This window comes from Bubalus kerabau, chromosome 2, assembly GCF_029407905.1.
Source record: "Bubalus kerabau isolate K-KA32 ecotype Philippines breed swamp buffalo chromosome 2, PCC_UOA_SB_1v2, whole genome shotgun sequence".
Lineage (NCBI taxonomy): Eukaryota > Metazoa > Chordata > Mammalia > Artiodactyla > Bovidae > Bubalus > Bubalus kerabau.
In genome coordinates this window covers 165,072,878-165,133,825 of record NC_073625.1, presented here as the reverse complement: position 1 = coordinate 165,133,825, position 60,948 = coordinate 165,072,878, and the positions used below count along the sequence as shown (strand labels likewise).

Below are 60,948 nucleotides of genomic sequence, written 5' to 3'. Positions count from 1 at the left end.
GTTGGCTTAAAGCTCAACATTCAGAAAATGAAGATCATGGCATCCGGTCCCATCACTTCATGGCAAATAGATGGGGAAACAGTGGCTGACTTTATTTTTCTGGGCTCCAAAATCACTGCAGATGGTGACTGCAGCCATGAAATTAAAAGATGCTTACTCCTTGGAAGGATAGTTATGACCAACCTAGACAGCATATTAAAAAACAGAGACATTACTTTGCCAACAAAGGTCCTTCTAGTCAAGGCTTTGGTTTTTCCAGTGGTCATGTATGGATGTGAGAGTTCGACTATAAAGAAAGCTGAGCGCCGAAGAATTGATGCTTTTGAACTGTGGTGTTGGAGAAGACTCTTGAGAGTCCCTTGGACTGCAAGGAGATCCAACCAGTCCATGCTTAAGGAGATCAGTTCTGGGTGTTCATTGGAAGGACTGATGTTGAGGCTGAAACTCCAATCCTTTGGCCACCTGATGTAAAGAGCTGACTCATTTGAAAAGACCCTGATGTTGGGAAAGATTGGGGGCAAGAGGAGAAGGGGATGACAGAGGACGAGATGGTTGGATGGCATCACTGGCTTGATGGACATGGGTCTGGGTGGACTCCGGAAGTTTGTGATGGACAGAGAGGCCTGGCATGCTGCGGTTCATGGGGTCACAAAGAGTCGGACAAGACTGAGCGACTGAACTGAACTGAACGGAATGAAGACACTGGCAACCTCCTTCAAAAAGTCCTGTTTATCCACTGTCATATTCAGTTGCCCCTGACCCTGCAGCAGGTCACCACCAACCCATGCCTCTGCTGGAGACTCCTGGACACTCACAGGCAAGTCTGGGTCAATCTTTTGTGGGGTCATTGCTCTTTTCTCCTGGGTCCTGATATGTACAAGGTTTTGTTTGTGTCCTCCAAGAGTCTGTTTCCCCAGTCCTGTGTAAGTTCTGGCAGCTCAATTGTGGGGTTAATGGTGACCTCCTCCAAGAGGACTTATGCCACACCAAGGTCTGCTGCACCCAAAGCCCCTGCCCCTGTGGCAGGCCACTGCTGACACTCAAACACTCAAAGGCAAGTCTGGCTCAGTCTCTGTGGGGTCTCCTGGTGTGCACAAGGTTTTCTTTGAGCCCTCTGAATGTCTCTGGTGGGTATGGGGTTTGATTCTAAACACGATTTCACCCCTCCTACCATCTTGTGGGGGCTTCTCCTTTGTCCTTGGACATAGGGTATCTTTTCTTGGTGAGATACAACATTCTCCTGTGGATGGTTTTTCAGCAGTGAGTTGTAATTTTGGAGTTCTTGCAGGAGAAGATTTGCACACGTCCTTCTACTCTGCCATCTTGTAGAAGATGTCCTCTACAGATGGTCAATACAAAAATTAGATTGATTATATTCTTTGCAGCCAAAGATGGAGAAGCTCTATATAGTCAGCAAAAACAAGACTAGGAGCTGACTATGGCTTACCTTATTGCCAAATTCAGACTTAAATCAAAGAAAGTAGGGAAAACCACTAGACCATTTAGGTATGACCTAAATCAAATCCCTTACGACTATAGAGTAGAAGTGTCAAATAGATTCAAGGGATTAGAGCTGATAGACAGAGTGCCTGAAGAACTATAGAAAGAGGTTGGTGACATCGTACAGGAGGCAGTGTCAAGACCATCCCCAAGAAAAAGAAATGCAAAAAGGCAAAATGGTTTTCTGAGGAGGGCTTACAGATAGCTGAGAAAAGAAGAGACGCTAAAGGCAAAGGAGAAAAGGAAAGACATATCCATTTGAATGCAGAGTTCCAAAGAATAACAAGGATGGAAAAGAAAGCCTTCCTCAGTGATCAGTGCAAAGAAATAGAGGAAAACAACAGAATGGGAAAGACTAGAGATCTCTTCAAGGAAATTAGAGTTACCAAGGGAACACTTCATGCAAAGATGGGCACAATAAAGGACAAAAATGGTATGGACCTAACAGAAGCAGAAGATATTAAGAAGAGGTGACAAGAATACACAGAAGAACTGTACAAAAAACATCTTCATGATCCATATAACCATGATGGTGTGATCACTCACCTAGAGCCAGCCATCCTGGGATGCAAAGTCAAGTGAGCCTTAGGAAGCATCACTAGAAACAAAGCTAGTGGAGGTGATGGAATTCCAGTCGAGCTATTTCAAATCCTAAAAGATGTGAAAGTGCTGCACTCAATATACCACCAAATTTGGAAAACTCAGCAGTGACCACAGGAGTGAAAAAGGTCAGTTTTCATTCCAATCCCAAAGAAAGGCAATGCCAAGAATGTTCAAACTACCGCACAATTGTACTCATCTCACATGCTAGCAAAGTAATGCTCAAAATTCTCCAAGCCAGGCTTCAACAGTATGTGAACTGTGACCTTCCAGATGTTCAAGTTGGATTTAGAAAAGGCAGAGGAACCAGAGATAAAATTGCCAACATTTGTTGGACATCGAAAAAGCAAGAGAGTTCCAGTAAAACATCTACTTCTACTTTATTGACTACCCCAAAGCCTTTGACTGTGTAGATCACAACAAACTGTGGAAAATTCTGAAAGAGATGGGAATACCAGACCACCTGACCTGCCTCTTGAGAAATCTGTATGCAGGTCAAGAAGCAACAGTTAGAATTGGACATGGAACAACAGACTGGTTCCAAACTGGGAAAGGAGTAGGTCAAAGTTGTATATTGTCACCCTGCTTATTTAACTTATTTGCAGAGTGTATCATGCAAAATGTCGGGCTGGATGAAGCACAAGCTGGAATCAAGGTTGCCAGGAGAAATATCAATAACCTCAGATACACAGATGACACCACCCTTACGTCAGAAAGCAAAGAACTAAAGAGCCTCTTGATGAAAGTGAGAGGAGAGTGAAAAGGCTGGCTTAAAACTCAACATTTAGAAAACTAAGATTTGGCATCTGGTCCCATCACTCATGGCAAATAGATGGGGAAACAGTGGAAAGAGTAACAGACTTAATTTTCTTGAGCTCCAAAATCACTGCAGATGGTGACTGCAGCCATGAAATTAAAAGATGCTTGCTCCTTGGAAGAAAAGCTATGACCAATCTAGACATCATATTAAAAAGCTGAGACATTACTTTGCCAACAAAATTCCGTCTAGTTAAAGCTATGGTTTTTCTAGTAGTCACATGAGGTGGGTAACGGGCAGGAAGGCCAAGGGTCTCCAAAATGGAGGAAATAGGCTGCAAGTGTCTCTTAAAATTCTGTGTTTTCTGTGTTTCTCTTAAAATTCATGGTTCTGTGGAACCATGATAACACCTGGTTCCACCAGAACTTAACTTTTCTCAAACCTTGGGCTGATAATAGCTCAACAACAGTATTCATATCAATTGTTTTATGGTTGGGGGATGACAAACCTCATGCCATCCTATCTCAAAAAAGGATATTGTAGGAGAAGGGCCTGGTGAAACTCCGTCAGCCTTGAGGTGTCTCTCTTATCTGATTAATAGCTTTCTAACAGATAGAAAACATCTGGCTAAAGATTAGCAGAGGGGCACTCTCCATCCCCCTTCTGATGTCTATGTCAGAAGTTAACTCTGTCCCTTTTTCACTTTAAGAAAACCCTGCTACACAAAAGCTCTTGAGTGATCAAGCCTGGTCCCTTGTACCAAAGCTAAATCTTCTTCTTTGGAGATCACAAATCTGACATCGTTCACTATAAGCTATCACATGTATAGATGTAAGAGTTGGACCACAAAGAAAGCTGAGCACCAAAGAATCGATGCTTTTGAACTGTGGTGTTGGAGAAAAGTCTTGAGAGTCCCTTGGACTGCAAGGAGATCAAACCAGTCTATCCTAAAGGAAATCAGTCCTGAATATTCAGTGGACAGACTCATGCTGAAGCTGAAACTCCAATACTTTGGCCACCTAATGAGAACTGACTCATTGGAAAAGATGCTGATGCTGGGAAAGATTGAAGGCAGGAGAAGAAGGGGACGACAGAGGATGAGATGGTTGGATGGCATTGCCAACTCGATGGATATGAGTTCGAGCAAGCTCTGAGAGTTGGTGATGGACAGGGAAGCCTTGGCATGCTTTAATCCCTGGGGTCACAAAGAGTCAGACATGACTGAACAACTGAACTAAACTTACAGTTTTTCAGTGAGATGGAAGTGTATTGGCCAGAGGCTGGGGTTTTAGGAACCTGAGTATGATGGCTATTATGTTCACAGTCTTAGAGCGGGCGAGAAAAGCTGGTCTCTCCTGCACTCTGTCTAGCCTAGCAATGCCTTCTCTTACCTTTACCTGCATTCTCTCCCCAAACCCTGCACCCTGTGCTGTTCCTATGACTCTCTAACATGACTTCCTTCTACTCTCTGTCCCTTCTGCTGTATTTGTGGCATTTCCAAGTCCAACAATTTCAAGTCTTCTCTAACTGCACTTGGATTCAGGTTTAAGTCACCATGGTCTAAGAGCTTTATATGTACTAACTCAGTCTTTGCAACAACTCTATTATTATTCCTGTTTTACAGATTCAGAACCTGACACACAGAGAGGTTAAGTAAACTTGACCAGGGTCACCCAGCAAATAAGGCAGAGCCCAGATATGAATCTGAGCTATCTCACTCCAGAGTACATCTTTAAACCACGATGTTTAGGCCACTTATAAATCTCATCCATGTGTCAGACACCATTATATATATATATATATATATATATATATATATATATATATATACATGATATAGTTTTATATATAAATATATCTCATATGTTATATACTATAAACATACATATATAACAGATAAAGTTACTACACACAGACACAGACACACACACATATAATACTCATTTAATCCTCATAGAAACTCTAGATCAAGAAAACAAAAGGAAAGATATTGAATATATGAGCAACAAAATTAGCAGTTTACCTGATGGACACTTATAGAATCCTATACCCAGTATTTAAAGAAGACAAAATATTTAAGTACATTAGAACACTTATAAATTTCAGCCAGAAAACAAGCCTTAAAATGTTCATAGTATCAGAATCATATATGCCACATTCTATGATCAAAATACATATAAAGTGGAAATCTCAAAAAATAACAAAAACTCATATACTTAGGAATTTTAAAGTACATTCATAGCTTGAGCAAGAAATTATAAAGAAAATTAGAAAATATTTATAACTTAATAACAAGTTAAAGACAACATTTCAAAGCTTGTGAGATGCAGCCAAAGTAGTACTTAAATAAAAATGAATAAACTAGTCCCACCCTTGCCCATGGTTTCACCTTCTGCATTTTCAACTGAGGTCTGAAAATATTAAATGGAAAATTCAAAGATTTAATTAAATATGCTTTCAATTGCATGCCTTCTGAGCAGTGTGATGAAATCTTATGTGGTCCTACTCTGTCCTGCTCAAGATCCCCAACCATTGACATCATCCACTCCCCACATCTGATCATTATTGATATTATCATGACTCAATGATCCAGATAACTGGAAACAGATGATCCTCCTTCAGAAGATCAATAGTAGCCTAACTCTTAAGTCACAGTCCCCTCATCATTCACCTTATCGCATCACGTGGTCATTTTATTTTCTCATAAGCAGCAGCAGTAGAAAGGTAAGTACACTACAGTAAGGTATTTTGAGAGAGATCACATTCACAAACTTTTATTACAATATGTTGTTATAATTGTTCTACTTTATTATTAGGTATTGCTGTTATTTATTTATTTATTTTTTACTGTATGTAATTTGTAAATTAAACTATCGTTGGTTTATAGGTGTAGGAAAAAAAGTTAGGATGTATAGGGTTCAGTACTACCCATGGTGTCAGGCATCCAATGGGAGCCTTGGTGTGTATCTCCTGCTGATAAGAGGAGACCACTATAGTCTTTTTTTTTTTTTTTTTTTTACTTATTTTTGACTGTGCTGAGTCTTTGTTACTGTACACAGGCTTTCTCTAGTTGTGGCGAGTAGAGCTTACTCTCTCGTTGCAGTATGCAGGTTTTTCACTGCAGTGGCCTCTCGTTGCAGACCACGGGCTCTAAAGCATGTGGGCTCCAGTAGTTGCAGCACACAGGCTCAATAGTTGGGGCACATGGGCTTAGTTGCCTCACAAAATCTTTCTGGACCAGGGATCGAATCCATTTCCTCTGCTTTGGCAGGTGAATTCCTAACCATTGGATCATCAGGGAAGTCCTGGGACCACTTACATGCGTACATGCTTAAAAAAAGAAGAAAAATTAAAAATTAATAAACTAGGCTTTCAATTTAAGTCAGAGAAAGTACAATGAGAAAGAAGCAAGGAAAATAAGAGAGAGATAATAAATATAAAAGCATAAAGGAACAAAATAGAAATCATTCCCCATTAGGATTAATTGGCAATACTCAACCTCTCTGAGACTTAAAAAATGAAATAGGTCCCTTCTTAAAAGTGTAAGGAAAAGGTTATCATACACAGTTTCATGTCCAGTTCTTTCCTATTTTAAGGTCCTCAAATGGATTTTTCAGAAAGGATTAGAGGACACTTGTTTTTTAAATGACATTTATTTTTTCTAATTCTTCAAGTAATGAGCAATATGAAGAAAAGAAATACAACCCATAGGTTGTATTTAGGTGATAATTATTAATTATTAACATTTAAGTATTTTTTCTATGTGTCTGAATGTTTGTACATGTCCACATGTAGTTACGTGGTGATTTGAAAATTTGGGTTCAAACTGCATAGTGAGATTTATATACAGATGTTTTACTTAAAATTGCATCATCAGCATATACTTGTTTTTGGCCATACTGCCTGGCTTGTGGGATCTTAGTTCTCTGATCAGGGGCTGAACTCAGGCTAGGCAGTGAAACTGTGGAGTCCTAGTCACTGGACCACTAGGGAATTCCTAGCATATACTCTTTAAATATAAAAAAAAAAAAAATTTGGATGGCTGGTTAATATTTGGTTTACTGATAGAATACTGTACTGACTGTGCCCTTCTTGTGGATTACCTGATGGCGCAGTGGGTAAAGAATCTGCCTGCAATGCAGGAGACACAGGAGATATGGGTTTGATCCCTGGGTTGGGAAGATCTCCTAGAGGAGGAAATGGCAATCCATTCCAGTATTCTTGCCTGGAAAATCCCATGGACAGAGGAACCTGGTGGGCTACAGTCCATGGGTCACAAAGGGTTGGACACGACTGAGCAACAGTCGTGTCCTTACTTTCTTTCTTCTTTCTTGTTGTTAGAGAATATTCCCAATTGGGAATATTGGGAAGTCATTCAGCTGACATCAACTCACTGTCCGCTCAATGTGTGGTACCATACTGAATCTAAACACGACTGAGAGATCTTACTGACGAATCTGGTGGTGCTGACCTGCTAGTCTTTCAGAGACCTGAAAAACAAGACTGCTGGATATGACGAGCTTGTGGGCATGATAAAGTAATCAGAGAAACTCTCTGATGTTGGCTTCCTTCCTCATCTTTAATTATTTTCCTGAAAGCATTGTCTGCATTGCTTCATTTTTGGTTTTGCAATTCAAATTTTCAAGGAAAAATAACCACCAATCTCATTTGGACAGTGTTTGCCTTTAGTCTAAATCATCTGCCACTAAAGTAACAGTAGGTTGCCTATGACTTGGGTGCTGGTCCCAGTTCTGTTAGTTAGGTCCCAGGCATGGGGATCATGTGGTATCCAACACGCCTTGCTTTAGGATGCTCACTAGCTTCAGCAAAGGCTGTGGACAGGGCACCTTCTTTAAAAGAAGCTATAGGTTGAGCTATAGCTATTTCCATGGTGTCTCAAAGAGTCAGACATGACTGGGTGACTGAACAATGAACAAGAGGTTGAACAGGCACCAAGGAAAGAGCCATTCTCCAGACTGCTGGTTACTATTGCACAGCTTTGGCATGGCGTAGGTGCTGGTAGAGCAACATTGACAGTGTCAATGGAAAGAGGCAATGGGGAAGTGACAGAAGTGTTAAGGCCCAGTGGGCCTATGATGGAGACAGACACTCAGGGGAGCAGCCACAGAGAGCAGAAGAGCCTGGCATGACTGTGCAATGTCAAATATCTCCTATGCCCACTTTGTGCTAGGCCCTATGGATGATGGCAAAATGTAAGACATGACTGCTGTCCTCCAGGAGGTTATACAAAGTATAGGTAGAAAGCTCATAAGTGTTTTACTTTTTAAAAAATTAAAAAAATAAATAAATGCAGTAGTGGTAACTTCCCATGACACAGGTATCAACTAGTCAGTCATCACTTTCTCTAAACCACTGAGTGTGTCCTCAACTGCTCATTCATTTAAGTTTACCTCTTGTAGCCCACCATAGTCACCACCAGGAGTGAGAAAATAAGGCCAAGGGCTAGTTAGAGTGTATAAGTTTATGTACAACTTTTTTTTTTTTGGCTAATCTATCTCACTACTTTCCCCACTGAACATTAACTCAAGTGTTATTCTGTGATGTTTACAGATAGTCAGGGTTGGAAAACATTTGGAAAAAGCATATTCCTTTAAAGTTTGGAAAAACAGCAAATTTCTTACAGTAAAAATATGTTTTTAAAAAAGTATTTGAATAGTAAAAAGTAATAAAAAAAAACATGAAAAATATAGAAGAGTAGGAAGGGTCACCTGTGACCCAAATCAACCACAGTTGACATTTTTGTGTAAAGCCAGCTAGATTTAGTTTTTATCCTATATTTTGATTGTTTGGTTTTGTGTGTTTTAGATAGTTATGCTTATACTGCAAATATAAATTTGTAACCTGCTTTTTCACTAGTACAACTCATAAACTTTATTTATTTTTTTATTTTTTTGGCTGCCCCATGCAATGTGTGGGATCCTAGTTCTCCAACCAGGCATCAAACCCTTGTCCCCTGTACTGGGAGTTTGGAGTCTTAACTACTGGACCACCAGGGAAGGTCCCAGTACTCATTATCTTTAAAACATCATTTTATATCATATTACAAAGAATGTACCATGCTTTATTTAATCCTTTCCATAAAGTTTGATTTTCTGGGTATTTCTAATTTTCCAGAATAGTAAAAATGTTCTAATATATGTGTTTGCATAAAGTTTTATCTTGTATTCTTATTTATTTTCAGAGTGAAGTTTATTGAAGTTGGATTTATTTGATTTTATTTGATCAAAAAGGTATGAATATTTCTGAAGATCCTGACACATATAGCTTTGAAAAAAATTTTAAAAGGAAGGACAGCATTCCAGTGAGGACAGCAAACACCATCTGGAGGGAAAAAAAACATCATTTGAAAATGACCCTCAAGTCCATTCAGAAGACATAGGTAGATGGCCATATCTTGATGAAGAAAAACATTCTTGTCCTTATTCAAATGATTCCAGGCTACAAGAAACAAAGGAAAACGAAGTGAGTAAACTTGACTTGATTAATGATCCATAATCCAGGTAGCAACTTAAACTTATAGTTTACATTCTAAACGTGATAGAACAGGAAAATATCTGAAATTACTAGAAAAGGTATTAACCATTATATGTTGTTAAACAAGATGCAAGATGTCTCATTCTTGATTTCTCTTTAGTCTGAACTTGCTGAATAGTTTTAGCAGTTTCAACCATAATTAAATTAACATTAATATTTTAGCAGATGAAACAGAAGTACTGTCATTTCAATAGGACAAAGACATATTTCCCTTCTTCAAAACCACTCACTAATAACTCCATAATAAAGAAAGATTATTATGAATAGCTGAATGTAGCAGCATTCAAAAGAGAAATTACTTCACTGGGATTAGGTTGTGAGCCTTCGACAATTTTATGAACAGGGACATTCTTAATGAATGGTCAGATTTCTTTGAGCTTTGAGTTATTTCTACATAGAAATGTTGCTCATTCAAATGTTTTGAATGAGCAACATTTCACCATGGTACACAGGAGATGATTTTACAATTATTCCTTTGGTTCAGTCCATTTAGACAAGCCAACAGACACACTGGAATATAAGGAAAAATTGAGATATTAGAGGCTGAGTAAAGATGAGGGCAGTAGGAATGGAAGGAAAATGATGCAATTCCAAAAAGTCTTCCAGCAAGACACACTGAATCCTGGACAAAGGAGGAGGTACAGGTGCCAGTGGGGGTCTGTTACCTGGATGATGACTGAATAGGTTCCACAGAGACTCTTGGACAACTGAATGACCACTCTGATGAGGCAGACAATCACTTGAAGTCCACTGAGAGCTATGAGAATAGAAAATAAGATGATGTTCCATTCCACTACGTGCGCGGGTTCCAGACACTGAATCCATTCTCTGGAATCTGTAAGGAAACTGAGAGAGAAGAAGGAGTTGGTCAACACGACACATGGCCAAGCTTAAAGACTTGATCCAAAGAAGAAGGATGTAAGTTTTCATACGTTTGGGAAATTAATATATATATATATTTAATACATAATATTATTCAATATTAATTTATCAAATTGTTCAAATATAAATATTGAACATGTGGTATACACAGCACTGGGCTATGTTTATTGTGAACATGCTTGCCTCAGACAATTCTAATTCACTTAGGAGGCAAGATGCATACTGAAGAATTCAACAGCAATGAGAAGCTGCACATGTCAACACCAAGAGAGGCAGAGATTGACCATTTCCTAGGAGCCTGAAGTTAGCCTGGGCTCTCAGGGTTGAGAGGGCTGAGCTAGCATTGGATATAAAATAACAGGTGGTACAACAGCAAAGAGAAATGATGCTAGTTATTCCTATACTCTGTCCCAAAGCCCTTTATAACAGTGATTCTTAAATTTGAGCATGCATGCATGCGTGCTCAGTTATGTCCTACTCTTTGTGACCCCATGGAATGTATCCTGCCAGGCTCCTCTGTCCATGGGATTTCCCAGGCAAAAATATTGGAGTGGATGCCATTTCCTTCTCCAGGGGATCTTTCCAACCCAGGGACTGAACCCGAGTCTCTTGTGTTTCCCGCTTTACAGGCAGGTTCTTGCTGAGCTATTGGAAAAGCCCAAATTTGAGCATACATCGATTATCTGGAAGGCTTGTGAAAATGCAGATTCCTGGGCCCCAGCCCAGAACTTCAGATTCAGAAGGTCTGGATGGGACTGGAGACTTTGTGTTTCTAAGTTCTCAGGTGATGCTGCTGGTCTGGGGTCCACTGTATGTTCTGCAGCTTTTAAGAAAATTGAGCATATGAAGGGAAAATGCAAAAGACCCAGCAGTTTGATTCATCTAGCTAAGCACAGGATTCTGAGGATTAAACCACCTTCCTTTAAGATAATCTTAAAACCATGTTGAATTATCCTGACTGACTTTTGCCCACTTCCAGGTCAGTTATGGCCATTGGAATTTCTCCAAATGTAACACTCTCTTTGTTGAACTAAATTGAAATAAAAACAGATCGCTTCAAAAAAAAAAAAAAAATCCCCTGAAGAAAAACAATCAAGTTCAATTACAGGGCAGAGTTGTTTGTAAATATCTTGTTAATAGCAAGATGATTTTTTCCAAAGCAGCCATTCAGGCAACCTTGGTGCCAGCCAAGTGGCATGTAACTCTCCTTCTTCCCTTTCTTCATTTCCTTTTCTCTATGTTCTGGGACATTCAGAGGCACTCTTGAAAATTTCTTAATATTGCTAATGAATGTCTGAAGTGGTAAACAGTACTGAATATGGACTCAGAACTCCTGGATCTGTAGGATCTAGGGTTAGGAACTTTACCTCTTTGATCTGGACAATGGGTGTAAAATACCTAACCCTAGGATTATTGTGAATATTTGATGAGAAGAATGTAGAAATGCTTTGGAATCTATAAAGCATGATGCAGATGTAATTTCCTGTGATTATTTCCCAAGAGCCATTTCATACACCCTCCTAATCCTAGTTCAATCTCAGCCATCAGGAAAGATAATCACTTCAAGATCCTTTCTCTAGACTGTTCCCAGTCTATCCTTTGCACAGATCATCCAACACCTTAAAGGAAGATGACTTGCAAGATTTCTATTTTTATCCTAGGATATGGTTCTATTTATTTTCCTTGTATAAGTAGAATGAGGCATGAGTACACTAGCAGGGTCTGGTTTGCCCTGATGTTCCTTCTCTCCACAATCCCTATACACAGTTTAACACAGCATTTACTTCATTATGTTATAAATAAATCCATAGCTTTGTCTGTGTATCTAGTTCCTCACTAAATAGTGTACTATGAGAACACTGTAGTGATTTATCCATCTCTGAATGGGCACATCTAAGGCCTAAGGCAGTGCCTGGCACATTGCAAAGATCAACAAATGCTTGTTGAATGAGACTGATTCAGGATTCTCACTGGTCAGGACGCCAGAGGCTGAACCAATGGCTGAACTCGCCCGCCACTAGCAGATGGAAGGGATCACATGGTAAAGAAGGTTATGCAAAGCCATGATTTTAATAATAAAACTTGGCATGTTGAGAGATTATTACATTTAATTTGTGCTTTACTTCTGTTTAATTTTCAATTGCGAAATGATTATTACCTCCAGTTTACAGAGTTTCAGAGATATCCAGACATTTGTCTAAGGCCATACAGTTTGTAAGTAGGAGATGGGAAGACTTGAACCCAGATTCACAAGCATAGAAGCCCTGTGCTCCAAGGGAAATGTACATTCTCAGGCTGTCATCTCAGCAGAATGTTCTCTTAGGTTTGTGTGAGTTTCTAGAGGGAAGTGAACCTGTGTGATTTATTTTTGATTCTCTAGCACCTAATCCAAGGCCTGGACATAGTAGGTGCTTAATAAATATTTGTTGAATAAATGTACATATGAATAGCTAGTCTAGGGGGAACTTCCCTCGTGGTCCTAAGACTCCAAGCTCCTAATTCAGGGGGCCCAGTTGTGATGCCACATGCCACGACGAAGATCAAGAATCCTGCGAGGCACAACTAAGACCTGGCACAACCAAAAAACACATAAAATAAAAATAAATATTAAAAAAAGAACTGATTTGGGCAACTTTTGCATTGGAATTGGAGCCTTATTTGGTTTGGTGGTGGGGAAACTTTAAGGGTTGATGGCATAAAAAATGAGTCTTTGTACCCAGTGGGACTTTCTGCCTTACGGCCCCCTTTCCTAGCCCCTTCAGTCCCAAAGGAGTGTCTCCTTCAAGTGTTCAGAAAAAACCTGAAATAATTTTCTAGGTTCTCGGACCTGAAGGAGAGCTCTGCTCACAGCATGTGGAGTCTTGAGGAAGCTTTAGAATAAAAGCAACTATGGGCACAGAAGCAGTTGTGCTGTCCAGCAGGATGAGGTGAGTATGTAAGGCCTGAAATGGATGTGAGCTCTGTTTTCCTTTTTAAAATATTTATTTATCTACTTTTATTTTTGGCTGCACTGGCTCAGTAGTTGGTCAGTTAGTTGCCCCAGGGCATGTGGGATCTTGGGCTTCCCAGATGGCACAGTGGTAAAGAATCCACCTGCCAATGCAGGAGATGCAAGCAACTTGGGTTTGATCCCTGGATCAGGAAGATACCCTGGAGAAGGGCATGGCAACACACTCCAGTATTCTTGACTGGAGAATCTCATGGACAGAGGAGACTGGTGGGCATGAGATTGCAGAGAATCAGACATGACTCAGAATGTACCCATGTGGGCTCTTAGTTCCTAGACCAGGTATCCAACCTATGTCCTCTGCATTGAAAGTTCAGTTCAGTCACTCAGTTGTGTCCAACTCCTGTCCATCACCAACTTATGGATCTCGTTCAAACTCATGTCCATCAAGTCAGTGATGCCATCCAATCATCTCATCCTCTGTTGTCCCCTTCTCCTCCTGACTTCAATCTTTCCCAGCATCATGGTCTTTTCCAATGAGTCAGTTCTTTGCATCAGGTGGCAAAAATATTGGAGTTTCAGCTTCTGCATCAGTCCTTCCAATGAATATTCAGGACTGATTTCCTTTAGGATCAACTGATTTGATCTCCTTGCAGTCCAAGGGACTCTCAAGAGTCTTCTCCAACAACACAGTTCAAAAGTATCAGTTCTTTAGCACTCAGCTTTCTTTTTGGCCCATCTGTCATATCCATACATAACTACTGGGAAAACCATAGCTTTGACTAGACAGACCTTTGTCAGCAAAGTAATGTCTCTGCTTTTTAATATGCTGTCTAGGTTGGTCATAGCTTTTCTTCCAAGGAGCAAGCATCTTTTAATTTCATGGCTGCAGTCACCAACTGCAGTGCTTTTTGAGCCCAAGAAAATAAAGTCTGTCACTGTTTGCATTGTTTCCCCATCTGTTTGCCATAAAGTGCTGGGACCAGATACCATGATCTTCATTTTATGAATGTTGAGTTTTAAGCCTTCTTTCACTTCTTTCACTTTCAAGAACTAAAGAGGCTCTTTAGTTCTTGCCATTGGAAGGCTCATGCTGCATTGGCAGGTGGATTCTTAATCACTGGACCACCAGGGCAGTCCCATGAATGAGACTGAACAATAGAGCCAGTCATGGGGAATTGAGAAGAAGGTGTAACTTCCCCAAGGAAAGGTACAGACCCCCCTTCATTTATTCTGTTAGAATTCTGAGCACAGAATGAGACAGGGAGAGATTCAGTGGATCTCTCCTGTATCTCTGTCCAGGCCCTTCTTCTTCTCGAGCTGAAGGGCCTGTAAGTCCAGTACAATGCCAGTATGAGGCATTCTGTAATCCAGGCTTGGGTCCCTCAGCACCTGACTGAACTACCAGCCTTCAGATCAAGGCCACCCCTTGGAGTCTTCTTTGTGACACACTCAGTAAGCTCCTGGCTGCTTCCACAAACTCTTGCACCTACTCTGTCCTTGGATCTCAGACCACACTTCGCCGCGCATTCTGCCTGGTTCTATCTCTGTGTGGTTCCTGATGGTATAGCCCCAGATGGCACCATTTGAGGGCACTGTGATGCTATCCCAGCCAAGCCATTTTACATCTGTAAGAGTCTATATGTCCAATGTGCTTTGGCCACAAAACAAGACTGACTTCTCAGAACAACTTAGATCCCCAAAGCTCCAGCAATTGCCAGACCACAATAACCATGAAGTTGTTCTGCAGTAGAGCAGAAACATGGCTTTCATCTGGAAATGCTAATGGTAGCCTCAACATGCTGTCATGCATGTGGGATTAAAAGACTGGAGGAAAAAATATATATATAAACAATGACTATGTAGGAACAAATTGGTCAGAATATCAGTAAACTATTAAGAAAATTCTGGACTAAGGTAGATGCACAGAACCACAAAGTGATCACAGAAAGTGAGTATGAGCATGAAGTCAGGTATTTCTGACTTTCAGATATCCTCCCAAATCAGAGAATTATTCCTTACCGTCCTGCAGTGCCTTCAAAGGCATACTCCCAGCCATCAAGAGTACGGCAATACGGACCTTGAAGAAGGCCCAGAGCAGATATGACCAGGCAGTATCCAGAGAAAGCAATTCCAAGAGCAGAAAAGATCATCGACAGCACTGTCTAAATTAAACATAGAAGGAGGTTAGTGCCATAGAATGAGATAAGAGGATATTGTAAGCAAATGATCAGATAGGTAACCTTCCCCTACTCATCCAAGCCTATTGAAGTCTGTGCAAAACCAATGTCCACAGAAAAATAGAAACATTTAGTCCAAACCCACTTGACCTGAAAAATAAGTTTTTAAATGATTTTTTCCCTTGGCATGTCACAGAGAAAATTAATTTCTTCCTTTTTTTCCTGGAAGTTTGATATCAAAATAATGTTAAACTCATGTATGAATACAATAAAGGGATGTGTATCAATCAATCTATACTTTTTTATTGAAGATGTTATTTCCTAGGTAGGGTGGATTCTCTAAGAATCAAAAGTTATGATCCTTGTATTTCTCTTAGATCATAATTGAATATCTTCACATACAGGAATATGCAGGGAAATAGCAGGTGTTAGCCTATATGGTCATGTTTATACTCAAGTGAGAATGGATTGATGAGGAGCAGGGTGTTTTCATTTGAGTAGAAAGAATGAGCAATGTTTACTGATAGATCTATACAAGCTAAGTTGTGAGATTAAGTAGATTGGTCTGATCTAAAAGGGAATTCCACATCTCTACAAATGACCTAATTTTGTTTCTTTTTATGGCTGAGTAATATTCCATATATAAAATAGATAGCTAGTAGGAATGTGCTATAAAGCACAGGGAGCTCAGCTTGGTACTCTGTGATGACCTAGAGGGTGGGATGGGGGTGCCGAGGGGGGCTCAAGAAGGAGGGGATATATGTATATATATACAGCTGATTCACTTCATTGTATAGCAGAAACCAACACAACATTATAAAGCAATTATACTCCAGTAAAAAGAATAAGAAGGAATTCCTGCAGAGGAGTAGAGGGGAGTTTATGAAGACCAAATGGGCATGGTGCTGATACTGAGAAAACAGGGTCAATAGGACATGATCCAGCTTATAAAGTAAATGCAGCTTAGGAGATCCAGGCAAAAGATGCCTTGGATGCTGGATCAAGGAGATCAGACATCATCCTTCTAGGCAAGTGGCTTCTCTCCTCCCACAACCTTTCATTAAAAAATTTTCAAGTTTACACAGATGTTGAAAATATACTACCCTTTACTTGGACTCACCTCTTGTGACATCTACCATTTTTGCTTGCTCTTCCTCCCTTCTTCTCTGTATGTATATGTACATCTATACACACATCAATTTAAAAATACATTTATTACATTTTTGTTGCTTAACCATTTGAAAATAGCTTGCAGGTATTGGGATATCTCATCCCTAAATACCAGTACTTATCTTCCAAGAAGAAATATATTCTATTACTCTGCAATTGGTTTTCACTTTTTTGTAGCCAATGAAGGTTTATGCACAAGGCTACATCTCTTTAATTTCCTTTAATCTATACTATTCATACTGACTTTTTTTCTTTTAGGATATTCAATTATTTTTTAAGAGCCCCAGCCAGTTTTCTTGTAGAAAGTCTCACATTTAAGAATTTTCTGATTGTTTCTCACAACTGGACTTGAATGAAATGTTTTGGCAAGAACACTTGATCTGTGTGTGTCCATTATGGGCTTCTTACTGCTACCGATAATGCTAAATTTGATCTCTTGATTAAAGCTGTGTCCTTTGGATCTATAAATGGATATTTTCTACTTTTCAATTAGAAATAATTTGTAAGCTAATACTTAGATACTGTCATATCTTGTTCCCAAAAGACATTTCAATGGATGGATTTGGCATCTACTGATCCTCATACTGGAAGAAGCACAAGCTGGAATCAAGATTGCCAGGAGAAATATCAATAACCTCAGATATGCAGATAACACCACCCTTATGGCAGAAAGTGAAGAGGAACTAAAAAGCCTCTTGATGAGAGTGAAAGAGGAGAGTGAAAAGTTGGCTTAAAGCTCAACATTCAGAAAACGAAGATCATGGCATCTGGTCCCATCACTTCATGGGAAATAGATGGGGAAACAGTGGAAACAGTGTCAGACTTTATTTTTTTGGGCTCCAAAATCACTGCAGATGGTGACTGCAGCCATGAAATTAAAAGACGCTTACTCCTTGGAAGGAAAGTTATGTCCAACCTAGATAGCATATTGAAAAGCAGAGACATTACTTTGCCAACAAAAGTCCATCTAGTCAAGGCTATGGTTTTTCCAGTGGTCATGTATGGATGCAAGAGTTGGACTATGAAGAAAGCTGAGAGCCAAAGAACTGATGCTTTTGAACTGTGGTGTTGGAGAAGACTCCTGAGAGTCTCTTGGACTGCAAGGAGCTCCAACCAGTCCATTCTAAAGGAGATCAGCCCTGGGATTTCTTTGGAAGGACTTATGCTAAAGCTGGAACTCCAGTACTTTGGCCACCTCATGTGAAGAGTTGACTCACTGGAAAAGACTCTGATGCTGGGAGGGATTGGGGGCAGGAGGAAAAGGGGACGACAGAGGATGAGATGGCTGGATGGCATCATCAACTCGATGGACGTGAGTTTGAGTGAACTCCAGGAGATGGTGATGGACAGGGAGACCTGGTGTGCTGTGATTCATGGGGTTGCAAAGAGTCAGACACGACTGAGTGACTGAACTGAACTGATGTGAACTGATCCTCATACTCACTGATTGCCAATTATCATAATCAGTGGTTGCATTATGTGCTGTGCTTCGTCGCTCAGTTGTGTCTGACTCTTTGTGACCCCATGGACTATAGCCTGCCAGGCTTCTCTGTCCATGGGGAATTTTCCAGGCAAGAATCCTGGAGTGGGTTGCCATGCCCTCCTCCAGGGGACCTTACCAACCCAGGAATCAAACCCAGGTCTCCCGCATTGCAGACAGATTCTTTATCATCTGAGCCACCAGGGAAGCCCAATGCTGCTTTCTAATTCTATCATTTTTCCTCATTTGTAAGTTATCATTTTTCTGCACAGAAGAACTTCTATTTCTTGTTTCTCTTCTCTGCCTCTCCGTTTCTGCTTTATTGTGGACTCATGGATTTTCTAATTCATTGTGTTATAACTCATAATTGTTATTCTTTTAGGTGCTCATATGGCCCAAATATGACCAGTGGGAACATCCCTTCAAGTCAATCCCTGTGCCCTTGGACATATGTCTGTCATTCTTGAGCCCATCCTTGCTTTCTGGCACAAGGTATCCCTAGACCTGGAAGTGGTAAAGAATCCACCTGCCAATGCAGGAGATGTGAGTTTGATCCCTGGGTTTGGAAGATTCCCTGGAAAAGGGAATGGCTATCTACTCCAGTATTCTTGCCTGGAGAATCCCATGGACAGAGGAAACTGGTGGGCTATAGATCATGGGGTCACAAAGAGTCAGATACAACTGAAGTAACTTAGAACATAGACCTGGAATAGCCTTTTTCCCAACAAGACATAGGATTAGCTTTGGGGCAACAAAGTGACATGAGCCAATAAATTATTTTGGAAACTTCTTATAACAAGGGTAGCCTAACAACCAGAAGTGAGTGAGCCCCAAAGAAGAATCCCAAGTAGAGAAAACTTCAAGTTGTGTTGACAAAGATATGCACTGGATGGAAAGAGACATTAAAGAAACAATGAGTAGCTAGAAATGGGCTGAAAAAAATTCTAAAGTTTGGGACTTGAATGAAAAGGAGACAGAAACTGGGATGCTAAGAAATGTAGTTTGGTTAGGGAGAAAATTTAATTTAGTTTTTAAAATGTTGATTTCAAGTGAGAGTAGGATGGCCAAACAAAAACATGCAGAAGCCAGTTGATAAATTCAAAAGCTGAGATAATTAAAAATGAGAAGAAAAAACCTGTGATTTGTGGAACAAAAGTTATCTCAAATTATATGTCTTTGTTTAGAATTATTTAGATGTTAGATGAATGTAACATTGATATCCTCAGATATGCAGATGACACCACCCTTATGACAGAAAGTGAAGAAGAACTTAAGAGCGTTTTGGTGAAAGAGGAAAGTGAAAAAGTTGGCTTGAAGCTCAACATTCGGAAAACGAAGATCATGGCATCCGGTCCCATCACTTCATGGCAAATAGATGGGGAAACAGTGGAAACAGTGGCTGACTTTATTTTTTGGGGCTCCAAAATCACTGCAGATGGTGATTGCAGCCATGAAATTAAAAGACGCTTACTCCTTGGAAGGAAAGTAATGACCAGCTTAGACAGCATATTAAAAAGCAGAGACATTACTTTGCCAACAAAGGTTCGTCTAGTCAAGGCTATGGTTTTTCCAGTAGTTGTGTATAGATGAGAGAGTTGGACTATAAAGAAAGCTGCGCGCTGAAGAATTGATGCTTTTGAACTGTGGTGTTGGAGAAGACTCTTGAGAGTCCCTTGGACTGCAAGGAGATCCAACCAGTCCATGCTAAAGGAGATCAGTCCTGGGTGTTCATTGGAAGGACTGATGTTGAAGCTGAAACTCCAATACTTTGGCCACCTGATGTGAAGAGCTGACTCATTTGAAAAGACCCTAATGCTGGGAAAGATTGAGGGCAGGAGGAGAAGGGGACGACAGAGGATGAGACGTTTGGATAGCATCACTGACTCAATGGACATGAGTTTGGGTAAAGTCCGGGAGTGATGGACAGGGAGGCCTGGCATGCTGCGGTCCATGGGGTCTCAGAGTCGGACACGACTGAACGACTGAACTGAACTGAACCGAACATTGATACATGATAATTATGGAAAATTAGAAAGAAGCATTTTAAAAATGAAAGAAAGAAAAAACAATTATGCTTTGTTTTCCTATTTGATATTAGTGATCTCCTTGGTAGCTTCACATAGGATGAAAGCTCTTTTAAATTATGTTTCTCATATTGATTACAATAGAGTTTTGCCTCCTCATAGGATGAAATAAATAGTTATTTTTCCAGTAGATTTCTGTTATACTTTGTAAAAAATATTACCTATTCATCAAAGCCATCTTTGAAAAAGGAAGAAGGATGTTTTCAAAAGACTGAGTTCTTATTTACCAAATGTAGCCTTAAGCAGTTTGCTAAAAGGATAAGTGGAGAATTTTCTTATTTGGGAAAGTTGCAGCCATAGCATAATACATATATATGTATACATATATAGATTACACTCCAATGAGAGGATACAATTGCACAATCAAACAAAGTAGCTTCAAAATAAAGTGGGAATAAGACTCTCTGAGTCACAGTTTCATTTTCTATAAAATTCAGATGATGCAGATAGTTAGAGCACCTAGGGTTGGTTCAAAAATTAAAGGATAGAATGCATATAAAAATTGTTTGAAAAGTGAACAATATAATCAAAATATTATCTATTATTTCAAGTGCTCTTATCTGGCCAAGATTTGTTTTCCAAAGATAATGACCCACAGAATGTTGGCAGAAAATGACACTCCACAGAGGAAATGATAGCAACCAAGAAGTTCATGGGGTTCAAGTCATGGTGCTCCAATATATGGCATCTTGGCATATTAATATCTTAAGCTGAAGGAGTTTGAGGAAACAGCAGAAACAGGAAGTTTCTGCCTCCCACCTTTCCACTCTTCTTCCTTGAAACGGGTCATAAAACTCCCATGTGAAAAGTACCCTCCCTGCACCAGGAGGAAGGAAGATATTCCTACCACCAGACTGGAAATTTGGGACCAAGAAATCTGTGTAAACCTTGTTAAACTAAACCTTACCTTCCAAGCTACTTTTTCACTATTTAGTACTCCTAGCCCAAACCCCTCTGACTTGCCAATTCTTTGCAAGTTAATTGTTGTTTCTTTGTCTAAAAGGTACAGAAGCTTCCTACTCTGGCCTTATCTTTGGATCTTCATTCTTTTGTGTAGACTCCTGTGGAAGTCTCACCAAAACACGGATATATTCTATAAAATCTGTATGCTTTTCTCAACTTGTCTTTGTCAGTTTAATTTTCAGACCTAGTTAGGGACCCTAAAAATGTGGAGGAAAACTTCCTTTTCTTTCTTATAGTTTCTGTCACCCACCATGGAGCGCCATTTCCTGAGGACACCCTATTCAGTCCTGAGGTTGCAGTCAGAGACCCTAGACCTCTGACATAAGCTGGCAGAAGAATTCTTGCTGAGTTAGTTTCTTAACTCTCTAAGAAACTGGGTGGGCCAGTTGGACGAAGGTGATAAAGATCCATTCCTTTCCAGATTCAGACTGGCAGGAGAAAAGCATTTGTAAGAATTAGTTTTTGAGATTGTGACTCTGATTACAATTTGGTTTGGGGGTACGCAATGGTTATTTTTTTTTAATATTTATTTTTATTTATTTAGCCATGCTGGGTATTAGTTGTGGCACACAGGATCCTTGCTCTTCATTGCAGGATGTGGGATCTAGTTCCCTGACCAGGGATGAAACCCAGGCTCCCTGCATTGGGACCTCAAAGTCTTAGCCACTGTACTAACAGGGAAGTCCCTGAATTGGTTATTGATCCTTTCTCTCCCCAAAATGGGTATTGCTTTCCTGATTGTCTCTTGTTTTGTGTCCTCAAAACTTGGCTTGGCTTTCTGTCCATCAAGGCATGCAAATGTCAGTTCTTGCTTTAGCAGACAGCCAAATGTCAGATTGTAAGCCCTGTAAGGATGACTATACAAAAATGTGGTTGTGCCCCATTTGTGGCTAGAATCCTCCCAGCTGCTCTTTGGAGAGACTGTCTGAATCTTTTTTCTTTTGGCTATTGTATAGTCAGGCCCCTCAAGATGGCCACTCTTTTGCTGTCTGTACATATCCTGTTCAACCAGTGCCTGCTTCACCTACACCTTACTCACAAGACTGACCCTCCTATATACTTGCCTCAGGCCTCAGTTAATGATTGTTCTTATTAAAGGACCAGTGAGAGGTGTGCCCTTCTGATGGTTTCCCTGGTAACTAATGAGCCAACTGAAGTAAATTTACTATAGCTGGCAATCTCCCCCCACCACCACGCCAGGGAGTGAAGACTGCCACCATACCCTGCCTGCCATCCACTGTACATGGATGGGGATGGGGGTTGTCACTCCAGGACCTTGCTTCAAGTGTGTAAGGGCTCCCATCCATTAAATCTCTAATGTCTCAGTTGCTGACTCCAGGAGCTTTCCTCTGTCTTGAAGCTTGAAAGCCTGTGGGGTGTAGCCCAACAGCTATCTTTGGAAGAGGTTTTGGATCTTAAGAAGGCTGTATCTCTTATACCTTATTTAGGGGTATCTTTTGTGCCCATGGGCTTCCCTGGTGGCTCAGACGATAAAAAAATCTGCCTGCAATGCTTGAGGCTGGGGTTCAATCCCTGGGTTGGAAAGATCCCCTGGACAAGGGAATGGTTACCCACTGCAGTATTCTGACCTGGAGAATTTCATGGACTGAGGATCCTGGCAGGCGATAGTTCATGGGGTCCAAAGAGTCAGACACCACTCAGCAACTTTCACATTTGTGCCCATGGTTAAGTGCTGATTTTGAGTCACTTGATAAGTATACCTTTGGTTTAAATACTTGAAACAGTTTTTAAAGAGTTGTATGGTTAGAAGTTGGCTGAATTGGAGGTTGATATTCAGAGACTGATAGAAACCTTTTTTAAAAAGCTTTCTCTCCTAAGTGGCAATAACACTCTACTCACAGGAAAAGAAAACATGCGGAAGGCTTTGTAGAATGATTTATGAAAATGTTCCAAACACACACAGATCTAAATCTAGAACATGCAGATATTTCCATTTGCATCATAGCTGGAAATCTTCTCCCCGATGTAAGGAAACAGCTTGAGGATAATGTAGTCTAATGGGCAGGTCAGCCTCTTGCAATCATTCAGGCTACAACTCAGTTCTTAAAGGAATGAAAATACAATTGTCTTTGTCTTACAAACTGAGTCTTTACAAAACCAGAAATGCAGCTGTAAAACCAAAATTTCACCTAACTACCAATCCCCAAACCTCTTCTAACACAAAATGTTGGCAGAAATTATAAAAAATAAGAAACAATTATAAAAGACATTATAAAAGATTGGAAACAGAACAGTTCTGCACTTAAGAAAAAGAAGAAAAAATTTAAGCAGGGTTACCCCAGTCCTCTGATAATAGACAAATCATTTGAGCTTGTTAGTGAAATGTCTTGTGCCACATTGAAGAGTTGTATTAATATTATGAGGAAATGTATACTTCCAGAAATTATGAAATAATATGATATATTCATAAACTTTCCAATCAATAGAATGTTGATATGTAACAGTTCATAATTGCTTACTTCTTAATTTACACTAGAAATTAAAATTTCTAAAGGTTAAGAATTCTGATTAACATATATAATTAAAGTTCGGTTCAGTCACTCAGTTGTGTCTGACTCTTTGCAACCTCATGGACTGCCGCACACCAGGCTTCCCTGTCCATCACCAACTCCCAGAGCCTACTCAGTCAAAGTTACTAGAAGTAATTAAGGAATGACTCTGTATGGAAGGAAAGTAAGATGTGCTTTTGATTAAAGGTATGAGCTATAGAGATGAGTTTTTGTTAAGGGAAAAGAGTAATTCCAAATAAAATAATTGGTTGTTTCAGAAAGCGGAAGAGGAGAAAAAAGGACAAATTGGCTGAATATAGACAGTTGAAAAAAGAGAGAGAGAGGAAATCATGCGGTCAATCTGGCTTTAACATGAGAAGTTGTTGTTTCACTAAGTCATGTCTGACTCTTTGCAACCCCACGAACTGTAGCCCACAAGGCTCCCCTGTCCATGGGATTTCCCAGGCAAGAATACTGAAGTGGGTTGCCATTTCCTTCTCCAAAGGGTCTTCCCAAGCCAGAGATCAGAAACCTGTGTCTCCTGCTTGGCAAACAGATTCTTCACCAATGAGCCACCTGGGAAGCCCTCAATGTCAAAAGTACATGGATGAAAAGCTAGAATAGGATCTTATCACAAATTTTATTGGACTGTTGGTATCCTCTTGATAAGAAATCATGAAAGGTGTTTAACCTTTTGTGTAATCTACCCAGAAGCAAAGATTTTGTGTTTTATCAAAATAATTTCCAGGGCTTCATGTTGTTTTTACCACATCTTTGATTATTTAAGACAATAGAGTCTTCATTACTTAGAGTCAAAGGTTTTTGCTTGTTTGTCTATTCTGTCTTACAATTATGTAACTTTCTGTATTTACCTTTGAAATTGTTTATCTTTAGTGAAATGGATCACAAGTATTGTTTCACAGTGACTTGTGATCCTATTAATGTTTGATATTTTTGACAAAGTTACCCCCAAATCAAATTCTTAAGTCTTTTTGACCTCCAACTAAATTTGGGATTTTCCAGAGGACCAGTGAAACATCTCTGTAATATTTTCTCTTTCCTTAAAAAGAGAGAGAGAAGGAGAGGGAGAGAATAATTAGGTTTACTTGATATATTAAATTACATGGGAAGCTTTGTCAAATAAGAAGTGATTTTTAACCTTTTTAGGTTATATTTGTAGGGTGCATGTTACTAATATAAATGTTCCACGAATTATATGGCATTCCTAGAAAAGTATGTCCTAATATAATGTGTGTGTGTGTGCTCAGTCATGTCTGACTCTTTGTGATCCCGTGGACTCTAGCCTGTCAGGCTCCTCTGTCCATGGGATTTCCCAAGTAAGAATACTACGGTGGGTAACCATTTCCTCCTCCAAGGGATCTTCCAAACCCAAGGATCAAACCTGAATCTCCTGCATTGCCAGGCATCTTCTTATACCACTAGTGCTGCCTGGGAAGCCCCAGTATAATGTTAACAGCCATAATTCTAGTTATTATCTTAAAATGTTGTATGTCTCAAAAGGAATCAAAGTTTATTGTCTTTTGTATTATATTAAACTCTCATTAGGGCTTCCCTGATGGCTCAACGGGGAAAGAATTCATCTGCAATGCAGGAGCCACAGGAGACGTGGGCTCAATCCTTGGCCAGAAGGAGTCCCTGAAGGAGAAAATGAGAACCCTCTCCAGTATTCTTGCCTGAAAAGTTCCACGGAAGGATGAGCCTGGCGGGCTACAGGCCAAAGGGTCCCAAAGAGTCGGACATGACTAACTAAACACACAAAAACTCTCATTAAGTCTTTAACCTTGGCCATTTTAAAGTCTTTTGTCATTAACAGAGAGTCATTGTTTTATTCTGATGCTTTTGCAGAAGTGTTTATTTTCAAGGAGATTCATAGAAAGAATGCTAACAGGTACAGGTTTGTGATAACTTTAACAGCATATCACTGAACTGAGTAAAACTTTCCAAAACTCTTATAGAGAAACTGATGGATTCATAAAATAGTTAACACAAGATCATGCAGGAGAAAAATTGAGTACAGGGAACTGATGAGTTATAATTCTTTATTACTTTCTCTTTAAAACACTGCTGGTTCCTTAGTGTTTTGCTTTCCATATTTAAGGAAACTGTTTTCTCTTTTCTCTTCAGCTATCTATATCTTAGAGAAATTTTGTAAAGTATACCTTTATGAACAAAGATGAAATAATTACTTTATCTTCCTACCTTATACCTCCAAAATTTGAAAACTCTTAGTGTTATTTTTATTTTTCTGGCAATATAATTATTTGCATAAGTTCAATAAGAATCTGCTCTTCTTTAACATGACACAATTGGAAAAATTGGTTATATTACCAAGGCTTTGACTAGAATGTCGTATTTGAGAATATGCACGGAATTATATATGACCAGACAACTTTAAGGAACTAAGGTTGACTTTATGGAGCCAATGAAGTCCCTTGGAAAAAGTGGCCTGGTACCTTGCTTACAGGATTCCCAGCGGCTTTACCAGGTGGGTAACGAAAGTCACTTCCTGGCAGGTGCAGAAATCTCAGGATATTTGGGGGACCTAAAGAAGAAAGAAATTAACTGAAATCTATGGGAATTTTACATAAAGTCTGATGGCAATCCTTGGCTTGTCTTTCTAGCCTGGGGAGAGGATTAGAAAAGTCTCATCTGAGATTCCTTATGAAAAGTTCCAGCAAAGAGGACATTAAAAGAGTCTATATGGTCATCACTATTCTTGCTGAACTTATGTAAATAATCAGGCCAAGTTTAATGCAACTAGATTTATTTCATAAATGAATTAGTCTTTGGCTATTTCTGGTAGAAATGAGGGTTATTGTATAGGAAAAAATATGGAAAATCATTGGAAAATCATAACACACTTTGTGGATATCAGATTCTAGTCTTATTCATTGTCTTTGAGTTTTTGTTATCCACCTATACACTGGACTGGATCCTAAATTCTTTTAGTTTCTTTCAATATCTGGCTACAATTCCCCAGATTAATGTTTCCAATTTTTCTTCCACCCTTCTTCTGACTTGGAATCATTAAGAACTAAAACTTCCCCTTTTCTGAAACTGGACAAGCTAAAGCTAGGCAACTTGATATAAACGTTAGAGAAAACACCACCATAGCTCATGTTAGACAATCTGTTCCTGTTGCTGTGAGGCTCTCAGAAAGTTCAGCAGAACACCTGATGACTTTTCCAGAGACACTCAAGCTACGAAGCAGAAAACTCGGTTAGATTACCTTTCCCTGCTCTCACTCCATCTGACTTGGAGTTTCAACAACTAGAAGATTTCTCAGTTACAGACCTTCTCAACTAGCCACCCTCGGGACTCAAAACCTGAGTTTATAGTTCATTCTAGCTATTAACTTTTTGCTTGTTTGTTTTCATGCGAATGCCCAGGACTGAGAGACTGATTCATTGGGTTATTGGACAATTTATGCCCTCATTTTCTGGACTGTGAAACTTCTTCAGGGAAGTTTCAGACAGAAGAATAATGAGATTGAGGGCACACTACCCCAAAATATGGCACCTTGGCACATTAATATCTTAAGCTGAAGGAGTTTGAGGAAACCACAGAAGCAGAATGTTCACTCTGACCTCCCCTACCCTCTCACCCCTCTTCCCCATAAAACACCCAGGTGAGAGGTACCATCCCTGAACCAGGAGGAAACAAGACATTCTTACAGAGTCTGAAATTTGGGGTCAAGAAATCTGTATTAATAAACGTTTCTTTTCCTAGTTACTTCTTCACCTTTCTTTATCCTAACCCAAATCTCTCTGTCTTAGTCATTCTTCACAATTTTATTACTTCTTTGTCTAAAAAGTTTAGAAGCTTGGTGTTCTAATCACATGTTCGGGTCTTCATTCTCTTACGAAAATCACCATATACATGTAAAAATTCAATATAATTTGTATGCTTTTCTCATGTTAATATGTCATCAGTTTAATTCTCATACCCAACCAGAGATTTTAAGAGGGTTGAGGAAAACGTCTTTCTCCTCTACGAAATAAATCTTGGCTGACGTAAATTTCCACTCTAGAGCTTCAGAAGTCACAAACCGGTGCAGGCCCAAATTTGCCCTGCACGGTGTGTTTAAACGAGAATTAATTGCCAACATTTTATAATTGTAAAGTGTTACTTAAAAACTCCGTATTTCCACTTCCTATTGAAAGCTGAGAATTATATGGCTACCAATATAGTGGTAGCCATTGGTTGGATCTGAGTAGCAGTTCCCTCTCCTCCTTAAATAGAAAATTTTCTCTAATGTCTACAGCCTTACATATATCATTGCTATCAAATATTTGGCATCTGGGAGTACATCAGTTGGAATCCCTATTCTAGACTGTACTTTGAAAGAACCAAGCAGGGAATCCAAGGAATTCTTTCTCCCTTCCTCCTGCTCTTCTCACTGAGATGCCAGTTGTCTCATGCAATGTCAATTATAAGACAGTGTCAAAATGCTACAATATTTCTAGCATCACTTTGTGCTGGAAATGCTAATAGCGAGTTAAGGCAAACTGAACACATGGATTTTTTTTTAGATACTTAATGGTATAAACATTTATTTTCTAGAAATTTCCTGAGTATCATAAGTTAAAATTTACTTGAATCCATTGTTTCACCTAAACAATTTTGAAAACTTTTCTGTAGTATCATACCAGCAATTACTGAGGGCTGTTTGAGTCAATTGGTTAAAAAAATAGACACACAGAGGGAACATATTTCAATCTTCTAACTCTTCCCTGACAAGAGGCACAGTGGTAAATTACACAACTAATTCAATCTTTCAAAAGCAACGGTCAAGGAAAGCAAGCCACACAATCCTGGCTGCACATTTAAATTTGATTGCACCTGGAACCAACTAAGTCAGGGTCTCTGGGGGTGGGATTCTAAGACCAAGCTCCCAGATCATTGTAGTGTACAGCCCTTGTGTAGAACCACTGTTGCAAAGAATGCCTCCAAGACCTCTGGTAAAGCTCCTCCTAGTTAATGCATCATACTCTCTTTGAGTCACAAGTGACTCATCTATAAAACAGGAATAGCAATAATATAATTCACTGAGTAAATGTGAACGAACTGTGAAGTGTGATGCAAATATGAATAAGTGATAATGATCATGAGGAGGGGAAGTTGGATAATGATGGAAATACAGGAGCCCAACACCTCAAGGAGATCAGCCCTGGGATTTCTTTGGAAGGACTGACGCTAAAGCTAAACTCCAGTACTTTGGCCACCTCATGCGAAGAGTTGACTCATTGGAAAAGACTCTGATGCTGGGAGGGATTGGGGGTAGGAGGAGAAGGGGACAACAGAGGATGAGATGGCTGGATGGCATCACCGACTCAATGGACGTGAGTCTGAGTGAACTCCGGGAGTTGGTGATGGACAGGGAGGCCTGGCGTGCTGCGATTCATTGGGTCACAAAGAGTCGGACACAACTGAGCAACTGAACTGAACACCTACTTGTTGAGCATAAGCTTAGAAAATGTGGTTGTATTATTCTCTCTTGATTCTATTTTAATTATTTTTAAAGTTCCAATTTGAAAATGTACATAATAAATACAGGGATAAATCTCACACTACTTGGAAGGAACTAGACACAGAAGATGAATTTTCTGTGATTCCATTTATATAGAATAGAAACTAATCTATAATGATAAAAAGCAGATCAAAGATTAATCTTTTGGGGATGATGGAAATGTTCCATCTCTTGACTATGATGGTAGTTTCATGCGTGGAGTTCACTGTCAAAACTCATGGAATTTTGCACTTTTAATTGAAGCCATTTCCTGTTTGTTGGACTTCCCTGTGGCTCAGAAGGTACAGAGTCTGCCTACAGTGAGGGAGACCTGGGTTCGATCCCTGGGTCAGGAAGATCCTCTGGAGAAGGAAATGGCACCCCACTCCAGTACTCTTGCCTGGAAAATCCCATGGACGGAGGAGTGTAGTAGGCTACAGTCCATGGGGTCTCGAAGAGTCAGACACAACTGAGCCACTTCACTTCACTTCACTGTTTGTAAATTAGCCTCTGTAAACTTGATAAGGGAAAAAATAGACCACAAAAACCCAGTTAGGAAGAGGTAGTATTATATTCTAATTTCATGTATCTTTAAATCTTGAATTTCTAGAAGAATATAAGCAGAACAAAAGCGGAGGAAAACTGTATGCAAAGTGGAAGAGAATTTTTGTGCAAGTAAACTCTTGGACTCTGAAATGAAAGGATCACGGAAAGGGTACAATACTGCCAGTATTTTCGTGTTTCTGAGTGAGAGGAAAGAAAGCCAGAGCCCACTCAACCATCCTCAAAATACTGTTTGCTCTTACCATGTATTTTTTGCTGCAGTTTTCACTCTGGCAACATTTATAGTTGTTGTCATTCTCCAATACAAGAAGAACTGCTGCTACTACAAGCATCTATTGTAAGGAAGAGAAAAAATATAAGACATGAAATACTAGTTTGCATTCAAGCTCATAACCAGAACTCGGTGTTTCAGAGCATAGACTCTGGGATCTTGTAGATCTGGGTTCAAATCCCAGCTCTTCCTCTTAATAGCTGTGTAAACTTGAGAGTCCTTTCCTATAAAATGGTGCTGAGAACTCACCTCTTTAGGTTATTATAAGGTATTGCATGTAAAATCTTGAATAGAGTGCTTGATTTATAACAAGTGACTGATAAATATTAGCTATTATTTTCATGGTTATAAACTATGAAAGGCTAATGATTGGCCTGCCCTGGTAGTCTAATGGTTGGGAATCTGTCTGCCAATGCAGGCAACACGGGTTTTATCCTGGCTTTAGGAAGATTCCACATCACCCAGGGCAACTAAGGCCATGGGTCTCAACGTGAGAAGCCATTACTATGAGAAGCCTATGCACTGCAACAAGAGAGTATCCCCCACTTGCCACAAGTAGAAAAAGCATGCACGCAGCAAGGAAGACCCAGCACAGTAAAAAATAAATAACTAACATTTTTAAAATAAATAAACAAAAATTTAAAGAAATAATGATTAAGTAGGAATAAATAGTATGGACATGAGATTACCATTCTCTGTAGCAAACCTACACTTCTTACTGACTCGGTTGTAGAACAAAGGAAAACCATCCTCCAGATCTTGGCATTTTCCATCCTCTTTCACTTACTGCCCTCTGAGAAGGCAGGTGAAAGGTATGGTTAATCTGAAACTAAATCTTAATCCAAAGGAGAGTACATTCAGATCATCTCAGATTAAAATTTTCCAATGTATTTGCCTGTATCAACAAACCGAAAGAATTCAGTGTATTCTACTTCCCTCTCTTGATATCTTAGGCAAAAGATTTAAGTTCTGGAAAGAACATGGATTTCTTTATGTTACAGTTGTTGGTTTGGTGAAGTATGAGTCGTGAATTGTTTCTGGCAAATTCTCCACCTATCCTTTTCTCCTACTGTTCAGTACTGAATCCTGCAGTGGAGTTAGCCCATTGTTATTTTACTGCTTGGAGTGAGCATTCCCAGTTTCCAAATTCCTTCAGCCCATCATTTAATTATATATCTATATTCCTCTCTTTTCTCCTAAGAGGATTTGCTCTTGAAAGAGAATTTTTTAAGAAGTCCTAAACAGTGAAAAATAGAGAATAAGTTCTTTTCACAGTTTTAAATTTTTACATGGACTATAAGCAAAAGTTAGTCCTACATTCCCCTCCTTTCAACACCGTTAGTTATCACCGTTTCAAAGAGATTCTGGTTTAACTTTAATAATGCCTTGCAAATCTCCTGTTTATTGCAATTATATATTGAGAGAAAGAATGTCAAGATAAGACACAGTAAACTAGGTGCCAAAATCAGCTTCATTACAATACTGTTAGAAATAATTAAACCTAAACCCTAGAGTCCAGTGTCAAAGGAGAAACACAGGCAAGTTCTGTGTTGAAAGAGAAACTGCTTTCTCTTTTTGTTGTAAAGTATAACTGCAGAACAGAGGGCTCAAGAATAATGGAGGAAAATTACCAAAAATTCCACTACTTTCTCATGTTTTGACTATTTACTCCCACATGTGTGTAATTTACATAGCTGCAACCATACTGTATTCACAATTTCGTTATATCTGTTTTCCTTAACACAAAATAATATGCACTTGTCCATGTTGTTACATGGTCATAATCATAACTTTCATCACTTATGAAATTAATAGACCATAATTTATTTGGCCATGTCTATACTATGATGCTTCTAGCTTTGCTATTATAAATAATGCTGACGGGCTACAGTCCATGGGGTCGCAAAGAGTCGGACACAATTGAGGAGGTGACTGAGCACATGCATGCAAATAGCGCTGCCACAAACATCTGTGTATACATTTCTTTCCTTATTTTGGATTATTTCCTCAGAATGAATTCTCAGATTTAGGATCACCGAGTCAAAACACATAAGCATTTTCATAGGTCTTAATATATCATATCAAAAATTTCTCCCAAAGGCTTACATTTATTTATAGTATCACCATCAACATCGATTATATACCTAGCATATAGCACGTGCAGTAGCACTGGGTATTAATAATTCAAAGTTTATTAATTTAATGTGAAAGCAGAAACTAAATGAAACCATTTTTCAACATAGCTGTTCAAATATTACAAAATTAAACACCCACAAAAGTGTAGAGATAGACTACAGTGGATTTTCTTTTCTGCTATTATTAGTGTAGCAAAGTTACAGCACACAATGTGGGAGTTTTTAGAAATGATACGACCAGGAAAAATGTCTTTTCCTCTGAATTGCCAACATGATTTTTTATCAGTTTGTTCTTAAACAGCACAAAGTCATCAGGAAAACGTTCATTCGTGGATTCTAACTGTAGATATCTTGATTTAGTTCTCAAAAACACCACTATCATTAGGGGTATAATGTCAGACAATTTAATAATGGTATGGCCCATCCTTCAGTCAGTATTAATAATCACAATAGTCACTGGCTGCCTACATGTCAGTCTCTATCCTGGGCACTTCGTACATGAGATTTTATTTAATCCCCACAATTTCCCTCAAAAGTAAATGTCATCATTCACATTCTTCAAATGAGGACACAGAGGCCCAAAGACACTGAGTCGCTTGCTTTAAAGTCTCATGACACAAATCACAGAGCTTAGGCTGAAACTCAAGTTTGTCTGAATCTTCAAGTTTATGACTTTTCTATTATCTTAATACCCCTCCAAGCTAGAGAAATCCTGAGTGTAAATAGAAAATCCATTCTGGAAAAGGGCAATGCTACTGGAGATTCAATAGCATAAGTTCACATACAACTTTCATGAGGACATAGTATTATGTCCACAGCTTTCATGAGGACATAATATTTCTATGTCCCATCAACTTTTAATAGGACTAACTTCCTGCATTGCTGAAGCTATATAAATAAGCAGTTTATTGAATACAAAGCTACCCTCCAAGTCCTCACAGACTTCCTGCCTTTTTATCCCCTTCCATCTTCCAAATCCCAAACCCAGGACTTGTAGAATGATTTTTCCATGATTCATCATTTTCACTAGGAACAAGTCAATTCTTAGTAAAAACTCCCCTTCGGCAATCCCAAGTTCTCCAAAGTCACACTTACCATGATACCTGAGAAACAGATTCCTTCAAAATACCAGACGTAGTTGGTGAGTTTATTGCTGGATGCATAGGAAGCTTGCCCATTGGGGAAATACAATAATATGTTCACAATTATACTCCAAAGTGCAAGAGGAATCAGCAAACTACTCAGGCAGCTTCCACATTTCCGAGACCCCATTTTACCCTGCTCAGAACCTGCAGGAGATTTCAAGAGTGTAGAATTACATCAAGCCTGTTTTTTGTTTTGTTTTCCCCCCTACCTGTCTTTTTTTTTTCTTTCTCGAGATTACCTACCACTTTCTGGGTCAGAGCCCTTCAGTTCATATTCCTGAGGAGCCAGGACTCGGACAGAAATGCAGCCCAGGATCTTGTCGATGTGGAAATAGTGGTTTACTGTTTGGAGAACAATAGACAAAGATCAACTGGCTGAAGAGCTGAGCTGGTCTTCATCCTGTGCCAAAGGAATGCGATGCTTTTACCGCTTTTTAAAATAAGTCATTTTCCTCTGAGTTAGAGCACTCAAGACGGAACCCTGAGCGTGTTTGCAGAAGGAAGTTGGGGTGGGGGTTGGAATTGAGTCTGGCAAGTTTCATACCAAGCAAAGGACAGGGCTTAACGAGGAAACGACCAAGGGATTTTATACTGGCATGGGATGTGCAAATTGCTCAAATATTTTGACTCTATGTATCTGTCTTTTTTTTAGTATTCTTTTTGTTTCTCTATGCTCACTATTCACCAAGCACTGTTTAAACTACAGGGGACACAAAAAGGACAAAGAAAGGGGCAAATTGGTGGCTGAAGAAACATTACAGTTGATGAGTTTATTGGTAGAAAACTGGAACAGCTTTCCTCTTAAGAGTTCACATCTTTGTCTCTACTTCTCTGAGAAATAATAACAGGAATAAATTCATATCTCTTACTGTCTAGGAAAAGGAAGTAAAAAAAAGTTGAGTGATTTGATTATCATTTTATGAGTAATAAGACTGAAGTGAATTGAGGAATGCTCCCTTCCAAATTATTGCCCTAAATTTAAAGGGCCACTGTTGCTGCTGCTAAGTCACGTCAGTCGTGTCTGACTCTGTGCGACCCCATAGATGGCAGCCCACCAGGCTCCGCCATCCCTGGGATTCTCCAGGCAAGAACACTGGAGTGGGTTGCCATTTCCTTCTCCAATGTATAAAAGTGAAAAGTGAAAAGTGAAAGTGAAGTCGCTCAGTCGTGTCCGACTCTTCACGACCCCATAGACTGTAGCCCACCAGGCTCCTCTGTCCATGGGATTCTCCAGGCAAGAGTACTGGAGTGGAGTGCCATTGCCTTCTCCGTAAAGAGCCACAGACCCCTCTAATTCTGATGAGATAAGGAGAAGGTTATGGGAAGGAACCTTGGCTCTAATATGTTAAGCATAATGTAGACAGTGGTTTAAAGAATTCAAGGTTTGGGAATTCCCCAGTGGTCCAATTGTTAGGACTCTGCCAAGGGCTTGGGTTCAATCCCTGGTTGAGGAACTAAGATTTCACAAGTTTGGCTGCATGGTGCAGCCAAACAAAATGGAACAAAAGAACTCAAGGGTTGCCTGACCTCATTGCCACTCTTTCTACTGGTAACCTCAGAACACTGCTTGACAACTTTCTCAAGTCTCAACTTCCTAACCTGTGAGATGGGAATTAAAAAATGGTACATTTCCCGCAAAGATACATGTGTGGGTTAAACAAGATTGTGTGTGCAAAACAGTGTCAGATGATAGAGAAGCAGCAAACAATAAATGCAAGTTATCATTAATAATATAGACAGGAGTTACAGGAACATAACGGGAAAAATGGTACAGAAATCAGAAGTAAAGTCTGTTTATTTATTTTTCTTGATACCCAAAGAGTTTTGTATCATGAAACCTTAAAATGTTGATCCCAGAAGTATTTATGTTTAATTTATTATCTTTTGGAAAGTATTAATACTCTGTAACATATTTTCTTTTAATTCAAGAGAAAAAAACTTGTTTTATATAAATATTTAAAATTGTACTGTACTTATACGTTTTAAAAAAGTCGAGCTACATGGAACCACATTTGGATTCAAACAAAACAAACCCAGAAACTAGTTGTCTTAAACTATAACATTGTTGTTGTTTCCCTAAGTCATGTCTGATTCTTTTACGACCCCATGGACCGTAGCCGACCAGGCGCCTCTGTCCATGGGATTTCCCAGGCAAGAGTACTGGATTGGGTTTCCATTTCCTTCTCCAGGGGATCTTCCCAACCCAGGGATGAAATTCAAGTCTCCTGCTTGGCAGGCAGATTCTTCACCACTGAGCCATCAGGGAAGCCCCCAATATCAAAATTGCATCCAAGCTAAGTTGCTTCAGTTGTGTCCAACTCTTTGCGACTCTATGGACTGTAACCCACCAGGCTCCTCTGTTAATTTTCAACATTAATAATGTTTATTCTATAGACATTATTAAGTCATTGGCAATTAGTTGATATGTCAGTCTCCAGCCCCTTTCCCCTCCCCAGAGGTTGCAGGGTGGGGTTGAAATTTCTGACCCTCTAACTAGGTCTCTGAGATTAGTTTTGAATAGAAAAATGACTTGACATGTTAAAAGGCTCACTCTAGCTGTTGCGTCATGATTAGGTTATAAAGGGTGTGGGTGAAAGAAAGAGATGAATTCTGAAGCCATTTCACCAATCCAGTGTTCCCACCAATGACAGTGGTTCAGCAATGATAGTAGAATCAGAGATGGTGATAAAAGGCTGGGTTCTGTCTATATTTTGAAGATAGATCCAACAGTATTTGGTGAGACATTGGCTGGAAGAGAAGAGAGGAGTCAAAGATGACTATGTGGTTTGGGGCCAGAAAAACAGGAAGAATGAAGCTCTCATTTACTGAAATGAGCAAAACAGCAGGTTGAACAGGTTTGAGAGGGGAAGAGAAGAGGGTTAGTTCCAGACTTCTCATTTGAGACACTTCTAAGAATCCAAGTGGAGATGCCAATCAGGCTATTGGATACACAAACATGAAGTTCAAAGAATAGGTCTGGGGTGGAGTATGAGAGTTGTCAGTGTATGGATAGTATCTAAAGTCACAAAACTCTGGGGGTAAATGTAGATTAGAAAAGAGGTTCAAGGACTAGGTCTTGGGGAGTCCAGAGAATTGAGTTTGGGGATGTGAAGGGGGAGTCAGCAAAGGAGACTGAGAAGTGGCCAGTGAGTTAGAAGAACCAGGAACTTACCCTGGAAGTTGAATTCCTTAGTTGAGAAAGAAGTAGTCAGTTAGAGTTAAGACTGCCTATAGAGCAAGTAATGTGGGAGGACTGAGAAATGGATATTGGATTTAGCAATATGGAGGTCATCAATGAGCTTGATAAGAGGAGCCTTTGTGGTAGGACAGACGTTGAGTCCAAATGGAATGGGTTCATGAGGGAAGAAGAAAGGAGAAATTGGAAACAGAGAGAAGAGATAACACTTTTTGGAAAGTTTAGCTAAAGAGAAAGTGGGAGTCAAGGGAAAAAGTTTAAAGGGAAAAATTATAGCACATTTGTATACTGATAGGAATTTTTTGTTGGGAGTGGTGGAGGGGAGGGGAGGGCAAGAGAAAAATGGGAGAATTGATAGAGTGGTGTTTCTTTTTTTTAGTTTATTTATTTGGCTGCATCAGGTCTTAGTCATGGAAGACAGGCTCTTTGTTGCCTCATGCGAGATCTTTCGCTGAGGTGCATAGACTCCAGATGCAGCGAGTGGACTCAGTAGTTGGGGTGCATGGGCTTAGCTGTTCCACGGTATGTAGGATCTTAGTTCCCTGACTAGGGATTGAACTGTGTCCCCTGCACTGCAAGACAGATTCGTCGTCACTGGACCACCAGGGAAGTCCCTGGAGCTGTGTTCTTGAGTCAGTGGAAAGCAGCAGGAGTGTATGCACAAATGGAGGAACTGGCCTAAGCTAGCAGCCCGGGTCATTCATGCTCAGTAACAGAAGTAAGATGGGACACATGGGATTGGAATTGTGGGAACATCTGAGGGCTCCTGTTTTTTCAGTGAAACTGGAAGCAGGTTTATTGGCTGAGAATAAAGATGGGGAGAGGGTATTACAGGTTTTTAGAGAGAGAAGAAGGTATGAAACTGTTGCCTAGAAAAGCAAGATGGTGAAAGGTCTAGAGAGAGGTAGCAGATGCCAGCAGGCACGGGTGGCCCACTTAAGGTCAAGAGTTTATAGTGAGACTAGAAACATGGTCAAGTGCTTTTCCCAAGGCAGTGCAACTGCAAAGGCATGGGCACAGAGTAGTAAGAAAGCTGAAATCAGCCAAGATTTGGATTTTGCCAAGCAAACATCATAAAGAGAGAGAGAAATGGGGGAAAGGATTCAAGAAAATATATGAGAGTGATTATAGTGATCAACTATGGAATCTAATCCAAGGAAGGAGGGAAGTAAGGACATGAAAGAATCAGAGCGACAGTTTGAAAAAAAAAAAGAGGGCTGGATTTGTGTGTCCTAGTGGAGTTGAAGAATTATTGGTTTGGGGTAGCAAAGAGATAAAGAGCTGAAAAGATAGAAGGTAGTGATTGAGATGAAGAGATGCTGGAATTTGAAATTAAGATGTTTCAGTATTCAGCAATAAGAATGTATTTATTACTACTGAATTATATAGTTAGACATGGTTAAAATAGTATGTTTTATATTATGTGATTTTACCATAAAGAAAAGCTTAAAAAAAAAGATGTTTCAGTAATTGGTGAAGACAAAGTCTAGAGGTGTATTTTGGGTTGAACTGTGTTCCCTTGAAATTCATATGTTGGTGCCCCATAACCTTAGAACGTGACTATATTTGGAGAGAAGGCGTTAGTTAGAGTGAGGCTGGTAGTGTGGACCTTAATCCAATCTGACTAATGTCCTTGTAAGAAGAAATCTGAACACACAGAGAGATACCAGAAGTGCCTGTGCACAGAGAAAAGACCATAGGAGGACTCAGCAAGAGGATAGTCATCTGCAAGTCAAGACGAGAGTCTCAGGAGAAACCAAGCCTGCCCACATCTTGATCTTGGACTTCTAGTCTCCATTACTGTGAGAAAATGCACTTCTGTTGGTTAAGCCACCTATTCTGTGCTATTTTGTCATGGCATCTCTAGCAGACTAATACAAGGTGTGACCATGGGAGTGAGTAGCTGAAGTAGGGTGGCTACTTTACCCCAAGCAAGAGAATTGTAAGAAAGCAGTGGAGACGATTGGATATTGCACTAATGCCTTGAAATGAATATTAAAATCAATGATTATGACAATGGCAGTCCGAGAGACAATGACTGTGAGCCTGGTACTAAAATCTTCAAGAAACAAAAGAAAGTAACTTTGATGGGAAGTGAACTGAGGTGGGGCAGAAGACTGCAGTATCATCTAGCATTGAAATGTACAGTCTCTCCAGCCAATAGTCAACCATCTCTCTCCCATCAACTTTTAAGCAAAAATGTTGAAAAAAAATGAAAATGCTTGATTTGGCTTTTAGTTTTAGATTCTAACAGGCACTGAAACAAGGTGAACATGAAGGGGAGAACAGGATAATCTCTAAAGAGGGTAACTGGTTACCAAGAAACCCAGAAAGAATGGTGTTTTACCAGACTTCTTTGTGAGACTCTAAGAGGGTTTAGTTGAAACTTCATAAAAGTTCTTATTGCCAATATTTTGCACTGGAGAGGAGTGACTAAGACCTTTCGATAAAATTTATGGAGAGTGGAATCCTTGAGCAGTTCCTACCTTGTATCAGTGCTGTGGCTTCCAGGAATTTTTAGTGTCAGCAAGGTGAGCTCCCAATCAGAGCCCCCCCTCAAAATTATCATAATGAATTGACATCCATTGAGTATCTTTGTCCTAGGCACTGTGCTAAAAGCTTTCACATACATTAAAAACAATCACAAAATGAATTCTCACAGTTATACTGAGGTGAAGGCCTTAACTCCATTTTGCATGTAAAACAATGGCTCTGAGAAACATTTTTAAAACTTTGCCCAGGAACTAGAAGTTAAGCCCAAGACTTAAGACATAATCTTTGGACTCTTCCACCATGTTCACCTGATATACCTCTATATATTAAACCCCCTCTTCTTCATTGCAAATTATTTTCTTCTTTTTAAAAAAATGATTTTATTTAAGTGTATTTATTTATGTTTGGCTGCCCTGGGTCTTTGTTGCTGTGTGCAGCCTTTCTCTAGTTGTGGTGTGCCAGCTTCTCATGGTGGTGGCTTTTCTTGTTGTAGAGCACAGGCTCTAGGCACGTGATGTGTTTAGTTGTGGAGCAAAGGCTTAATTGCCCCACAGCATGTGGAATCTTCCCAGACCAGGGATCGAATCCACATCCCCTGCATTGGCAGGCAGATTCTTAACCACCGGGGAAGTCCACAAATAGGTTTCAAGTTTGGATATTTGGATTCCTTGATAATGGCTGCCTACATTGCTATTTTGAAGACACGTTGGTTTCAATGGGAGAAACATACAGGCCAGATAGTTTGGCTAGATAGATTGCTGATGTCTGTGGACATGGGGTCACGGAAAAGCAATGCGCCTGGCTACTATTTCCCAGTCTTAGTCAAGCCCCAAAAGATGTCTCTAATGATGCTTCCATGTCACAGATAGCTATAGATATTTTTTTGGGGTGGGAGGTGTAGGATCCATCACCATTTGGAAGACTGACAGGAGTGAATGAAGAGGGTATGAAAAACTTGATAAAGTTGTGAAAAGGGGAGATGAATAAGCTCCTTGGCTTTGGTTATCTCATTAACGAGAGCATCTAATGAAGTCTCCCTGGACAATTTAAAAAGTTATTTAATTTCATTCCTAAGAGAGCTCATTCTTAACCTGTCTCCTTAAAAAAATATCTGGACTTATTTTAAAAGAACCTTCCTAAAGCCATGTGTCTCCAGCAAAATCCCAATTTTCTTGCCAAGAAATTCTTCCTAAATCAGGATTTTCTTGCTAGTCCTCCAGGAACCAGGAAGCATCACTGGTTTGCTGTGCTTACTGGCTGCTTTTGGCTTTGGTTTTCTGTTCTCAACAGCGGAGCTGAGGAAATCCGCAGGATGTCTGCTATGAAGGGATGGGGTGACTCAGGAGGAAACACTCCACCTAAAATAGTCTTGGTGTGCAGTTTCTGAGTCACTCTGGGATCAGAATTAATATATGATCCTGGAATTAATCCCACAGGTGGTGGGAAGTGGAGAAGAAGGAAGTATCTGAAAGAAGTTTATCAAAGAGAAAAATCTGCCACCAAGATAAAAGCTGAATTGCAGAAAAGGCTAATATTCAGAAAGAAAGTTCATTCTGGGAGTTCAGAGTAGATGCGTTGGGATTTCCCTCATTTCACCGTGGGCACAAAGTTCTGGTCCCAGTCCAGTATAGGGACCCACTGGGAATGGATGTTTCCTTAAAAGCACAGCAGGAAAGCAGCAGTTGAATAGCTGTGTAAACAGAAATGGACCACTGGAATGCAGTCCCCTTGATTTGGGTGTTTATAATTCTTTCTCTACAATTATCTGGTCCAAAATGTCTATAGGGCTGCTAGATTCTATGCTTATCACCAACAAATGATAAATATCTAGCCTATTGCCTCCTGAGAGACAGGAAGGCATATATTAATGCAATTTTTATCCACAGCTCCCCAAGCAATATTCTGTATTTGGAATGACCTCTCAGAACCTTGTTGTACTTCCCTTTACCCTCTTCTCCCTGGCTCCCAGCCCTGAGTCCATTTATTTACCCCAGCTCTTCACAGTGAAGAGAAACCATATTCTGTCATTTATTCCTTTTTTTAAAAAAGATTTTTAAAAGTCTTTTTTAAAGACCATTTTAAAAATGGACCATTTTTAAAGTCTTTATTGAATTTGTTACAATTTGTTGCTTCTGTTTTATGTTTTGATTTTTTGGCCATGAGGCATGTGGGATCTTAGCTCCCCAATCAAGGATCAAAGCCCCATCCTCTTTTGGAAGGTGAAGTCGTAACCACTGGACTGCCAGGGAAGTCCCAGGCCCTCATTTATTCTTTGAATAGATATTGAGCAAATACTACAAAGCAGGGAGACTACCAAGGCAAAGAACACTAGTCCTTGCCCTCAAGATGCTCTGCCCAGAGTCTGGTAGAATAAATAGAAAAGTTCAACAAAACCTTTGTAATACAAAATCTTGGCTCTCCAATAGATTTAAGCAAAAGCTTCTGGAAAGTACAGAAATTCACAGGAACCTGCCTGAATGGAGCTGGGAGTTCATTGAAGATTCCTTGGAAGGGCAGGGACAGAACTGAATCATCTAGCTTAACAGAAGCAGGTAGCAGGGCAAACTGATACCCAATCCAAGATAAATGCTCACTGGTGGATAAATGCTATGTATAAAGCTCGATGAGATCTTGATTTGGAAAACAAATGTGATGAAATACATTTTGGGGACAACTGGGAAAATATCAATGTAAATAATGTTAGACAATATTAAAAGTGGCTTTAAGCTTTTTTGGGAGATAGTGGAGGTATAGTTATAAAGTAGGTTGTTCTAGTTTTTAGGGGACAGATATGCCTGAAACATATTTAGCAAGTGGTTTAGCAAAAATCTGAAATCTGAAATGGCTTTGCGGAAGAAGAAGGGGGAGACGAAGAAAGGATGCAATGCAGACAGACAAATGAAGCAAATGTAACAAAATGACAACAATTGTTGAACTGAATTTGGATGTTCATTGTCCTAGTTTTTAACCTTTCTGAATTTGTGAAAGTTTTCATGAAAAATAGTTGAAAAAAATAGTTCCCTGGTAGACAGTTGAGTAAATACCAACACTACCCAAAATTCAGAGGGTACTTTCATCTTGGGAATACAAAATAGAGAATAAATGCTCTGCCCAAACAATTGCCTTCGGCTGCACAGAAGCACTGAATCTGGAGAGAACATGGTCCATGCTGTAACTTGGAGTCAGTATAGCTTGGGTGTGTCCAGCTGCCCAGGTAGGACACAATGGATGTTGTTGGTGGAGGGGGTTGGTGAGAAGGAACTCAGAGCTAGAAAAGTCTGAGCTGTATGTCAGTCTGGAGAGCCTGAGAAACTTGTCAGTCTGACTTTGACTTACCCTGAGAAAGTCAAAGTCACCAAAGAGTGAAGGACATTTTAGAGACTGGTTCTGGTTTCAATTTGAAGGATAAATCAGAGTTTGGAAGGCATGGAACCAAGAGATCATTCCAGAAACTACTGCAGCGATTTCATCAGAAATAAAGAAGGCCAAATACTGGTGAGGATGCAGAGCAGCAGAAATTCTCATTTTTGCTGATGGGAATGCAAAATGGCACAACCACTTGGGAAAACAGTTTGGCAGAGTCTTACAAAATTAAATGTACACATACCATATAACCCCAACAATCTCACTCTGAGATATTTATTCAAGAAAAGTGAAAATATGTTTAGGGATGTTTAGAGCAGCTTTTTTCATAACCACTGAAACCTGGAAGCATCAACTGGTGAACAGATAATAAATAAATTTTACATTCATGAATGAATACTATACAATAAAGATGAGTGAACTACTGATACCACAGCAACTTGGATGACTCTTAAAAGCATTATGTTAGATGACAGAAGCCAGACTATATGCTGGATGATTCCATTGATAGGACATCCTGAAAAACACAAAGCTATTGGCATAGAAATAAGATCATTGTTTTAAAGGGGCTGGTGTGGAGGGAGGAGTTGATTATAAAGAGGCACATAGAACTTTCTGGGTGATAGAAATAGTTTATATAGCATTTTCATTGTGGTGGAGATAACACAGTTGTATACATTTATCAAAGCTGTGTACCTATAAAGTGTGAGCTTCATTATATAGAAATCATATCTCAACATACTCCACTTTAAGAAAAAAGAGAAAAAGAATAATAAGACTTGAGGAATGACTGAATAGAGAATAAAGGAAAGAAAAGCAAGATATATTTCAATGGTCAAGAAAACATAAATACTAATAAAAGAAGCAGTACCTGATATAGCCAGTTAACTGCTGCAAGAATGAAATGCTGAACTGAGTTACATTGAGGAGTATTTCAGAATGTATTAAAATAATTTCATCCATTCTTATGTTATTACTTTAGTGGCCAATTTGGCACAAGTCTGAGGAAAGTGTTACTAACTTTTAAAAGCATATAATGGATTCTTGAGAAGTTTATGTTCTGGGAATACACAGAGAAAGTTCTGTGTATATAAATATGCATGCCTATGTCTGTCTCAAAGCATCTGATGATACTTTTCCTTGGAATTTGTTTTTCACTGATTTTATGTTCTTTAAACAATTAAAATGTATCAAAATACTTTATTACTTCTAATTAATAATAGTACTAAATATTAATTTTAAAATGAAAAATGCCTATAATACAGTGACAGAAGTGGGCATGGAGATAGTTTGGAGAGAATTTAAGAAGGTAGAATCTTTTCCAAGAAGTGATTTTTCAGGTAAGATATGCTTGCACACGGGCATATGGACCAATCAAGTAAGAATACTATTTGTAAAGAGAAAGGACTGGAAATGATCTCACTCCCTACCAGTAGGAAACTGGTTAAATAAATTATGGCATCATTCTTGCCATATAATGGCAGTCTATATAATAATGGAATACTATACAACTGTTAAAGTGAGATAAATCTATATGTGCTGATATGCAATGACGTCTGAGTTAGAAAAACACAGAACGTTACATTACTATTTATATAATAAAAAGATATGATCTATCTCTCTATCTAGATACCTATCTACATGCATATACTATATAGGTGAAGGATATCTCTGGAAGACCATGACAAGGAGCTGTTTTATCTGTCACGATCCATTCAGGAGACAGAAATTGCACAATAATTTGAGTAGTGAAGCTTTAATGTGGAAAATGATGAATAACTTACTAAATGTAAGAGAATTCTGAAGAAAACTCTAGGGCTTCCAACACTGAGAAGACTTAGCTGTGGAGTTTGCCTTAGGGCTGTAAGAAGCCAAGACTCCACTCTTGAAGGAGTGTGCTCATAGCATGGCGGCAGCAGGTGGAAAAGTACCCGGGGTGCTGGCTTCCCTTGCTAGGATCACGGCAGCAATGCTTTGTTTGTTTGTTTGTTGATCTGTCACCTCAGGCAAGGGAAACAAAAGCAAAGAAAAGCAAATGGGACGTAATTAAATTTAAAAGCTATCTCAAGAGTGAAGAAAACTACCAACAAAATAGAAAGACAACCTACTGAATTGGAGGAGATATTTGCAAATGATATGTCTGATAAGAGGTTAATAAATAAAATACCTGATATGAAGAACTGACTCATTGGGAAAGACCCTGATGCTGGGAAAGACTGAAGGCAGGAGGAGAAGGGGACGACAGAGGATGAGATGGTTGGATGGCATCCAGAGTCTCCCAGAGCTTGCCTAAGTTCATGTTCATTGTATTGCTGATGCCATCCAACCATCTCATCCTCTGACACTCTCTTCTCCTTATGCCCTCAATCTTTCCCAGCATCAGGGGCTATTCCAGCAAATCGTCTATTCACATCAGATGACCAAATACTGGAGCTTCAGCTTCAGCATCAGTCCTTCTAGTGAATATTCAGGGTTGATCTCCCTTAAGATTGACTGGTTTGATCTCCTAGCTGTCCAACAAGGGACTTTCAGGAGTCTTCTCCAGCACCACAGTTCAAAGGCACCAATTCTTTGGCATTCTGCCTTCTTTATGGTTCAGCTCTCATAACCATATGTGACCGCTGGGAAGACCTTAGCTTTGACTACACAGACCTTTGTCAGCAGAGTAATGTCTCTGCTTTTTAGCATACTGTCTAGGTTTGTCATTGCTTTCTGGCCAAGAAGCAATCTTCGGATTTCATGGCTGCAGTCACCGTCTGCAGTGATTTTGGAGCCCAAGAAGAGGAAATCTGTCATTACTTCCACATTTCCCCTTCTATTTGCCATGCAGTAATGGGGCCAGATGCCATGATTTTAGCTTGTTTGTTTGTTTCTTTAATATTTAGTCCCCTTCAAGGATCACTGCCTTGTTGGGGTGAAGGGGATTGTGTAACTCAATGAAGCTATAAGCCATGCCATAGAGGGCCACCCAAGACAGACAGGTCATAGCAGAGAGTTCTGACAAAGTGGATCCACTGGAGGGAATGGCAAACCACCCCAGCATACTTGCTGTGACAACCTCATATATATGAAGTTGAACTGAATAAAAAGCAATAAAGAAGACATACTGATGGCCAGCAGGCACATGAAAAAATGCTCAACATCACTAATCATCAGAGAAATGCAAATCAGATCTACAGTCATATATCATCTCTGTTGTAATGGCTATCATCACAAAGATCACAGGTAACAAATGTTGCTGATGATATGCAGAAAAGGGAACCTTAGTTTACTGTTGGTGGGAATGTAGATTGGTGTAGCCACCATGAAACGGTATAGAAGTTCCTAAAAAAATTAAAAACTGATCTACCATTTGATTCAGCAATTCCATTCCTCAGTAGATGTCCAAAGAAAATGAAAACACTAATTTGAAAATATGTATGTACCCCAATGTTCATAGCAGCATTATGTTCAACTGTCAGACTATGTACGCAACCCAAGTGTCCATCAGCAGATGAAGAGACAAGGTGTGATATGTATATATGAAATATTAATGAAAGATTCTTCAGTCATAAAAAAGAATGAAATTTTTATCTTTGCAGCAATATGGATGGATCTGGAGGTTATTATTCATAGTTAAGTAAGTCAGAAAAAGACAAATGTTTTCTATTTCACTTATATGTAAAATCTAAAAAAAGAAACGAATGGATATAACAAGTAATAAACAGACCCATGGGTATAGAGAACAAACTAGTGATTACAAGTTGGGGAGGGGCAAGATAGACAGAAGTGATTAAGAAGTACAAACTATTATGTATAAAATAAATACTATACAAGGATTAATGAATAGCACAGGGAAGGTAACCATTATTTTAAAATAACTTTTTAAAACTTTTTTTGGGGCCATGCCATGTGGCCTGTGGGATCTTAGTTCCCTGACCAGGGATTGAACCTGTGCCCCCTGCATTGGGAGCATGAAGTCTTAACCACTGGACCACCAGGAAAGTCCCCATAATAACTTTAAATGGAATATAATGCGTAAAAATATGGAGTTGAGGTGTTGTATACCTACAACTAATATAGCATTGTAAATCAACTGCACTTTAATTAAAAAAAAAAAAAAAAAAAAAAAGAACTGTGGCTCAGATGGAAAAGAATCTGCCTGCAATGCAGGAGACCTAGGTTCGAACCCCTGGAGAAGGAAATGGCTACCCACTCCAGTATTCTTGCCTGGAGAATTTCCTGGATTGAGGAGCCTGGCAGGCTACAGTCCATAGGGTCACAAAGAGTAAGACATGACTGTGTCACTAACACACTAGGGCTGAGAAAGGGTACCCAAGAAAGGGATGAACTTGGAAGAGTGAGCTTCATTGGACACAGACCTCCTTGGAGAAGGGGCAGCTCCACTGATGCTGGAGTATTTTGCTAGATTGCTGGATTGCTTGAACTGGTTCACAGTCGACAAACTTCAGGTCATAGGCCAGGCTGACAAGCGGGGAATTCCTCAACTGGGAAACCTGGAGGCTGATGCTTGTGGGAAAGAAATCACTTGCCAGGGGGTAGGGTGGGAGAGCTGATGAAATTCAACCAGAAACTGCCTTGTGGCAAGAGCTGTGGAACTTGATGGGAAACTGCCTGGGCCACGACTGGACTCACTGGAAAGCTGCCAGGAAGCTGTTTTACAGAAGTGTCTCTGAGATGGCCCAGGGGAAGCCGGCCGGGGTGCCCACGGAACTTGCTGGATGAGATCCAGTGTCGGGACCAGCCTAGCGCCACAGGAGCAAGACCAGCAAGCCCACAGAACCAGGAAAAAAAGCCTATTTGTCCTCCAGAGTCTCTCAGCGTCCTCTACTGGCAAAGTTTAACACTGTGTCAGCTGGCAAGGGAAAGATGTTTCATTATCACGGCAGAGAAATGAAGGGGCGATTTGGGACTAAAAGGTAATACATTCATAAATGCCACAGCTGGTAACAATTGTACCTGGGGAGGAAAAGTGGTTGATCAGGCTCAGATGTGAAAGAGAAATTTACATTTCAATGCACGTCTTGCTACTGTTTGATTTGGCAGAGGGGCATTGCAAAATTTCTTTAATGCATTATACTGAATTTCATATTGTAAAATAATAATGCTGTTGATGATAGTAGTATGCCAGTCATCATTCCAAATGCTTTAACTATACTAAATCAGCTAACCTTTCCCAGAGCAGTTACTCTTATTAGACCCAGTTTTTATACTGGAAAAAACTGAGGCACAAAGAGGTTAAGGAATTTGTTCAAGATTAGCTGTCAAGTTGTCATGGTGACTGCAGTCATAAAATTAAAAGATGCTTATTCCTTGGAAGAAAAGTTATGGCCAACCTAGACAGCATATTAAAAAGCAGAGACATTACTATGCCAACAAAGTTCGATCTAGTCAAAGCTATGGTTTTTCCAGAAGTCATGTATGGATGTGAGAGCTGGACTACAGAGAAAGCTGAGTGCCAAAGAACTGATGCTTTTGAACTGTGGTGTTGGAGAAGACTCTTGAGAGTCCCTTGGACAGCAAGGAGATCCAATCAGTCCATCCTAAAGGAAATCAGTCCTGAATATTCATTGGAAGGACTGATATTGAAGCTGAAGCTCTAATACTTCGGCCACCTGATGCGAAAGAAACCCTGATGCTGGGAAAGATTGAAGGTGGGAGGAGAAGGGGTCAACAGAGGATGAGATGGTTGGATGGCATCACTGACTCAATGGACATGAGTTTGAGTAAGCTCTGGGAGTTAGTGATGGACAGGGAAGCTTGGCGTGCTGCAGGCCATAGGGTCACAAAGAGTTGGACACGACTGAGCAACTGAACTGAACTGAGCAACTAACACTTTCACACTTTCATGGTGTAAGATAGATATCTAGTTTTATCATTTTTGAAGTGGTAGTTCAGTTGTCCCTACAGCATTTTTTTAAAGTTAATGTTAATATTTTTCCTAGTGACTCCCTTAATCATTTACTAAATTTCCATATATACTTGGGTTTATTTTGAGATGTTTAGCCTGTTCCATTGGTCTGTACATCTATCTAGTCATATATTTTTTAATTGAAGTTTAGTTGATTTACAACATTAATATATGAAAAGCAAATCTGTGGTTATCAAAGGGGAGAGGAACAGAGAGTGGGACAAATTAGGGGTATGAGATTAACAGATACTGAAGGACGAAACAGACAGAGCTGGACTCCATCTTCGGCCTGTTCATGCTGATCCTGTTTGGCCACCTCTCCAATGGACTCTGAACTCTGTGCTTAGAGCCTATGGAAACTACAATAGAAGGATAAGACCCCTTCTGGACAGGGGAATCCTGAAGATCACATGCAGGTTACTCATGGCCTAAGAGAAAACATACTCTAATCACCCCTGCCTCCGGACAGGTCATAAATTCTTTCTGTATCTATCGGAATGTAACCGCAGGCTTTTGATTATTAACTGTTTGAACACATAACACATGAATGATGGGGTTATTGTGATTGTATTTACCCTTCCTTTGTTTTATGTAAGTCTCAAGGAAATTGGGGTGGTGGGTTCAGACATGTACACATGGGGTATAGAAGGTTTTCACAAATGCTGGTCGGGGTCCTTGGCTAAGAGGAGACTCTGCCTTGGGCCCGCCGGTGTAATAAACTGCGTTCCACTATCTGCATTGTCCTTCTGAGTGAGTTTGTTTCCCAGAATGCATGGCTACAACAATATCATCTATTCATGATATATTTTAAAAAATCATATGCAAATGTTATTCCCCATTACTCTTGAAAATGAATTTTTGTAAAAGTTCAGTGTACATGTACCTGATGACTAGTGGAATTGTTAGGGGAAGCAGATTGATTGAAACTGCTCATCCTGGCCAGGCACCATGGTTACCATTGGCATGAGCTGTTTTACGACAGGAGGTCCTGGTAAGAAACATGGAACCACCAACTGGAAGAGTTCAGGAAAGGTCAAAGGGTGAACTATATGCCCAACCACCTCCCAGAATCCTTCTGTTTGGCGTCCATCTTGGCTGAGTAATGTGTGCACCACCAGGAAGTACTCTGAATTAGAATAATTGGCCAAAGACAACTCGGAAACTAATCCATCACCGTAAAACCTTGTGAGCCAGGTGGCAGAGCAGTTCTCCTGTGTTCTCTTGCCCTACTCCACCTGGGCACCCTTTCCCAATAAAATCTCTTGCTTTGTCAGCACATGTGTCTCCCCAGACAATTCATTTCTGAGTATTTGACAAGTGCCCACTTTTGGGCCCTGGAAGGGGTCCTCCTTCCTGCAACAGAATGTGGGAGTTGAAATAGAGGAAAGTATCCAAGCTGACTCCCAGACTTCTTTCCTATTTGCCATGAGTTGGTAGTAAAGCTGTTTGTCAACAGGAGCCAAGGAAAGGGTGTAAAGAAAGCAGATCAACAAAGAATGGAAACCCTGCATCACACCAAGAGTATGCACAGGAAGAGGAAAACAAGAAAGGACTGAGAATGCACAGTTGAAGAGATGCGTAAGAGTCTCCTAAGGCCAGCATAACAAATCACCACAAACTGGGTGGCTTAGAACAGCAGAAATTTATTGTCTTACAGTTTAGGAGTCTAGAGGTCCAAAATCAAAGTGCCAGCAGGTTTGGTTCCTTGGAGTTTCTGAAGCCGAATCTATTCTATGCTGAATCATCCAGCTTTGGTGGTTGCTGGCCAATCATTGGCATTCCTTGGCTTGAGCTGAATCCTTTCAGTCTCTGCTTCTGTCATCACATGGCCTTCATCTTTCTGTCTTCACATGGACTTCCTATAAGAACACTGAAAAGTGAAACTGAAAATCACTCAGTCATGTCCAACTCTTTGTGACCCATGGACTATACAGTCCATGGGATTCTCCAGGCCAGAACACTGGAGTGGGTAGCCTTTTCCTTCTCCAGGGGATGTTCCTAAACCAGGGATGGAACCCAGGTCTCTCGCACTGCAGGCGGATTCTTTACCAACTGAGCTATAAGGGAAGCCCATAAGAACACTAGTCACTGTATTAAGGCTTATCCTAATCCATCTAACTAACCATCTTAACCAATTACATCTGCAAAGATCCTATTTCCAAATAAGGTCACAGTCTGAGGTTCTCAGTTCAGTTCAGTTCAGTCGCTCAGTCGTGTCTGACTCTTTGCCACCCCATGAACCACAGCACGCCAGGCCTCCCTGTCCATCACCAACTCCTGGAGTCCACCCAAACCCATGTCCATCGAGTCAATGATGCCATCCAACCATCTCATCCTCTGTCATCCCCTTCTCCTCCTGTTTTCAGTCTTTCCCAGCATCAGGGTCTTTTCAAATGAGTCAGCTCTTAGCATCAGGTGGCCTAAGTATTGGAGTTTCAGCTTCAACATCAGTCCTTCCAGTGAACACCCAGGACTAATCTCCTTTAGGATGGACTGGTTGGATCTCCTTGCAGTCCAAGGAACTCTCAAGAGTCTTCAACACCACAGTTCAAAAGCATCAATTCTTCGGCACTCAGGTTTTTTCACAGTCCAACTCTCACATCCATACATGACCACTGGAAAAAACCATAGCCTTGACTAGACGGACCTTTGTTGGCAAAGTAATATCTCTGCTTTTCAATATGCTATCTAGGTTGGTCATAACTTTCCTTCCAAGGAGTAAGCGTCTTTTAATTTCATGGCTGCAGTCACCCCAGTATAAGAAGGGAGAAAACCAAGGGGGTAGAAGCAACATGAAAATCAAGGGGAGTCAATGTCAGGTCTAGGGCCTTAGAGACATCAAGTGAAACATGCCCAGAGAATCATCCCCTGCTGGCCATCTTCTTGCCTCCACTATCAACCACCCAAATTGCCTTTCAGCTGCTATTAATAAAAACTCAAGTGTGTCCTGCTCCCAGGTCCTAGCCTTGCTAAAGCTGTCCTTACCTGTCCTGGTTCCTGGGCACCATCTCATCCTTCACGTCTCCTCTTGGAGCCCACAGGGCAGGATTCACACCCATCCTAGACAAATGTAGTATATCTAGTGCCTTTCACTATGCTTCGTGCATAGCTGATTCTTAATAAAAATTTTTTAATGAATGTATTAATTAAAGACATTGTGCAAAGCCCGTTATCCAATAAGTTGCTTGTTATTGTTATCATTTGCCATATTTTCTTCTTACCAATAAATCAAACAGCTCACCTTCTGGTACATATTTACATAACGAAACTCAGCTCTAGCCTTCTGTGGAATGTGGACTCTCAAACTGGTTATTTCATTGTTAATTTCCCAAATAAAAAAATTTTCATATGAAAAAGTTTATTTAACACTTACAAGGTACTTACAGTGTTCTGGCTGTTTTAGGCATTTTATAAATATTAACTAATTTAATTCTTATAACAAGTTAATGACTTTTATGTACTTTTATTATCTCTAGTTAATGAAAAAGGAAAGAGGCACAGAGAGGTTAATTTTTTGACTGAAGTCACACAGTTGGTAAGAATTAAAACTGGGATTCAAACAAGGCAATGTGACTCTAGATGGAGTCTGTGTGTTGCAGGAAGGCGGACCCCTTCCAGGGCCCGAAACTGGGCTCTTGTCTAACACTCGGAAATGAATTGTCCAAGGAGACACATGTGCTGACAAAGCAAGAGATTTTATTGGGAAAAGGCACCCAGATGGAGAGCAGTAGGGTAAGGGAACCCAGGAGAACTGCTCTGCCGCGTGGTTTGCAATGTCGGGTTTTATGGTGATGGGATTAGTTTCCAGGTGGTCTTTGGCCAATCATTCTAATTCAGAGTCTTTCCTGGTGGCTCACGCATCGCTCAGCCAAGATGAATGCTAACGAGAGGGATTCTGGGAAGTGGATGGACACGCGGTGTCTCCTTTAGACCTTTCCCGAACCCTTCCAGTTGGTGGTGGCTTATTAGTTCCATATTCCTTATCAGGATCTTTTGTCATAAAACAACTCATGCAAATGGTTACTATGGTGCCTGGCCAGGGTGGGAGGTTTCAATCAGTGCGCTTCCCCTAACATGTGCTCTAGCCGGCTTCTCAATATACCTTTAACCTTTCCTTAGATGGGCAGTTGCCTTTTCCATATAACCCTTCTTCTGCAGTGTGAGATAAAGAAATCAGCTAGCAGCTTTCTACCGTGGTCCCTACAGACAAGCTCCACCTCTGCATCTAGGTGTTCATAACACAACACACATAACCCCTTAAGAACACGCAATAATGTACACATGCTAGGCAGTCTGAATCAGATTTAGGAAAGTGTTGAAGTAACCAGATTGGGCCCTCGCTGAAGCTTGCTTCCATGTCAGGAAATCAGGACTTTCAGCTAGGTTTCTAGGCTGGGCTCTCCCAGAAAAGGAAGGTTTACATCAACTAATCAGTGTTCTGCTCAGCACAAGGTACCTGACGTGGCTCTAAGCAAGGCTTCTCTTTGCTCTGTGTAAGGAAATAGCCTGGCAATAACCAATCTGCTTTTGCCTAGTGTAACTTTCTTGTTCCAGCTCATGTTGGTCTATAACCACCCCCACCTTGAATTGTACAATTAATTGGAGCTCCTTTCTATCTGCTAGATAGGATACTGCCAGATTCATTAATTGATGAACCAATAAGATCTTTAAAACTTATTCCACTACATTTTGTTGTTTAACAAAAGAAATGCTTTCAAGAGTCACCATAACCTGGAAAGAAATAATTCTGCTAAAACAAACAAACAAACCCAAATCCCAAACGAACAAACAAACAAACAAACAAAACCCCTAGATTTACATAACAAATTAAAACCCTTCATTTGAATGCCCATGACTTCATCCTCAGTAAAACTGCATGGACTTTGTGCTTTATATTTGCATAACAAAAACTCATTACAGTAATTATTTTTCTGCAAAAAAGGGAGTCATTTTTACCAGATAGGCCTAATTCCTAATCATGTTTCTGATCAGTCGCTCAGTCGTGTTCAAATCTTTGCCACCCCATGACTGTAGCCCATCAGGCTCCTCTGACCATGGGATTTCCCAGGCAAGAATACTGGAGTGTGTGGCCATTTCCTTCTCAAGGGGATCTTTCCTTCTCCCTGGAATCAAACTTGCATCTCTTGCACTATCAGGCTGATTCTTTGCAGCTGAACCATTAGGGAAGCCCCCACCTCCTAGATAGTGTTTTGCAGAAGGTTTATCATGATAAGTTACTGATTAGAATAGAAAATAAAGTGCACTGCAGTATTGCTTTTGTGAATCCTTGCATATAGAATCGCTATGTAAAATGGTCTCTATCACAACTTTGCTACAGGGCAGTGGAAAACTTAGCTCTAAATAACAAAAACCATAATTTGCAGGGGATTTTTTTGTTGTCTAAAAAACCGCAATGTCTAATCTCTACTGGGTATTGGATTTCATTCATATAGTATTTTACAGTTTGCAAAATGTTTTCTCAACATAATCTCAGTGACCTAAGAACAGCTCTGTGAGGTTTGCAGGAAGAACGTTTTCACCTCCATAAACACACACAGATAATCAAGCTGAGATGGCATAGGCAGATGGACTTGCACACACTCCCTTGACTGAGTTGTGGCAGAGCTGCTCCTCATATCCATCTTTCTGACTCCAGCTGTTCCAGGCATCCCAGAACTGCTGGCTGAGACACATGCCTGAGTACTGAAAGAACTCACGAATGCCTCAGGAAGTTAGAATTATTGGTCCATCGGTCAGTTTTTAGTGACACATTTTAGCGCTCTCTCCCACTGCTTGTTTCCAAGACAACTTCTAGCACGAATGTAGATATATAAGGAGAAAGCCATTAGCAGCTTCCCTGGTTGCCTGGGACCAAAGGACCAATCTGCTCACTCTTCATACTCAAATTTTCTCACTCTTCATATTCAATTAGACCAGTGGGTTCCAAGTTTGGCTGCACATTAATTCATGATCGAAAATCCTGAAACCCAACGCACAGTCCAGACCAACAGCATCAGACTCTGAGTTGGAATTTGGGCATCTATAGTTTCAAAACTCCCCCCAATGAGTCTGATATGTAGTCTGTATTTGGTCAAGATCCAAAGAGTTAGAGAAACATGGTGAATCTAATCTGGTTTAAACCCACAACTCTTTATTAAATGGATCAACTCTTGATTTGAACACAAGAAAAATACAGGGGTGATCTGATTGGGCTACAAATTTTTGAGTCACCATCATTATTACAATCAAGCTCAATTTACAGAGCACTTCTGCTCAACATTGCACTTTGCCAGTATTATCTGATTAAAACCTCCTTAGATGTGGGTATTATCTCCAATTCTCAGGCGAGGAAACTGAGGTACTTAGGGCTCAGTGACATGCCCAGGATCACACAAGCTGCTAAGTGATGGAACTGAGAGATTCAAATCTAGCACTCAACACACCTAACTTCAGAACAACACTGCCCACCATGTGAATGACTGATTTCATGGGCTGGTTCAATGTTTGGGTATTAATTCTATGCCACTTATTAATTAAATGGCAGCTGAGACTGACTGGAATCTTTCTCCTCTCTCCTCTTTCTGTGCTTGTCTCCAGCCAAGAGAGGCTATGCTTTGTTTGGTACCAATTCAGGGCTTCAATGCCCAGCCCCACCTGATAGACGGTGGGGCTCATACACTCCCTATTGTTTGAGTGTATGACACTCCAAGCCACGTGGTCTATACACAGTTGACTAATTTACACAGCCCTATTCCTAATAAGGGGGCTTCCCAGGTGACTCAGTGAGTAAAGTATCCGCCTGCAATGAAGGAGTCACCAGATCCACCCCTGGGATGGGAAGACCCCCTGGAGGAAAGCATGGCAACCTACTCCAGTATTCTTGCCTGGAGAATCCCATGGACAGAGGAGCTTGGCAACCTACAGTCCACAGGGTCACAAAGAGTTGGAGATGACTGAAGCAACTGAGCACAAACACATATTCCTAATAAATCTATAAGTGATTTGAGAAATCAACGCTGTGGTGTTCAGCTAGAAAAAAAAAAATGAAACATTTCTTCAACAGGAAATCTACAGTGAGTAGCATGAGTAACTTTCCCAGGAAATTCTTAAAATATTAAACAGTTCCGTTTAAGTATGTAGACCCTTGAGCTAAAGTTACCTTAGAGGAAAATGTAATGATCCCAGAGGAGTCCCATTTGAAAGTCAAAAAACTGAGTCCTCCCCCTCTTCCCTGTTCCCCCTTTTCAGAAAACAAGTCGGCGTATCATTTGGTGAAAGAGGAAGTGAAACAAAGCTTGTGTCCAGTGGCCTGGAGCGTGATGCTCAGGACTCCAGCAGAACCTACAAAAGTTAAATGATGTGGTTATAGATTTTCAGAAATGTTAGTCTATTTATAACATTTGTTTCAGAATATATGTAACCAAAACGAATTGTTCCAACAACTCAAAATAGCAATTCTGAAAAAATCCCTGTAGCTCCCTGTAGCCTAGAAATGAGGTCACTGTCTCCCTTTTGAAGCGCTCCCTCTCCAATTATTTAAGTTTGAACGCAGGTTGGCCAGGCAGCCTCAACCCGAGAAAAGGCGTTTGCTGTCTTTACTTCGCTCAGCCACACGGTGTCGCTGTCGAAGACAAGTTGGTTCACCTTAAAATGCTTCCTCTCTGTGAGGAGCCCTTAGGATGCTGGTCCCTAAAAGCGCCACGGGGGCTCTTCACAGAGGTCAGTGACCTCCCTCAGCACTCAGTTCTCCTGTGGACTCCAGCGTGGCTGCCCTTTCAACCAAGGTCTTTTAGCTTCTGTACACCAGGAGTTGGCTCCTGGAGCTCTGAGTCGAAATACATTCTATTGTTCACAGAGCTCCCTCCCAACCTTTCTGCGGTAATTACTGGCCAAGGGCGAAGATGGCAGCATATTTTCTACCATTTATCCTCCTGACTCCCAACTTCCCAAACAAAGGCTCTCTCAATATTGCCTTTCCCTAGGCAGTCTGGGCTATTCACCCTTCATTTACGCGACTCCGTGTGGCATAAATGATATGTGTTCTCTTAAAGGAAAACTCTCCCCAGGAGTCCACAAGGTATTTTCATCCTGGTACACAGGGAAAAGTAGCTTGTAGTTTTCTCACTAAAGAAGTGAAGAGATACAAGAGAAGATCATTTCCTTTAATGGGTCTAAAATAAAATAATACAAAATATATTTCTATCTATCATTTTTATTTTTCAATGAAGTTATAGATTTGTAATACAATAACATTGTGATAGTCAGTGTATCCAGCCCCTTGGGGTGTTTCATCCTTCTATTTCTCCCCAGTCCCAGACCTGTCCCTGTTTTCACAATACTCTGCTTAACTATGATCTGGTCTTATTGTTGTTGTTCAGTCTCTAAGTCATGTCCGTCTCTTTGTGACCCCATGGGTTGCAGCATGCAGTCTGATCTGATCTAATGACATATTTATTGAGAAGGGAGTGAACTCGATCAAGTCAGGGACGGAGGGCCCTGACTTCTAGTCCAGTGCTCTTTCCATCACACAACACTGCATCTCCGTTTCTGGAGAATACTCCCAGCTGGGAAGGTCAAGGATTTTCTTAGATGTTTGATGAGAGGTAGAAATGACTCAAGGTAGATGGGCAAGGCAGACCTCAAGGCATCTGTTCTAGTTTTCTGCATCCCTCCACTGAACACACATGTCTTTTTTCCAGGGACTGATGAGTTCAAACTATAGCCTATCTTCAGAATAACCTCACTCTCCTCCCTACTTTGTCCCTCTCTCTATCCCAGGTACAAAATACCCCCATGTGGGGTTTCCATCAAAACTTACAGCAAACATGTATGATTGTCTTGGCCACCTGGAATTCCTCTTCTCTTTCCTTGGGGAACTGCCCTCTAGCATTCCATGTGATCCTAGTGGGTTTGGCCAGTCCCAACCACCCCTAGTCACCCACTTGTATGATCCATGCCCAGTACTGAGGCCACAAAGAATAGAGAGCCTTGTATGAGGCCTTAAGAATTACAATTCAGAAGACACAGATTCAAATAAATCTAAAGAGTGTTCTGGGGAAAAGAAAAGGTCAAACGCTTAAAAAGACAAAAGCCACAAGGTGGTTAAAGTTGCCCAGTGAAGATTGTGATCCACTCTAACGCACGTCAGAAAATAATTTTAGGGTAGGAGTTTGATAAGTAGACAGGCTACCATGAGTTATGTTAGAGTAAGGGTCTGATAAGTATCTGGCGTAGGACAATGCATGGTCAAAAGGTCAAATTCCATCCAGGCTGAGACGGGTATACGTCAGACTTTGTCAACGGCCTCCTGGCTCTATTTTAGAGTGTTCTCTTGGAAATATTCATTTCATTTTTATTTTCCTTCTACACCAGACAGTCAAGATACCCAAACTCCAGGGCCACAGCAAGTTGGTTTTGTGGCCCAAGTAAGGCAAATATGGCCCCTCCCTGGAATTGTATTTATGGACACTGGAAGAGATGATGCTTTCCTCTGGCGTCCCTAAGCTGGGATGATAAATCATTTAATTCAGGAATTATGTGACACCGTGCATTCTGCCCACACACTACTGCATGGAGGAGGGTCATCTGCAACAAGAGAAATGAAGGCAGCAGGGCAGGTGGTGCAGATGGAAGATGGGAGAGAGGAAGAGGACACGGTGCGCAGACAGCCCTGGGTGAGGCCTGGAGTCTCCTTTCCCAGTCCAGTTTCTGTCACATTTAACATATTGCCCCTTTCAGATTTTTCCTCTGTGCTGTATAATAAGAAATATATTTGGCCTTTGTCTCCAGTTTCTGGCGCGGAGCTCCTAAAACCCTTGGAATTTCCTGAGTGATAGGAATGTCTTTGTTATTCATAATTAACCCCTTTTGGCCAGACCTGAGTTTGTGCTGATGCAGTGACTTAGGGCGACGCCCCTAGAGAGCCTCAGGATGGGGCTGGTCACCAGAAAAACCCAGCGATTAGAGGGTTAGAAGGTTTAGCCCCACCCCACCCACTAGCCTCTGGGAAGTGGAAGGAAGGCTGGAGACGCAGCTTTATAAAAACTCTAGAACAATAAGATTTGATGAGCTTCTAGGCTGGTGAGCACAGCAAGGTGCTGGGGAGGGTGGTCCAGCCGGAGATGGAGTGAAACTGTGTCCACCTTCCTGGGCCTTGCCCTAGGCATCTCTCTCATTTGGCTGTTGCTGAGTTATATCTTTTTTTTTTTTTTTTTTTTTTAATTTTATTTTATTTTTAAACTTTACATAACTGTATTATCTTAATAGTAAATTAGCAAACATTGTGTTTCCTCAAGTTCTCTGAGTCATTTTAGCAAATTATCAAGCTTAAGAAGAGGGTGGTGAGAACCTCCAAACTATAGCCATTTGGTCAGAAGTGTGAGTGGCCAAGACTTGCAACTGGCATCTGAAGTAGGGGCAGTCTTGGGGGACCAAACCCTTAAATCTGTGGAATTAACTCCAGAGAGTTAGTATCAGAATTGTATTTAATTGTTTGACCCCTAATTGGTGTCCAGAGAATTGGAAAACCAATTATTGGTGTTGAAAAACATCCCATATTTTGTCAAAATATACTGGGTTTCATTTGCTGGAGACTTTAGCTTTATGAGGAGAGCTGTCTAGCTCTTCTGTGCTGGGAACAGGTATGTAAGTGTATCAGATCCCCAGCCATCATGTTTGTGTTGTCTGTCTTCCTGAAGCCCAGCTAGACACACAATGGGTGCTCCCACTCTCCTTCAAATGGGTAACACCACATCAGGAGCCCTCCCTGTGCCTTTTCCTGCACAGCCCGCTTGTCCTTCCCTCTTCCCTAAAAATAGCCATTATCCTGACTTTATAGTAATCATGTTCTTAGTTTTCTTTATAGTGCATCCCCATATACTAAAATTTAGTTTTGCCTTTGTGTGTGTGTATTTGGTGAGTGGGGTGTGGTATTGAAGAAATAATATGTCTTACACCAAGGAAGAGGGTTTTACAGTGGGCAGTGCTTTTCAAGCTTTTCAGGGCATGGTTCTCAAGCTTAAATGAGCATCAGAATCACCTAGAGGGTTCAGTAAAACACAGATGGCTCATTGGGCTCCATTTCCATGTGGGCTGTGGTTCACTAGATCTGGAGTGAGGACTGAGACTTTGCATTTCAAACCAATTTCCAAGTGATGTTGATGATCCTGGGTTAGTACCACACTTTGAGAATCATATACTCAGGATATGTGGGATAATATCCAGGGATGTCATAAATTCATCTTATAGTAACCAGAAAAAAAATTCTTTTTTCTAAGAATACTGTGAAAATCAGGGTTCAATGGCTCCAGAATTTTATAATGCCCATATTTATTCTTTGCACTATGCCAACTGACGGTGATTTGCTTAGCTGATCCCCTTATGCTCAACCAGAGGAGCCTAGGTCTGAGGTCCTATGAGCTCTCGCTGTATTTAGAGCTCCCATCTGGTGCCAAATGACTGCTCTACAAAGGTCAGAAGAACCAGGGTGCCCGAGTTCTCTTGGGTGACTAGCCCCTAGAGGTTGGACACATTTCTTTGAAGAGAGAGATTACTGAAATCATAAGAGTCTCCATTTTGCACCTGGAAGCCAGAAGGAAAGATTCTCACCTCCAGCTATACCAAATAACCAAACACAAAATGTTCTTTTCAACATCCTTTCACCTTCATCCCATTTGCCACTATATCTATATGCTGAATAAACTGAAACTATAAGTTTGATGATGATACAACCTAAAGTAGTACCAATCAATCAAGAGACTGGAAGACTCAATCTCTTCCAACAAAACTCATATAAAGTAAAAAGGAAAATGCTGTACAAGGGAGAAAAACTAAATTTGTTTTTTTTCTTATTTCCTTTTCATCACTCCATGTGTTGGATGTTGTGGTAGCCAGTTTCCAAGATGGCTCCAGGGATCCCTGCCTTCCATGCTCTCCCCTCTTATACCAAGGAGGGCCTGTGACCAGTAGAATATGGCAGAAGAGAAGGCATGTAACTTCTGCAGTTCCCATCTTTCCATCCTGGTCTCTCTCTCTCTTTCTCTCAGATAACTCATTCTAGGAGAAACCAGTTGCCTTGGTGCAAGCAGCTCAGTGGAGAGGGCCACACTGCAAGAGACTGAAGCTTCCTGCCCAGGGCCATGTGATCTCAAAAGTGGATTCTCCACCCCGAGTCGAGCCTTGGATGACAGTGGACCCAGATGACATTGTAACCCCAGCCTCAAGAAGGATCCTGAGCTAGAGCTGGAGCTAACCTGCTCCTGGATTCTTGACCCCCATGAAGAAAAGAAAATGTTTATGGCTTTAAGCTACTAAATTTGGGTGTAATCTTCAATGCAGCAGTTAATAATAAATACAGGTGTTTTCCAATAATACCCCCACTTAAGCCTCTAACAGCCCTGAGGGATTATTACTGTCATGTTTCACTGACCCTAAGGTGATTCAATCTTAGATTCTAAGGTTGATTTCATGATGCCACATTTATTCAATGAACCATTAAGAAAGGAAGGAGGGACTTCCAGTGGTTAAGACTTAGGCTTCTAATGCAGGAGGTGTGGGTTCAGTCTCTGGTTGGAGAGCTAAGATCCCACACTCCTCCCAGCCAAAAAACCAAAACATAATACAGAAGCAGTATTGTAACAAAATCAATAAAGACTTTAAAAACTGTCCACGTCAAAAAAATTTTTTTCTTTAGAAAAAAAAAGAAGGAAAGAAA

General features: G+C 40.3%; 1 protein-coding gene and 1 long non-coding RNA gene across 3 annotated transcripts; both read right to left on the bottom strand.

Annotated features, from left to right (window-relative positions):
• Positions 1-8,368: 8,368 nt before the first annotated feature.
• On the bottom strand, positions 8,369-33,639 carry TM4SF18 (transmembrane 4 L six family member 18). Its single transcript, XM_055570358.1, has 6 exons — positions 33,517-33,639; positions 33,224-33,417; positions 29,965-30,054; positions 15,264-15,406; positions 10,078-10,258; positions 8,369-9,316 (listed from the first exon to the last, which is right to left on the bottom strand). The coding sequence occupies exons 2-6, from the start codon at positions 33,398-33,400 to the stop codon at positions 9,302-9,304; spliced, it is 606 nt and encodes a 201-aa protein (XP_055426333.1). The 5' UTR covers positions 33,401-33,417; positions 33,517-33,639; the 3' UTR covers positions 8,369-9,301.
• A 16,259-nt stretch (positions 33,640-49,898) lies between these two features.
• Positions 49,899-52,644, bottom strand: LOC129644980 (uncharacterized). 2 transcript variants are annotated; one of them, XR_008711099.1, is made up of 3 exons: positions 51,478-52,644; positions 51,222-51,351; positions 49,899-50,106 (listed from the first exon to the last, which is right to left on the bottom strand). It is a non-coding gene; the product is annotated as an uncharacterized LOC129644980 (long non-coding RNA). The 2 variants fall into 2 exon arrangements; XR_008711100.1 differs by having other exon boundaries at positions 51,222-51,296; positions 51,621-52,644.
• Between the last annotated feature and the right edge of the window lie 8,304 nt (positions 52,645-60,948).

What these genes read in the sequence shown, in the direction of transcription:
- TM4SF18 (XM_055570358.1), bottom strand. Translation starts at nt 33,400, where the DNA reads ATGGGGTCTCGGAAATGTGGAAGCTGCCTGAGTAGTTTGCTGATTCCT. An exon ending in TCTGTTTCTCAGGTATCATG is followed by an intron (nt 30,055 to 33,223) that starts GTAAGTGTGACT and finishes TCCTTACAATAG; the next exon opens with ATGCTTGTAGTAGCAGCAGT. An exon ending in TTTGAAGGCACTGCAGGACG is followed by an intron (nt 10,259 to 15,263) that starts GTAAGGAATAAT and finishes CTTCTCTCTCAG; the next exon opens with TTTCCTTACAGATTCCAGAG.